The sequence below is a fragment of the Petaurus breviceps genome, unplaced genomic scaffold, assembly GCF_028583685.1.
Source record: "Petaurus breviceps papuanus isolate PSGF00001 unplaced genomic scaffold, PetGlider_PUasm1.0 78, whole genome shotgun sequence".
Lineage (NCBI taxonomy): Eukaryota > Metazoa > Chordata > Mammalia > Diprotodontia > Petauridae > Petaurus > Petaurus breviceps.
Window position 1 is genome coordinate 3,564,149 of NW_027186502.1, and position 72,089 is coordinate 3,636,237.

General features: G+C 39.1%; 2 protein-coding genes across 3 annotated transcripts; both read left to right on the forward strand.

The window, feature by feature from the left end:
* The first annotated feature begins 18,436 nt into the window (after positions 1 to 18,436).
* Positions 18,437 to 31,556, forward strand: PDE6H (phosphodiesterase 6H). The gene is made up of 4 exons (XM_069106044.1): positions 18,437 to 18,531; positions 28,861 to 29,042; positions 29,737 to 29,777; positions 30,866 to 31,556. Exons 2-4 carry the CDS (start codon positions 28,909 to 28,911, stop codon positions 30,940 to 30,942), a joined length of 252 nt encoding a protein of 83 aa, XP_068962145.1. The 5' UTR covers positions 18,437 to 18,531; positions 28,861 to 28,908; the 3' UTR covers positions 30,943 to 31,556.
* A 9,060-nt stretch (positions 31,557 to 40,616) lies between these two features.
* On the forward strand, positions 40,617 to 41,986 carry LOC138175576 (rab GDP dissociation inhibitor alpha-like). Of its 2 annotated transcripts, XM_069106046.1 has the most exons (2): positions 40,617 to 40,885; positions 41,003 to 41,986. In XM_069106046.1, exons 1-2 carry the CDS (start codon positions 40,617 to 40,619, stop codon positions 41,949 to 41,951), a joined length of 1,218 nt encoding a protein of 405 aa, XP_068962147.1. In that variant the 3' UTR covers positions 41,952 to 41,986. The 2 variants fall into 2 exon arrangements, with proteins under 2 accessions (XP_068962147.1, XP_068962146.1); XM_069106045.1 differs by having other exon boundaries at positions 40,617 to 41,986.
* The last annotated feature ends 30,103 nt before the right edge of the window (positions 41,987 to 72,089 follow it).

Consider the following 72,089-nt stretch of genomic DNA (forward strand, 5'->3'; position numbering starts at 1 on the left):
AAAATGTAGAGGAATGAGTGGTCTGTATGGATTTATCCAAGTAATCTCTTGGTTCAACACCCATGTACCAGGAAATTCTACTCTCTTCTCTTTGAGCTTCATTTTGATGAACTCTTATGATGAACAAGGCCTATGGAGTCAATGACATAAGTCTCATAGGCCTTCTGGAAAGGCAAGAGTCTGTCCAACAAGGTTAGACCCTGGGAGTTGTATTTCTTTCAAGTATAAGTAGAAAGGATTCTTATGCAGGTATTAGGGCTATAGAATTTCAGGTATTGCAAGAGTTTGAAAAATCATTCTGGAAGAAAATTGGAGAGAGTGTAGCAATCACGGTACTAGCAATGATAGATGATTACTATTACTAAGAGATGTAGAAGCCTTGTAGCAGAGGGCTGTGACTTACTTGGAGAATCCAGCTAAGAGAGAGAATTCTAATGGAGAAAACCTGGAATAATGGAGATTCTATTCCATTCTCCTTTTTGTTATATAGAACAGATCAAGGGGTGGCAAGGTCAACTACTAAAGATTATTTTGACATTGAAATACTTTGCCTCTTAGTTATTTACTTTAAAAAATTGTTTGCTAAATAAAGAAATTTTGTTGGCTTCTAGAATTTGTGTTTTTGCTATAGAAAGTGTTAGAGGGAAGGAAAATCTGTGGATATTTGTACTAAATTTCACTAGTTGGGAGATCACTATTCTAACTTGAAAATCAATAGATTGACTGAGGACTTAAAGCACCTTATACATTTATTTGCAATTGGCATTTAAATTTTTTTTTCCAGGATTTGCATAGAGAATTAGCCATTAGAACCCTTCGCAGATTCCTCAGGGGCTAATCCCATTTTCTCCAAGCAGAGTAGTCACTTTATGCTAGGGTCCTTTGCCCTAATACAGCCATAGGAACCTCTATTTGGCAACCTCAGCATAGTTTATACACTTTTTACAGATGAGTGCACCATTCTTCACTTCCAGGATTGCCATAGAGCAGAAGTGTCTTACATGTAGCCTAGGGGCCATATGTGACCCACAATACTTCTGAGTATAGCCCAAACCAAATTAAAAAATAAATTAATAAAAATAGAAATATTTAAATGTCTATAGCTTTCAAAGTCAATATGAGGCCTGCAAGGATCCTCATGTATGGTTTAGAGGTTCCATTTCTATTTGAGTTTGATAGCACTGCCTTAGAATAATCCTCAATTTATTACTCTCCCTTACCCCACTCATTTAATCACTTGCCAGGTCTCATTGGTTTTACCTTCACAACTTCTCTTTTATCAGATACCTTCTCTTTACTCACACAGCTACCATTTTGGTTCAGGTCTTCATCACCTCCCTGCTGGACTATTTCAGTACTCTCCTAATTGATTTTCTTGCCTAAGTCTCTCTTCCCTAATCCATCTTCTACACAACTGTCAAAACAATATTCCTAAAGAACAATTCTTCCCATGCCATTCCCTCATTCAGTAAACCCCAGTGACTCCTAATTATTTTTAGGATCAAATAAAAACAATTAGGTTTGGCATTAAAATCTTCTCAACTTTACTTTCTAGGCATCATATATTTATTATCTTTCCCTTGCACACATTCTTCAATCCAACCTAATTAGACTTCTTATTTCTTACACATCATTCCATTCCATATTTCTTTACCATTGTATATACTGTCCCCCATATATTGAAGGGGCTTTCTCCTAACCTCTGCCTCTTAAAGTTGTATATAAATTAATTAGAACAAGCAGATATGGTTTCATTTTGTGACAAGCAGCGAACATGAAATGTGTTGCCCCTAACACTAGGCTGACGCAGAATGCTTTAACTTGACCAGATGAAAGGACAGTGAGCTGGTTCCTCTACCTTAATTAGTTCTCTCTCAGTTGAGTGCTAAATTTTGTGCTGTTTACACTTTTCACTCCTTGTTTTTGTTGTATTTTTAAAAATTATTTAGTGTTTTAGTCCAAAGAAACAAGCAGAAATCATAACTCTTCATAAGCACAGTTCAATGACAGTTAGAAGTAAAATATGACTAAAAATGAAAAACAATATCCCAAACATATAAGCCATTTCTGTGAAATAGCCGAATTAATCATTTTAAAATAAGAAAAAAAATATTCAGGGGAGCATGGCAAGTAGAAGGGTGGTTATTGATTCCACTATAGTGTAGCAAAGAGGGAAAAAAAAGCTATGGAACATTTTTATGAAGAAAAAAACACTTGTCAGCAGCAAAGGAATAAAAGTACTCAGCACTGGAGATTGGAAAAGGTCATTTTTATTGAAGAAAGTCACTTTTCTTTCAAGGCTACATAAAAACCACTGTCAGAGAAAGTCCAGGTGAAGCTATAAAATCTGGAAATCTTCATCAAACTGTAAAACATCCTTACAAAAAAGTATCCTGGGGATTTCAATTTCCAGTCAACCTGGAAATACTGTTCCCACTGAAAGAATGATGAAATCTGATAAATATATTGAGAAGCAAAAAATTTTTTTCAGAATTACAGAAATTTCTAAGTGGAGGTGGAATTAACATGTCCTTGTGCCATATTGTGTGCCACAAAAGACTGAGAAATGTGTCCAATAGGAGGAAATACATGAGCTCTGATGGTCTGCAAACTTGAGTGATTTAAAACCCAATGACAGCAAATGAACTTTCATCAAGACTAGACCTACAAAATGTACTGTAAGGATTATCATATCTCAATGCTTATTTTATTTCATTCCAACTAATTTGCACACTGCTGTAGAATCTTAATTTTCCTTCAAGCCTTGCTTCACGTCACCTCTCACATGAAGATTTTCCTATATCCCCTTCCTCTAATTGCTATTTTCTCCTCGTACTTTGTGGTCTTGGATTTATTTTGTATAATGTTTATGCTGTTTATTCTTCTATGCTGGTGTGCTGGAGCCAGCTCCAGCTGGCTTATAACAGCCAATGTTCACTGTGAACATTTACACCCCAGAATGTTCACTGTGAACATTTACACCCCAGAAATGCAAATGCTCCAAATCAGGGTTTGACTTACTGTTTTATTGATTGCTGGGCCTTAAGAAAGTAATGGAGAAAATGCTAATAAAGCAGATTGAATTTAAAAGTGTGTCCTGGAAGGAGTAGGGTGGAGTAGCTAGGTGGCACCATGGATAGAATACTGGCCCTGGAGTCAGGAAGACCTGAGTTCAAATATGACCCCAGACACTAGCTGTGTGAACCTGGCCAAATCACTTAACCCTGATTGCCTCCAAAAAAATAAAAAAAAATTCAAAAGGTGTGTCCTGGATACATTCTTCGAGAGCCAATTAATTGTTAAACATTTACCAGCACACCCCTGCTTATAGGTCTACATGGTATCTCCTAGAGACTAAATTCCTTGAGAAGAGAGACTGCTTCATTTTTGCCTCTGCACTCCTAGCTCTTAGTACAGTCCTTGGCACAATATTTAATGATTGACTGGCCACAGGACCCAGAGCAGGCTATCTCCATCCTAATGCCTGTTTTTGTCTTTTCCATCTTCTCCTAAAGTTCTCACACAGGCATATCCTATGTCATTTCTGACCCCCTTTTGGCACATCCCTCAGCAATTTTCAACTGAAAATTAAAATACAGTTAGGAAGAGTTTGGACAGATTCATGTTTGATTGATTCATAACAGGATATTGAGAGAAGTCAGGGGTGTTTGGAGAACATTATTAACTTCTTGAGTTTGACATCAGAGAGGTTAGATCTTTCCTATACACAGACTTTGACCTATCAGACATCCACATATATCCTTTGATGTGTCAGGCAGAACACTACTGACATTGGCATTTATTATGTTTGTTTAGTCAGAGCTTGATCCAGTGAAAAAAGCTTCAAGGCTTAGGCCGGAGAAGGCTGGGTCTGAATCCACATTACAACACTGATAGCTGTCATACCCGGCATAAATTACTTCACCTAACTCTGCTTCCTCACCTCTAAAATTGTGAAATCTGACTCCAAACCAAACTGGGAAGGGGAGTGTAGAGGAGAGGAGGGACAGCATTCAGCTCCGGCTGCTCCTTTCTTAAACAGGTGGCAAACACCTTCCAGCTTAATAATCATTAGATGCAGCATTGTACAGTGGAAATAAGACTGTGCAAGTTGCTTAAACTCAGTTTCCTCATCAGTAAAATGAGGAAATTGGTCTAATGGCCCCTGAGGATCTTTCTAGCTCAAGTTCTAGGAACTTCTATTTTATCACTCTCTTACAAGTTAGTTGTAAACTGTTAAATAGCATATTGAGTTATAACATGGTTAATATGGAGATATGTTTTGTATGACTTCATATGTATAATTGATATTATATTGCTTACCTTCTCAGTGGGTGGGAGAGGGACCTGAGGGAAGGACCAAGAAAATTTGAAACTCAACATTTTCTAAAATTAATGTTAAAATAAATTTCTTACATTCTGGTTAAAAAAAGATTATTTACATTTATTTATGATGTACCTATCTTAAGTCACTGTGCTAGTTAATCTTAGGAGATACAGAAATGAGTTAGGGATAGCCCCTGTTTCTCTATTTTGTTTTATTTTCTTTTCTGTTTTTTATTATGCAACTATCTTTTTCAGAGGGGCGAAATTTAAATTCATGTAACTTGTTTGCTACCCATTGGCTTAAAACTCTTAAGATTTAAATAGCTGAACTCAAGTTTTTAGCACCAGCTGACAGATATGTAACCTTTGGTATTTTTTTCCTACATACAGTGTTCTATAAATATAAGAAAATGCCTATAATTGGTTTTTGTCTGATGATAACTCATAGCTAATGGTACTTTAAGGTTTACAAAGGAACTCTAGTCCTTTAGCACAAAGTATACATTAATAATTACTGAGCAGCATGTTCAAGGAACTTTTAGAATAATGATTAGCTGAAGTTGGAGCCCTTGAATACCACGTAATTCCCAGTCTTCCACAGAGTGGGAACAAAAGACAAACACAGGCAAGTTCTCTCACTACACGAGTACCTTTGTTATGACATTGGGGAAAAAAAAGCACGTTCCTAGGAGATTAAAATTTCCTTTTTTTCCCCAAAACCTTCTTTCTCAAAGGCTATAGCTACAAAGTGTGATCTCATAGAGAGATATCTCTATCTCTGAAAGACTAATCTTAAACTTAGCCAAGAAAGCTATCATTACTATATTTTCAACTCCTAGATTACTATCATCATTATATTACCATCTTACTATTATAATTTTGTATCAAATCTTGAACTGATAAGAATCTCTAAACTTTATTTTCAACAAATGTTTATAATAATTATACACCTGACCAATTAACAAGTATTTATTAAGCACCTACTATGTGCCAGGTATGGCAGCTAGGTGGCGCCATACTGCATAGAGTGCTGGGCCTGGAGTCAGGAAGACCCATCTTTCTGAGTTCAAATCTGGCCTCAGACACTTACTAGCTGTGTGACCCTGGGCAAGTCACTTACCTGTTTTCTATCTATATATTAGATAAATTAGAAAAATATACTTAAATTAAGGGGAATCAGGAAAAGTTTCCTGTAGATGGTGGGTTTTATCTGGGACTTGAAGGAAGCCAGTAAGGACAGGAGACACAAATGAGGAGGGAGAGAATTCCAGATGTGGGGAGGCAGCCAGTAAAAATGCTCAGAGTAAAGAGATGGTATGTCTTTGTGAAGAATAACAAGGAAACCAGTATTACTAGAAAGAAAAGGACATAGGTAGAGGTGGGGCAGATGGAATAAGTTGTAAGAAGACTAGAAAGATAGGAAGAGGCCAGATTCTGAAGGGTTTTGAACACCAAACATATGATTTTATATTTGATCTTCCTGGAGGTTGATTGAATAGAAGATGACAAAATTGGATCTGGGATTTAGGAAGATCAGTTTGACAATTGAGTGGGGGATGGGCTGGAGTGGGGAAAGATGAGACAGGGAGACCAAAAGCAGGCTATTGCAAATCTATGTGTGATAAGGGCCTGTATTAGGGTGGTGGTAATGTCAGAGGAGAGAGGGCAGCAGACCATGGAGATGTTATAAAGGTAAAATTGACGGTGGGCTATTTAAAGTGCGAAAGAGAGTGAGGGGTTGAGGATGACCCTTGAATTGCCATCCTGGGTGACTGGGACAATGATGGTACCATCTATGGTAATAAAAAATTTAGGAAGAGGGGAGGCATTATGGTACATATGAATATTAATTGAAGGATTGTAAGAATCAGAACTCAATATGTCATACATCAACATAAATAAATCATTTTGACTTGAAATAATAACAAATCAAGAATACAATAAATCACTAGTCAGTAAGAAGAATGGAATAAAACTAACTGCATCATTATAGTTGTTGTTTGGTTACTTTCAGTCAGGTCTGAGTCTTTGTGACCCTTTTTGAGTTTTTTTTAACAGATATTGGAGAACAGATACTGAAGTGATTTGCCATTTCTTTCTCCAATTCATCTTTATAGATGAGAGAAAACTAAGGCAAACAGGGTTAAGTGACTTGCCCAGGGTCACACAACTTGTAGGTGTCTGAAGTCACATTTGAACTCTAGTCTTCCTGACTCCAGGCCCAGTGCTCTATCCACTGTGCCATCCAGATGCCCCATGTAATTATCATAAATGAGCTAAGATTATCTAGACATGTTCATATAAAGTCCCCACACACATCCTACCATTAGTACTCCTGTCAGTGACATGCCCCACATAGAGATCTGAGCTCCACGTACTGGCTTCGCGTACAGTTACTTTATATATCAGTTGGCAGTATCCAAAGCTTCAAAGAACACAGGCTTGTTGCCAGGATTCTACCCTCCGAAGGCTTCTACAAGCGGGGAATTGCAGTATTCTCTGATCCCCTGGCAACAGACGCTTTCTTCCCACACACACTGCCATTTTGGTTTTGTTCTCCATTCTGGAAGTCTCAAAGTACTTGACCAGCAGCATCATATCAGTAATGGTTGCTGTAGTTTTATAATATAAGATCAGGTTGAAGTGGAAGTGTTGGCCCGTTGATGATGAAGACTACCACCAGTAGAAATGAGTTAACTCCACCCATCTGGTGGGATAAATATCTAGTAGCACTACACTAATTTGCTGAGGTGACAGTCACTCTTTAACTTTCCTATTAAATTACTTTTTTCTAGGCGATTCAAGATGCCCTTGGGGACTATGACTTTTCTTTTTCAGATGTAACAGCAACACTTGGTGGTATAAATGTAATGATGCATCAGTTTCTTTCCAGGAGACTAGCCTCAGTTGATCAACCCACTCCAGTTTAGAATGACTTCAGGTGGGTGGTTTACCGATTCTGTAGTTTGGTAACCTATTGAAATTCCCAACCAACATGTGTCTTCCTTGAATAGCATGGAGATAGATTTATTTGGTGTGATGGATCATATGAGGGTCCTACCTCTATTTTATTTTTCAGTCACTAGTGATGCATACTTTGTCCTGTTGATGGAGTCTAGTACATAAGGTAACCATGCTGACCATATTGAGTACACTAAAGATTACTTGCAAGGAGTCTGTCATAATGGCCAAAACATAAGCATAGATTGGATGTCTATGCTTTGGTTGTATCATTTGTTTGAGAAAGGAAGAGTATCACAGATCCTAGCACAAGACAGAATACAATTGGGCCTAGTGGCTTCCTTTAAGCAGCTTGGTGAAGCAGTGAATAGAGTGTTAGACTTGGAATCAGGAAGACCTGAGTTCAAATCCTGCCTCAGACACTGTGAGATCTCTGTGGACCAAAGACTGTGTGACCCTGTGAAAATTCCTTGATCTCAGCCTCAGGTTCTACATCTGTAGAATGAGGATAATACTAGCACCTACCTCACAGGGTTGTTGTGAAGATTAAATGAGATAACATATAGTATTTTGCAAACCTTAAAGTATTATAATATATAATGCTTGTATAAGCTTTCCTATAATGATTGTAATATGTAATATATAAATGTTAACCATTATTACTGGCATGTATAATGAAAGCTGGTCTGGGTCAGTGCCATTGTATATATTGTTCACATTGTTTTTATGTCTTCAATGGATAATCTCAATGCTGACTTCACTCAAACCTATCTATCCTAGAATCAATTTAAAAAAAACAAACTGTAGCATTATCACTCCCCCAATGGCATTTACTAAGCTCAGCCAGGCCAATACACACATGTGCATCCTAAAGACTGGCTGACCAGAATGAACCTAACCCTTTTTGCTATGTATTTACTCAGGCATTTCTAAAGCTCTCATCTCCCATATAGGGTAGCTAGGTGGTTCAGTAGATAGAGTGCTGGTCCTGGGGTCAGGAATACTCATTTTCCTGAGTTCAAATCTGGCCTCAGATACTTACTAGCTGTAATGACTCTGGGCAAGTCACTTAGCCTTGTCTTCCTCAGTTTTCACATCTGTAAAATGAGCTGGAGAAAGAAATGGCAAACCACTCCAGTATCTCTGCCAAGAAAAAGCCTTTTTAGACAAGACTGAAAACAACTGAACCACAACAACAAGACGATATTGAACAAAACTGAAGCCTATGTTTTGGCTGCTATATTGTCTAGGGAAATTGGTAGCCAGTTGGTAAGTAAGCTTTTTTCATCTTATAGATGAAATGATGTTCAAAGAACATTCTAATGGAATATAATTACCCTGAAAGATGATATTGATCATAGAAGAGAAAATATGTCTCCCTAAATTTTCATATTTAATATCTCAGCCCTTCTGGTACTAGTGGAGTGTTGCTGTGGTGGGGTAGGTGAACCCATACTTTAACAAGCATAAGTGTTTGTAAACACAGGATTTTATCAACAACCATATCTTCATAGATGAAGAGTTGTAGGAAAGCTCTTACTGGGAACAGAGACCTTTAGAAATGAATTATTAAGTTTTGTCACCATAATCTCAATGAATGGTGAAGTTGCCTTGGGTATTTATATAAATATGACTGATTTATTCTACATAGCCCTTGTTATGTGTCCACGTTCATGGCTGGATTGTTATGGAATGGATGTAAGTGATAGGTACTGGATATTTAATTTAAAAGGCAAATAATATTTTCCTAAATTTCCCTTGCATATTTTGTATAATGGCCTAGTGATCTGATCCATTGTTATAGCAGCAAAAATTTGGAAGACAATTTTTTTTGAGACTGCATAGCTGTGGGTTAATATAAAGGATATTGAATAATTGGGTATAGAAATGCTTCTGTCAATGAAGAAAATCCTGCTATCCAGTATGTTAACTATCCTTGCCAGCTTTGTATCATATGAAACCTTGACTAGCATGACTTCAATGCCTTTGTGAAAATCACTGATAAAATAGGTAGATATCCGTGGGACAAGTGAAGATTCCAAGAGCTCTCCACTGATAATCTTTCAAACTGATATCAAACAATTGATACTTATTCTCTGAGTTTTGCTATTCAACCATTTCCAGATGCATCTAAATGTAATACTGTTGATGATACTTCTTTCCATCTTTTCCACGAGAGTAGCATAAAATACTCTGGCAAATGTTTTGCTAAAATCTAGGTAAACTCTAATGACAACATCTCCCTGATTTGCTTGTCTAGTAATCCTAACCAAAAAAAAAGAAATGAGATAGCTATGCTGATAAATATTTAACAACTGGATTTCTGAAAACTCAGGAGAAACTTTAAGTTTATTACTATATTATTAATATTTTCTCCATCACTTTCTTAAGACTAAGCAATCAACCAAACAATAAATTAAACACTGATTTGTAGTTTGATGATTTAGGGGGTATATACATGCTCACATTGAAAATTTAACAATTGGCTCTGACAAGGCAATAGGGATTGGTTCCAGCGCGCTCCTTAAATAAGGTTACTGTGGCAGAATCCACCCTTGATAAAGCAATGCTGGCTTGTGGTGATCACTGTTACCTTTTGTCTATATGCACTAATCAGTCTTAAATAAAATGTCCTAGATTTTTTTTTACAGGAATCACAAGTTAAGTTCATCAACAGACTCCATTCTCTTCTCATTTACGGAAGAAGAAAGGACGATTAGTCAGGAAACAACATTTATCATTGTTCAGCATTCTTCTTCATGATCATGCAGTTGCAATAATAGTAACTCAATCATCACAAGTGCTTGTGCTTTCAGTACCCGGGGATGTAGTTCATCTGGGCTAGGGGACTTGAATTAATCAAGGGGAGATGATTCATTGTGTCTTGAGGTAATAGGTCTTGAAGGACACAGAGTACATCTCTGGAAAGTCATATCAAGCTAGAGAGGTCTGAGGATGGGCCATATGTCTGTGGACCAAAACCATCAATATCTTTGAAATAAGCAGCAAAAGGTATCAGACAATATTAAAAGCTAAGCTCAGAGAAGATAAATGTCACATGTTTGGCTGATTCATTGTGATTTCTTCCAGCCATAGTAACTCATAAAGACTGTCTATAAGAGTATAAAGGGGTTACAACTTGTATCAATGGAGGTAGCACCCACACTGATGAAATCATGGAGGAACGGAAAAAAAAATGTTCATTCCTGGTTCCTTAAGGTATTGAAGTTTTCGAACGCCCACACTTAACTGAACTTAAAAAAGCTACAAAGTTCAAATCCCTTGTCCTTGGCTACTCAACCTCCTTCTGTAGCCACTCAAGCTTACATTGCTCTCCCTCTCCTCTCAATTTCTATAGCAAAATCTAACATTATTCCGGCTTATATTGTTTACTGCTTATTTCAAGTACCTCCTACACTAGACTAGTTTTCTGGAGGGCAGGAACCATTGCGGTGTCTCCCACAGTGCCTGGCATAGTATTAGGCACATGGTAATAAATAACTGAAGTTCGGCATTGTAGACTGATTTTATCAGGTCAGGAACTTATAATGTAGAAACTCCATCACATAGAGGCATAACCACTTAAATTAGACACAACTACATGAGAACTTACAAACCAAGGAAATTCAGGGTAGTGAAAGATGAAAATGAAAACAATTGAAAGCTACCAGAAAAACAAACCCCAAGATCTGGCTCCTGGCCAAGCAGACAATGTGGGCCATTGACTCTTCTTTCTCCTCTCTCTGTATCTCTCCCAGAAAGAATATTATTTTCACATTCTTCACCTCCTTGTCTTTGTCAATGCTTCCTTTCTTGTCTTTCTCTAATGGACATAATTTGCCTTATCAGATAAGAAGTAAAAAAGGAAGATCAGTTTATCAGCTCTAAGAGGGAAAGAATTCAGAGATAAAGTTGTCACCAGCCTCCACATTTGTACATGTTTAAGTAGTATATTAGACATTAAGGACATTTATGCCTTGCCTATTAAATTTTTGCATATAGATTTGAATAGATCTGCCATCTTGGGGATTTGTAGCACCTAAACATTCAACACATATCTAAGATATTATACCTTCCCTGTGTTTCAAGATGGTGGGAGTGATCTAAAGAAAGGAAGAAATGAGACAGCAAACAGCCTAAATATCTTAACACATTTCATTAAGTTTTTTTATATTGATATTATTTTTACATTGCCTTCATTTCTAAACATGCCCCTCTCTTTCCCTTCCTCCTAAGAGCAATCCCTTGTAACAAAGACCAAAGAAAGAAAGAAAGAAAAATCAATTGAGGAAAACTAAGCAAGAGATTACCTGAGCTTTACAATATATGCAAAGTCCCATATCCAAAGTCCTCCACCCCTGAAAAAAAAGGAGGGAGACATATTTTCTCCTCTTTGGGAACAAGCTTAATCATTTAACAACGATTTCCTCCAGACATTTTCCATTTGATGATTCTCTCTGACCTCCATTTTGCTCTGCTAACTTTGAGTAGGTCAGTTCAATGGGAGTTCAGGGTTTGAAAAAATGTAATACTAATTTTCTTTTCCCTAATATTTTAGGAATAAGTTGTTGTTGTCTTTTCTAAAACACTGATAGAAGATTGGAGATTTACCACCTGCCTAAGCAGCTTCCAAGGCAGCTAAAGGGATAATAACTTAATTCCCGGCCCCAACTGCCTTCCCTCTAGCTAGTTAATGACATTTTCCTTTCTGACAGGAAGAATGTGGGCCCTGAAATCAATCTTCATCCTTCCCTGGCTATAAGAGTTGACACTTTGGGACCAGCTCCTCCTTCAGGATACTGTCTTCTCACTATTATCTTCTGACACTGTTCTGTCAGAGATTCTCTTTCCTTTTCCTAATTTCCCTTATGAGGTGTATCAATCATAACCTAGTCCTATTCATGATGGCTCTCTTCTGAAGCAAAGAATCCAGAAAGTCTTCTTTTCTTTCTATGCTTTCTCTTGGTGATCTCATCAGTTCCCATGAGTCCAACTATTATCTCTAAACAGATGACTCCTGTATCTACATGTCCAGCACTTCCTTATCTTTCTCCTGAACTCTAGGCCCTCCTTTCCAGAGGCCTGATGAAGAATCTTCCTCTGGACATCTCACAGGTATCTCAAACTCAACATTTGTAAAATGGAACTCATTATATTTTCTTGTGGGATTAGTGTTGGACTTGGAGTCAGAAAGACCTGAGTTAACATCCTCACACATTTACTAGCTGTGTGCCCTGGTCAAATCTCTTAACCTTAGGTTCCTTACCCATAAAATGGAGATAACAATAGCACCCATCTCACCAAGTATTAATGAAATAACATATGTAAAGTACTTTGCAAAATCCTAAAGCTCTATATAAAGGCTAACTCTTATCACTGTTATTAAGAAGATTGGTGGCTCCCCATTACCTCTTGGGAAAAATATAATTTCGGAATTTAAAACTTTTACAATCTGGGTCCAGACCACTTTTCCAGGCTTATTATGTATTACACCTCTCCGCATGCACTCAACCTTCCAGCCAAAGTAGATTATTTGCTGTTCTCTGTAAACAATATTCCACTTCTGGCCTTTGTATTTTTTTCACTGGCTGTACCCCTTGCCACGAGTTTCATTTCTTCTGCTTACCTCTGTCCCATAGAAGCCCTGCCTGAAGCGCTGTCTCAGATAAAAAGCCCAAGAAGGGTTACCCTCTCCCATTCACTTTGTATTTATTTTACATACATATCCATATTTCCTTATCTGTGAACACATTGTATCATCCCAATACGATGTGAGGTGCTTGAGAATTAGGATTGTTTCACTCTGGTATGCATGACTCTGATGCCTAGCATCATGTCTATCACAAAGCAGGCTTGACTGATTTTGAAGATGAGTGAATTGAGGCAAAGTGGTCCTGTAATTTGGTCAGAACCACCCAAGTCAGAACCAAGCTGGAATTAACCTGGCTCTCATTTTTGATATTCACCTGCGCTGTCTGCAAATAAAACATACATATTAAGAGAAGAATATGCCATGCTTTAGAAAGTAGGCTTCTTGAGGACAGGGACTGTTTTCTCCTTTTCTTTGTATCTTGAGGGTTTAGCACAGTGCCTGGCACTCAGTAAGCACTTAGCAAATGTTTATTGATTTGGTCGTGATTTATTGATTGATTCCTTCAAGCTTCAGTTCCAATGTCCCTTTATTAAAAAATTTCCTGGTTTTACCAGTGTAATGGGAATGCAAATTTGTGTAACGGGAATGTAAATTTTAAAGATCTTCCCTGCCCCTAGGCTAAGGTGCATGGGGTGGGAGGCTTGTTTTTCAGTAGATACTTTTTGATTGGCCAGTGGGTCAATAAGGTTGTTACATTCTCTGAGGCAGGAGAAGGCTATATAAGCCCTGATGTGTAGCTTTGTTTTGGGACTCACTTTGAGAAGTGTTCTGTGATTCGATCTGAATTCTGGGAAGCCGTTGAGAGTCCCCCGGCTTTGAAAAACCCAGAATGTGGAAACCCAGATGTTGACTGGGTATGGATGTAATAGTTGGACAATTTGGAAATCTGTCTACTTGATGTTTCTGTCTTGATAATTATGCCTGTAAACTTTGAGGTTCAGGGTGCTGACCTTTTCTCCTGAACAAGGTAAAGATATATGTCTGACTGATTAAAGTAAGCTTGTTAACCCATTTTGAGTTGCTTTCCTTTAACAAAGCAGATCCAAGAACCTGTGGTAGCTGCAAACCCTGAGGACACTTGGGGTGCTTGCTGCTACAATTTGGAAGATCTTCCCTGCCCCTAGGCTAAAGTGCACCTGAAGCCTGGGGTGGGAGGCTTGTTTTTCAGTAGATACTTCTTGATTGGCCAGTGAATCAATAAGGTTGTTACATTCTCTGAGCCAGGAGAAGGCTATATAAGCCCTGATGTGTACCTTTGTTTTGGGGCTCACTTTGAGAAGTGTTCTGTGATTTGATCTTGGTTCTGGGAAGCCGTTGTTGAGAGCCCCACCTCAGCTTTGAAAAACCCAGATGTTGATTTGGTATGGATGTAATGGCTGGACAGTTTGGAAAGCTGTCTACTTGATCTGTTTCTTCTTGATAATTCTGCCTGTATACTTTGAAGTTCGGGGTGCTGACCTTTTTCCCCTGAACGAGGTAAATGATACATGTTTGACTGATTAAAGTAAGCTTGTTAACCCGTTTTGAGTTGCTTTCCTTTATCAAAGCAGATCCAAGAACCAGTGGTGGCAGCAAACCCTGAGGACGCTTGGGGTGCTTGCTGCTACAACCAGTTCTTAGGGCCGCCTTCACCCAACACTATATTATTTTTGCTCTGTACATTAAAATGGGCACAATTTTAGTAGAATCTAAGCTCCTTGAATGCAGAGATTATATCCTTTTTTCATTTGTGTATCCAGAGCCCAGCATAATGCCTACCAAACAATGGTTGTTTAAAAACTGCTTATTGATTGATTGATGAACTGGTAGAACACCCATCTTTAAATTGATACAGGATCATAGAAATCATCTATTCTAAACCACTCACCTTATGAATGAGACAACCAAAGCTCAAAGACATTAAATGACTCAGAAAGTGAGTTAGTTGCCAACTCTGAACTAGGGCTCAGGTCTTTTGATCCCTCATTCTAACTGGCTTTTGTGGTAAGCAAGGAGGAAATGAAACTATCCTTCTGCACATGATGTAATATATTTAGGGAACCCTAAAGAATCAACTAAAAACCTAGTTGAAATAATTAACAACTTTTGCAAAGTTTCAAGATATATTTCTATATATTACCACCAAAACCCAGCAGCAAGAAATAGAAAGAGAAATTCTAGTTTTTTTTTGCTTTTTGGATGGCAATTGGGGTTAAATGACTTGCCCAAGGTCACAAGGCTAGTTTTTGTGTTAAGTATCTGAGGCTGGATTTGAGTTCAGGTCCTCTTGACTCCAAGGTCGGTGCTTTATTCACTGTGCCATCTAGCTGCTCTCCCCCCCCTTTTAAAATTTTTTTTGTTTTTTAAATTTTAAATTTTTTTCTTTTCTTTTTTTTTGAGCAATTCTATTTAAAATAACTGCAGACAATATAAAACACCTGGGAGTCTACCTGCCAAGACAAACCCAGGGACTATATGAACATAATTATAAAACACTTTTCACACAAATAAAGACAGATCAAAACAATTGGAGAACTATTAATTGCTCATGGAAAGGCCAAGCCAATATAATAAAATGACAATTCTACCTAAATTAATTTACTTATTCAGTGCCACACTAATCAAACTACCAAACAATTATTTTATAGAGCTAGAAAATAGAGTGGTAGATCAATGGAATAGACTAGTAAATGACCATAATAATCTAAAGGTTGATAAACCCAGACACCCAAGTTTTTGGGGTGAGAACTCACCATTTGACAAAAATTGTTGGGAAAACTGGAGAGCAGTTTGGTAGAAACTAGGCATAGACCAACATCTCATGTTGTATACCAAAATAAGGTCAAAATAGGTAAATAATTTAGATGTAAAAATGATATCATATGTAAGTTAAGGGAGCATGGAGAATTTTACCTAACATATCTATGAATAAGAGAAGTATTTATGACAAAACAAGAGATAGAAAGGATCATAGAAAGTAAAATGTATAATTTTGATTATATGAAATTAAAAAGAGTCTGCACAAAAAACCCCAAACTTCTAATAAAATTAGAAAGAAAGCAGGAAATTTGGGGAAAAGTTTTAAATCAAGTTTCTTTGACAAAGGCCTCATTTCTCAAATATATAGGAAACTGAGCCAAATTTATGAAAAATGAGAAACATTACCCAATTGATAAATGATAAAAGAATATGAACAGGCAATTTTCAGAAGACGAAATCAAAGTTATAAATAGTCACATGAAAAAATTCTCTAAATCACTGCTGATTAGAGGAATGCAAATTAAAACAACTCTGAGATACCACTTCATACCTATCATATTGGTTAAAATGACAGAACAGGAAAATTACACATGCTGGAGAAGATGTGAAAAAATTAAAACATTAATGCACTTTTGGTGGAGTTATAAACTCATCCAAGTATTGTGGAAAGCAATTTTGAGCTATGCTCAAAGAGCTATAAAACCGTGCAAACCCTTTGACCCAGCAATACCACTACTAGGTCTGTATCCCAAAGTGATCAGAGAAGAGAGAAAAGGACTTATAGGTACAAAAATATTCATAGCAGCTCCTTTTTGGTGACAAGGATTTGTAAATTGAGGAAACAGGGGCAATCAATTGGGCAATGGCTGAACAAGTTGTGGTAAATGATTGTGATGGAATATTATTATATAAGAAATGACAAGGAGACCAGATTAAAAAAAAACCTGGAAAGTCTTATATGAACTCATTCATATGAAGTGAGCAGAGCCAGGAGAACATTGTACACAATAACAGTAATATTATAAGGATGATTGCGAAAGACTTAGCTACTTTGATCAAGACAATGATCCAATACAATTCCAAAGGACCCATGATGAAAAATGCCATCTACATCCAGAGAGAGAGAGAACTGATAGAGTCTGGGTGAAGATTGAAGCATATTTTTTCACTTTCTTTGTGTTTCTTACATTTTTTTGGCAACATGGTTAATATGGAAACATATTTCACACATATAATTAAAAAAAATGAAAGACTCCTTAATTCAAGTGCCTTCCCTCTGTTGTTTTTTTTTCAACTTTGTCCTGTAGATAGATGGTTAACACATAACTATTTGCAAGCTCTCTTTCCTATTAGACTGCAAACCCCTTGAGAACAGGGACTGTATTTTACCTTTCTTTGTCGCCTCAATAATTAGTACAGTGCCTGGCATATAGCAGATGCTTAATAAATGATTGCTGATTGACTGACTGTGGCCCATGTAGTTCCTAGCTACATGACTGTCTCTTCTTGTTTCTTTCTCCTTCTATCTTCTCTCTGTCCATCCCTCTCTTTTTCTCTCTCAATCTACTCACATGTGGTTCATTGTTGCCTCAGTCTCTTGCTTCCTTTGAGACTTTGCTATCATTTCGGTTTGTCTGTCCTTTCCCCGAGGACCTGTATTGGTGTATTAGCCTTCACTACAGGCTTCTGTATAGCTCCACATGCGTACAACACCTCTGCTTGGCAGCTTGTGTTTTCAGTTGGATACAAAAGCATTTCACCTCCTTACACTTGTACCTCTGAAGTCCCTTGTGCATGAAGGGAAAAGTAAGGCTTACCTGATTTCAATTATAGATTGGCTCTATTATTATTATCTAATTCATGAAACCATTGTGAGAATCAAATGAGATAATCATGTAAAAGCATTTATAAAAGTAGAAAGTACTGTTCAAATGAAACTAGGATCCTTTGTCAGCTGGAAGTACTTTAGGCTTATGTAACAGGCCTTCAAATCTAGGAGATCTTTGCTTGGCCCCTTTTCCATAATCTCTTGAGTTTTGTAGGAGCCAACAACAATCAGCAAACAAACCAAAGTTCCTTATTTACCAGTTTTCATAGGATTCTCATCCTGCAGCAAGTCTCCTGATTTTTTTTTTTGGTATCTGCCTGTGAGGAAGGAGTGTTTTTTGGCTCTCTCTTTGTGAGATATAGGTTTACAAAACAAATTCATGCCTTATTGATTAGTGCCTTGAACATAATAGGAGCTTGATACATGTCCGTTGAGTTGAGAGGAATAGGAAAAATTATACTCTCCTCATTGTCCTTGTCTGTGTGCCTAGGTGCCTTGGCTGTCAGGGGGTGCCCTGCTCCAAATCTCTCTCTCTCCCTAGACTACATCACAGAACAAATCCCCTTAATAAAAGGATTTGTTCTGTAAAACTTGGACTAAGCCAAAAGGCTGCACTTGAGGACTTAGAAGGCCATAGGTTCCCCACCCCTGACTAGGTGAAGGGGAGGGAAGAAGAGAAGGCTCTTGAAAAAAAATCTGACCTTAATTACAAATGAACCAACATGAAGCAATAGTGACATTTTCGTGTTCTTATGTGGAATCAATAAATATTCACTTAAAAGGAGAGAAGTCCCAAGTTAGGTAAGAGTGTTAGCAGTAATCCTCTAAACCTTTTTCAGGTTGAATTACTATCCTACTTCTTCACTGTTCTCATAAGGTGGTCTCAGGGCTCTGAGCTCATGATGTGATGATTAGGCAGCAAGCATAAGAGTATTTCAGGGGGATAAAGCGGGACTCAAATAGCCTTTTCTCATTCAGAGGGAAGAAGGCAATCCGATGACTTCCAGGAACATCATTCAGCACTGTGAGTATCTCTCAGGGATGAGGTCTTGGAGTGTTGGCCTGAGCAGGGCTTGGAGGAAACAAAGAGGGAACTGGCCTTAAAAATTTGTAGGGAACAAAGTCAGTCTGTGAAAAATGGGACAGTTTTTCTCTTCTGTATTAAGAAAATATACTCAATATAGTATGTCCCTACCATGAGACTACCTCTTACTTCTTTATGATGAGGACGTTTTATTTTTGTATTTTTGGTTCCTTTAATATTTCTAAGATCTTTTATTGCTTTTATGTCATAGTAATTTCCAAATATGCTCCCAAATCCTTCCCTGCCTTTCCTCTGTTCCCCCCAAAACAAATGGACCCTTCCATAATGCAGTTAGTAGTGAAATGGATAGAGCACTGTGCTGGAGTTAGGGAGGCCAGAGTTCAAATTTGGAACTTGGACACTTAGTAGCTGCGTGAACCTGGGCAGGTCACTTAACCCCTGTTTGCTTTAGTTTTGTTTGTTTCAGTTTCCTCAGCTGTAAAATGGGAATAATGTTGTTGTAAGATTGAATGAGATAATATTTGTAAAACACTTAGCCCAGCACAGAGGAAGCATAATATAAATGCTTATTCCACCCCTTCCCTGTGTGAATTAGAAAAAACCATTTACAAAGTGATTTTATGCCCAGTGTTTAGCACAGTACCTGGCACATACCAAACATTTAATATATGCTAATTAATGAGCTTTCTGGTAGTGTGTACAACACCATAATTGGCAATCTCTATTAAAAAATAGAAGGATGCATTTTCTCATATCCTCTCTGGGGCCGACTGGTTGTTTACTTTGTGATCAGCTTGATTTTAGTGTTCTTTCTATTTACACAGTTGTAGTCACCATATGTACACATGTATTTATATAAGTGTATTTATGTTTCCTTAATATTGCCTTCATTTCCAAATATATCAGTCCCCTTCCCCTACCCAAAGAGCCACCCTTTTGTAATCCAAAGAGAAAAAAAGAAAAACATTTCAGCAAAACTAACCAATGCACTAACTAAATTTGACACACAATGTTCCACACCCACAGTCCCTCACTTCTGCAAAGATCAATGGGAGATCATAAGCTTCTTGAAGGCAAGGGCTATTTTCTTCTTTTTGTATCCCCAGCACATAGGACGGTGCCTGTACATAGCAGAAACTTTTTTTAAATTGAATTGAAGTTCATTTTCCTATCTTGTCTTTGGATCTATACTTGGCCATTATAATTGGTGTATTGGATGTATTTGCTTCATTCTGCATCAGATCATTGTAGCAGCAAGCACCCCAAGCGTCCTCAGGGTTTGCAGCTACCACAGGTTCTTGGATCTGCTTTGTTAAAGGAAAGCAACTCAAAATGGATTAACAAGCTTACTTTAATCAGTCAGACATATATCTTTACCTTGTTCAGGAGAAAAGGTCAGCACCCTGAACCTCAAAGTATACAGGCATAATTATCAAGACAGAAACATCAAGTAGACAGATTTCCAAACTGTCCAACCATTACATCCATTACATCCATACCCAGTCAACATCTGGGTTTCCACATTCTGGGTTTTTCAAAGCCGGGGGACTCTCAACAACGGCTTCCCAGAATTCAGATCAAATCACAGAACACTTCTCAAAGTGAGTCCCAAAACAAAGCTACACATCAGGGCTTATATAGCCTTCTCCTGGCTCAGAGAATGTAACAACCTTATTGACCCACTGGCCAATCAAAAAGTATCTACTGAAAAACAAGCCTCCCTCCCCAGGCTTCTGGTGCACTTTAGCCTAGGGGCAGGGAAGATCTTTAAAATTTACATTCGCATTACAATCATACAAGTGTTTCTTTGGATTTTTACTGAGGACCTTTTATTCCCTCAGTTACTGAACTTTGGTGGAACCCAAGAAGTTCCCACCTTATTCTCACTCCTGTTCTATAACCAATGATATTGTCATAAGGCTGAACTTTCTTGCTACCATCAGAATGGCTATTTAAGTGATTGAAATGAGGCTATGAAGAAGAAGGTAAAGGAGAGTTGATATGGAGGACAGGAATAGCTACAATGCTCATTCATGGTTACAGTACAGTGGGACTTTCTCTGAATTTAAAAGGTTTACTTGTTTCCTTCTAGGGCCAGGTTCTTCATGATTTTAATTTTGGTTAGTAGCTGTCAGTTTGGAGTTTTTCTCCAGTTATTGAGAGTTTTTTATTCTTACTTCATGAGTATAATAACTCCAAATGACATTTTCATTGTCAGAAAATTTCACTGGAGAAAATTTCACTTTTTCTCCCATACAAATCTTTTCCACATTGAGAAAGTAAGAGAATTTTGAATCTGCCTCTGTATTTATGGCACAGGGAGTAGAAACCAGGGCCCAGGACTGTTAGAATTGTACCAGAACAGTTCTTTGTCTCTATATCATGCTAAAATCTTATTGAAATGACTTCCCCTAAATTGCGGTTTGCAAAACATAAACGTCTCTTCCTTTCAGTCTAGTATATACTGACTCTGGACTGAGGCCTTCCCTTTTCCATATTTTATTTTATTTTTTGTATACCTAGTTTTTTCTTCAGAAAAGGAAAGAGGAGTTTGAGAACATGGATAATCATTGTTCAAAACAAGCAGCAGAAAACTCTTGTGGCTTCCAGGGGAAATCGGGTTAAGTGGCTAGAAACAGAATTGTCACATCTCTTTCTGAATGGCTCTTGCCAATTCTGATGCTTCTTCTCCAGTGAGTTTTTCCATGACCAAGAAATCACAGTTTTCCCTGATTCCTCTGACTGACAGGTCTGAATCGTGATGCATGGAAGATTACATTGCATATGGACTCTTCCAGAATAAAGATTTTCCAAAGAGGATCAGAGGTTAAATTTGACATCATTGGATTAAGAGATTGCTTGACTATCCCAGGTCCTCTTCCCTTGAGAGAGGATTCAGAGATTAACTTGGCTCTGTTCCTGAGTTTCCAAACCTGATTCTATCAACTGCAATTTTTCCATTATGGAAAGCAACAAGACATCAAATTATTTATCCAGAAAGGTTCATCATCCAAGTTCTATGGCAAATTAAAAAATACAAGAAAATGGGGAAGTATAATTATTAAATATTTTAAAAGTCCCTAAACATTGTGGTCACTGTTTGGAGTGCCAACAGAAATAGAATTTGGAAAAGAGGAAGAAAGTAGAAACTATCTTTTTGGATAGACAAAGTTGATAATTCTATGCCTGGGGCCTATAACAATTATACCTTGCTCCAAGTCTTTGTGTATCTAATTAGACGGAGCCCCTTAGCAATGGCACACTGCGGGAACAATTAAGGAGGATTTTGGCTTCAGCTCTTGCTCCATAGCCTCTTTGCACAGTATAGTGTCTCCTGGAATCACTGATGTAGTTTAGGCTGACAAGTCTGGTTAGGTGCTTCCCCACATCCCAGAACTCCTCAAAAGGACTGGAGCAGATGAAGGACTCCCTACTACTTTGAAAGGGTTGAAGGAATTAAAACCAAGATATCCCCCCTCCCCAAAGATCTGGGAGTTCTTAAATTTTTTTTGTAGTTATCAAAGTGGAGACAGGCTCAAGTCATGGCTCTATCACAGGTATTGTTCCTGGGGAGTATGGTCACAAAGCTGCCCTGTGCTGTCCATTGTTGTTTCCCATGCCCTCAATTATTCTGTCACCAGAACTGCTGAAGGCAAAGAGTTTTGCCTGGTGACTCGATGTGGTACCATGAGGTTAGGAACTGATGTTTCTTTTCTAGGGTTTTCAGCAGAGCGAGAAAGGGGCTTGTTCCCTGAAGCATTTATGAAAGTCAACTTGTAGTTTTACAACACTTTATCTTGGGGGTAGAGTGATAGAGCCAGGAGCTCTTTGTAAAAGGGTTCAGAAATAAGAAGTATCTAGTCATGTGAAACATGATTTGGAGCTGAGACCACAGACGTGTTTGGTTGCTCAGTGATTCTCCCTGAAACACTTTCCTTTAGAAATAGAACTCAGAGGAGGGTTCAAGTGCTGTGATTCAGGGATACTCCACTAGATGGAATATTATCTCTAATCTCTCACCTTTGCTCATGCCATACTACTAGTATATACTTCATGCTGGGTGCGGTAGTACTAGCAATCGGGTCAAAACTCTATCTCCTCTCGCACCCCTACACAGCCTGCATTTGCATTTGCAACTATACAAGTTTCTTGGCACCAAAGACTCCCAATGGTGACACTTACTGTGGCTCACTGCCTGTTCTAACAAAAAGCACTTCCAAAATGCACACACCCCACAATCACTGCCCCTTTTTCCATGCTCTCATATTCCCAACACCTTCCAAATACTCCAATAATTACACATGCCAGGCCTCTGCCTGCAACCACACTATTGAATAAGCTTTGCAATTGCTGTTGGTACATATCATTCCAGTTACTCCCATAATGGTGAGAGGTAGGGAAAACATCTTTATGGTAGCATCTTTGTCTACTTTATACTCTCAATAAGATTAGCATGCGTGTAACAATTTAAGGTTTGAAAAGCACTTTATAAATGTTATCTTATTTTGTCCTTACAATGACCCTGAGGAGTAGGTACTATTATTTCCATGTTACAGATAAGGAAACTGAGGCAGAGAGAGGTTAAGTGACTTGGCTAGGATCAGACATCTAATAAATGACTTTCAACCTTGGAGGATCCCAATTTCACAGAATCTTGGAGCTAGAAAGGACTTCAGAAGCCATGAAGGGCAATGGTTCCTAACCCTTTTTTGTATTGTGATCTTCGGTGGTAGTTTGGTGAAACCAGAATAATGTTTGTAAATGCATAAAATAAAGATGACAAAAAACCCAATTATTTTGAAAAACAATTATGAAAATATTTTTAAAACATGTTTATGTATCCAAAGTTAAGAATTTCTGATCTGATCCAACCTGTACCTTCAACATATCCAACAGGTGATCATTGAGCATTTGCTTACAGACCTCCAATGAGGAAGAACTTACTGTCTTCTAAGTCAACCTGTTCTACTTCTGGACAACTGTAATTGTTAGGAAGTTTTTTTTGCTCAAATCATATGCATTTTTCACGCACTGCAAATTTCACTAAATGAGATTTAATTAATCCTTTCCTAGTGACAGGCACTGTGCTAGGAATTGGAGAGACAAAGAAAAAAATGCAAACAGTCACTGCTCTCAAAGAATTTACATTCTAATGAGGAAGATAATATGTGTATGCATAGAATAAATATAGAGAGGATAAAAACAAAATAAATACAAGGTGGTTAGAGAGGGAGGGCATTAGCAGTTAAGGGAATCTGAAAAGGCTTCATATGAAAGGTATTGCTTGAACCAAATCTGTAAGGAAGTGAAGAATTCAGAGATGAGGAGGGAGTGCATTCCAGGAATGATGGGTGTTATTTTTTAAAGCATAGAGATGACTGGGAGATGGAGTACTTACTGTATGGGAAGAACAGAGAGTAAGCCAGTCTAGCTGGACTTTAGAATGAAAAGGGGGTAGTAGAAAATCATGAGCTTCGAAAAACAGGGAGTGAAGGACTTCAGTGAGAGTAATCTAGGGCTGATTTTGGCAAGTCATGATCAGGACAAGGTGTCAAAAGGTTTGAAAGTAGAGAACAGAATTGATTAATTTATAGGATCAACACCGGGAAGGATGGAAAGTGAAGTCAGAACAGAGCTAATGCTTTGGGAACATACTGAGTATGGAAAGATTGGAAGTCATGACAATGATGAAAAAGAAGCTTAGGAGGGGTAAGGCATAAAGAGTTAGAATGATAGGTTATGATCAGATAAAGAAAATATGAATTTTTACTATGGAAGTAGAACACATGGAGGTGACAGCAAGATTTGAGAGTACAACCATGCCTGAGAATGTCCGAGATGGAGTGGAAAAATAGGTTGTGGGAATTAAGAAGCCTGAGGAACCAGGATATTTGAATGAGGGAACAACAACACGAATGTTAAAGTCCACTAGTTTAAGGGTAAGCATTGAGGAGGAGAAGAAGTCAGGTACTGAATTTGAAAAAAGGAGGGAGAATGACCCAGGGACCATTGCACAACAACCACCAAGATGTGTATTAGTTGATAAATTTGATGAACTGAACTTCAAGTAAGAAGAGATTGCTTATGGCTGGTGGCAGAGAGAGTCTAGGTTTGGTAGTACAAAACAAGGATGAATAGTGGGGGATATAAGAGAAGATATATATAGAGCTGAAGAGGATGACCTTGGATGCTGTTTTGGGGAAGCAGTTCTCTGTGAATATAAGGAAATAGGATATTTTCCCTCTAGAGCCAAATAGAATGAATATAGTCCCTCTTATACGTGACAGCCCTGTACATACTTGAATTTAGCTCTCATGTCTTTCCTAAGTCTTCTCTTCTCCATCTTACACATCTCTAGTTCATTCAAATAATTTCTGTAATGTATGACTTTTAGATACTTCACCATCTTGATTGTTCTCCTTTGGATGCCCTAATATTGATCATTTTCCTATTTAAAGTGTATTCTGAATTACAACTGACCTGAGCTGTCCAGGACAGAGAATAGAAAACCTATTTTTATTGGCTCCTTAGTTCTAAACACTGTTTCTCTCTTAATGTAATTTAAGAGCCTATTTAACTGCTACATCATGTTATTGACTAATGTGAAGCTTGTAATCTATTAAATTTAGAGATCTTTTTTTATGAAATGCTCCCAAGTCTTTAGATTTTTATTTGTGAAGTTTTTAAAAAATCCTTATCATGAAGTTTTACCCAAGTGCTTATATTAGCCCTATAAAGTTTCATCTTGAGAGACAACACAGCAAAACAGAGAAAGAGAGAGCCAATTAAAGTCGGGAAAACCTGTATTCAAGTCCAACCCCTAACATGTATTGGCTGTGTCACTGTGGGCAGGTCGCTTAACCTCTCAGGGACACAGACTGTTAAGACCTTTAAGACCACGAGTTACAGAACACTTGTTGATCTGCATTGGTGAAGAAAATTTATCGATCAGATATTTCCCATACCAATGAAATTACATGTCTGGACCAAAAGAGAAAAAAAAATCATCTCATAGTTGAATCAGTATTTTAGGTGCTGGAATTTTCTTAGATCTGAACTCTTTTATCCAATAAGTTTTATGTCATCTGAGTGGAAGAAGTACTGGACTTGGAGTCAAGAACACCTGAGTTCAAATCTGGCCTCAGACATGTAGCAGCTGTGACCCTGGGCAAGTCATTTAACTTCTGTTTGCCTTAGTTTTACTCATCTGTAAAACTGGGATAATAACAGCACCTACCTCCCAGAGTTGTTGTGAGGATGAAATGAATAATATTTGTAAAGCACTTAGCATAGTGTCTGGCACATAGTAAACACTATATAAACATTAGCTATCATGATTATTATCTGCAAATTTGTTATACTATTATCCTAGTAACTGATAAAAAATGTTCAATAGTTGAGAGCCAAGGGCAGATCCGTTGGGCCCTTTCATGTAGACTTCTTTCTAGTGTAGACTTCTTTTTTTAATGTAGACTACTCATTGGATCTGACCATTCATTTAAAGTTCTGAATTCCCTAAACTGTACTATCATCTATAGTAACCCATATTTTTTCACGAGTGTGTCAACAAGAATAAGAAAAGACATCGTAATATATTATAATTAGGTAAATTATATCTATAGCATTCCTCTGATCAAAACTAAATTGTGATTAATCTGGCATAGCATCTTGATGAAGCCATATTGGCTTTTCCTGATCACTGCTTCCTTTTCTAGATGTTAGCTAACCACCCCTTCAATAATACATTCTAATGCCATTTCTCACTTGACTGCACTTCTGATTCTCAAACTTGAGTATAATGCCTCAGCTGCCTTCTCACTCTACAAGTTCCCTCTGGCCCTGTAGCCTTCTCACCCTGCAAGATTCCCTCTCTCTTTGAACATCCCCCCCCCCCAACCATTGGTAAGTTCCTTGCCACCTCTCTGCACTCCTTTGCAGAAGTGGTTGGGGGAGACTTCATATAACATCAGACTTTTTGATATATTGTTTTGTATTTGTAGAATTTTTCTTTTTCCTTCCTTTATTCCTGCTTTATTATAAGGAATATCTTCTGGGAGGGAATGGAGACAATGGGAAATATTGCTAGCAATAAGCTTTTATTTAAAAAGATTTCTTTAGAACTTCCTATACTAACCTCCCTAGGACTTTAGTTTATGGCAGGCCTGCACAACCTGTGGCCCACGGGTTGCTCCCAGCCCACGGGCACACCAAAGGATTTCCCAGGCTGAGGAATCCTCTGATGTACAGCAAGCAGCCTGTGGGCTGTACCAGGGTGTATAGGCTGGGTTTACGGAATCCTCTGAACCCTTTGAAGTCTGTTCTCCAGATACACATAGGGTGAGGTGCACGAGGGGAGGAGGAGAAAGAAATAAGCATTCATATAGTACCTACTATGAGCCATACACTGTGCTAAGTGCTTTTGAGAAATATTTTCTTATTAAACCCTCACAACAACTCTTGGAGGTAGGTGTCATTGTTATCCTCATTTGACAGTTGAGGAAACCACAGGAAACAGAGGTTAAGTGACTTGCCCAGGGTCTCACAGCTAGTTAGTGTCAGGCCCACATCTGAACCCAGTTTCCTGACTCTACACCCAGTGTTCTATCCATAGCACCACCGGTTGCCTCACTGAATTTCATCTCCTCCAACAAATTCTAAGATAAAGGGAATATCTCTCCAGGTTTCCCATCATTGCTATTTCAGCAACAAATTTCTTATACCTTGGTTCCAACCCTGAGATTTCTGTATGCATTATAAAATCAGAGAATTTGAGTTTGAACTTAATTCAATTTAAAATGCATTTTAAAAGCTGCTACCATATACACAGCAGCGTGCTTGGTCTGTGGCAAGGATTAAATTAGAAAGACTCCTTGCCTTGCTACAGTGTACAAGAGAGGTATGACACATACCTCAGTAACTAAGATAAAAAAATAAGATATAGGTGCATAAAGGAGTCGCAATGGGCATAAACAACTGAGGGGAGCAGAGCCTCCCTTCATAGAGAGGGTAGGTTTGAATAATGGCAAAAGAGAAACTAGAGGGTGGGGAATACATAACAATTTACTGGAGAAAAAAAATGATTAACTAGAGAAATAGAAGATAGAAGACAAATACCTTGAAAGTGAAGATAAAGATTTTAAATTTGATTCAGAAAATGATAAGAAAACGAAGGTAAAGGCCACAGGGGAAGGTTTAGAAGAGGGTTTTTTGAGCAATATTGAAAGAGAGGCAAGGAAAAATATTTTATCAGGAGGAATGCTGGTTATACTAACTGATGGGGAACTTAGGGAGAAGAAAGAATAGCTGAGTATCCTAGCAACTGACCTCATTACACTGCCATTAGTGTTCATTTCAGCATTTGCTTTTCTTAATTGTGAGGCCATCGTGGCTATTTTTATAAATTTATAAGAAATGAAGATACCCAAGAAATGCAAGGCTGAGAATCCTTTTGTATGGCTATGGACAGAATAAAAGCTTATCCTCTAATAAGCTGGGATGTAGGGCCCTGTAAAGGCAATAAACTGATGGTGGTCAGTCTCTGAAGTTAGCAGTCCTTTTATTTTCAGGTTATTGTTCTTTCTCCCATAGGCACAGTGTATAGAATGCTGGGTCTAGAGTCAGGAGGAACCAGGTTCAAAAATCTGATCTCAGACACTTAATAGATGTGTGACTCTGGTCAATTAACTTTAGTTTCCTCCACTCTAGAATGAGGATAATAATAACACCTCCTTCTTGTACTAAAGTTTCTCACTGAGGAACAATGAAAGTAGACCTTCCTTTGATAGCTCATAAATGTTTCAAGTGATATTTCAGTTTCAACATCCCTTCCAGCGTCACATATTGCCTTTTAGGGTTGTGTGAAGATCAAGTGAAATTACTTGTAAAGGACTTAGCACACTGCCTAGAATGTAGAAGGCATTTGATAAATTCTTGTTTCCTTCTTTTCTAGAGCAACACTCTCAGAGAGTTGATTTCAGAGTTAAATTATGGTCATAAATGGTTAAAACAATTCATTGGGATGTTTCATATTTCTTAGCTTCCTATATTTCCCAATACTTGTATTTTTCAGTCTACCACCTATGCTCCTGAATTTTCTCTATTACAAGATTATTTTAGTTTACTACTCTCCTATTACTCCATTGCCACATAAATCTAAAATTTCTTCTTATTGGAAATGTATTAACTTCATCTAACTTCCAGTGAAAACCCCCAAATATCTTCATTCCTTGTTCTTGATAATGACGTATAAAACTTTAAGAAATTCCTTTGCATTTTTCACTTACTTTGCTGTCTGTGATTATCTTGCAGGTTAAGACACTTGAAAGGGAAACATTGTCAACCTCTAGGAACTTGAAAATGAGTGACAACAACACATTGACCCCTCCAGCCTCAGGCCAGGGCCCCGCTACTCCACGTAAGGGACCCCCTAAATTCAAGCAGAGACAAACTCGACAATTCAAGAGCAAACCTCCTAAGAAAGGTGTGAAAGGGTAAGATTTCCTATGTCCGAGGTGGAGGAAAATATACCTCCATATTTCATGCTCATTTATCCTAAACTGTCTTGGTTTGAAGATTAATTCACCAAATATTCAGTGAATAGTCACTGAAGATTCAGATCATACTCAGGAATTTCTTTTTTTCCATCTGTGGTCCCTTCATTTTTCTCTCCTCCTCTACTTTCATTTCAAGCTTTTCCTGAAGGTCTTCAAACATGACGTCCATACCATCTCAACTCCTAGGGCATCCTTATAAGTTCACTTTGTATCATGTTTATCACCTGGCTACAGCTGTCCCAATATTTAATTGGCTAAATGTATGTCTCTCTTTTTTAAAGGAGCAAAGCTTGTACTAAAATCTCTCACTGAGGAACAAAGTAGACCTTCCTTTGATAGCTCATAAATGTTTCAAGTGATATTTCAGTTTTGATACATCTTCCATTGGCGCACATTGCCTAATACTTGTTTGAGCTTCCTTTTCTTGTTCTTGATCCAGGAGATTCTGTGAACACCGTACAAATCAAAAGATCTACTGTATATAGATGTGAGAGGGGAAAAAATTAACAAATCTGCCCTCTCTCTCTTTTCAGTCAAGTGAATTCCTAAATGAATCAATCCAGGATCTTCTTTATCTGATCTCAGCTAATCCTCCCTTCTCCATTCTTTTTTTTTCCTTTTAACTTCATAGGTTTGGAGATGACATCCCAGGCATGGAGGGCCTTGGAACAGGTGGGCCTAATGAAACATTTTTATATGAGATCCTTAAATTTTAGAATTCTTCTTAGAATTTAGAGTATCAGTTCTTATACTTTCAAGAAAATAGATACTTTAAAACTAGGCCTAAATGAAGGCAGCTAAAAGTTTAAAATGAGTATAAGGAACCTTTTTTTCTTTTATCAATTGTTTGTTAGGCATTGATAAGAACTGTTGCATTTATAATAGCAAGCATGCATATATTGGCATTTTGCAATCAGCTGCTTTTTTGAGTTAGCATGATATATATCAGATTGCACTTTGAATCAGGACACATATCCAAATCAATGTTAAATGAGGTAATTATATGAAGTACTTTGCAAACCTTAAAATGATACATATATGTTAATTATTTAATAATAATCATTATAGTAATAAATCCTAGTTCAGACTTACTGGTTATATCCATTTCCTCATTGGAAAAAATGGGGATAGCACCATATATGATCAGACCAACAGCATTGCCCCACTTCTGATTCCCCAACCATGCATTTTTCTAAGAAATAATAATAAAAATATTTATGAAGCACCTTAAGATTTACAAAGAGCTTTACCTGGGTTATCATGTTTGATCCTTATAACATCCCTGTGAGGTAAGTGCTGTTATTATCCCCATTTTACAGATGAGGAAACTAAAGCAGACAGAGTTTAAGTAACTTGTCCAAATTCTGACAACCAGTAAATGTCTGAGGCCAGATCTGAACGGGAGCCTTCCTGATTCCAGGTCCAGCAGTCTAGTTACTGCACCATCTAGCTGACTACTGAGTTTATAGAAACATGAAACAACAGAAAGAGTGCTGGACACGGAGGGAAGCCAGGGCTCCTCACCTGATCTTTGTCAGTAAGAAAGTGGGCAAGTCAATTAGCTTCTCTGAGCCTTAATTTCCTCTAAAACATATATGGGGACTAAGACGCCATTCTGGCTAAGCTAAATGTCTGGGGAAAAAGACAAGGTGAGGTTATAGAGACATCCCTCTATCTGAATACCTTCCCTGAAAAAGGACACTCAAGCTTCTACATCTGTGTAAAAGAATGAGTTTATATGATTTTCTCCTCTCTTACAGATATCACAGTCATTTGTCCCTGGGAAGCCTTCAGCCACCTAGAATTACATGAGCTGGCCCAGTTTGGAATCATCTAAGTCAAGAAAGTAGCTGTCATCTGCCCCTAACATTTCCCTTACCTGGGAAGCTTATGTGTGACCCTACCAATCTGTGATGTGTCCAGAGGCTTAGATGTTTTAGAGTATTTTCCCCTTAGGCTCTCCCACAGATTAGGCACTTCAACTATCAGTCACATGTAAGGATTAAGGAAGTGAACTTTCCCTTGGATGTCAAACATTCTATTTTCAAAATAGCTCAGCTCTCAAAGAGGTAAACCTTCCTTTTGAGTGACTGATTTACCTCTTGACCAGATAAAGTTGTCTAAAATGTAGCACATGAACATCTGACCCATGCCAGAAGAAAAGCATCCGTGGCAAATAGTTGGTGGTAGGTCAGAGAATAGAATTATGCATCCATATGCAACAAATCCTTAGTAGCCTAAGCTATATCACCTTAGTTCACATCTATCTTCTCCTTTTAGCCATCGAGTCCATATAATGAGTCCATGTTTGGTCCAGTGGATCAGGACAATGTTCTCATATTATTTGTTTCTTTGGTTCCTGACTTTTTTTGTGTTCTTTTGTAGGGAACTTTCAATAGGAAGGCATTTCTGAGAACGCTGTAGAAAAATAAAGTTCTACTTACCTAAGAATGTGGATGTTTGACAGCAATTTTAAAAGCTTTGTGTTTTACACACTGATATAAAGTGATAGCTTGCTTGCCTCACCATGGTGAAGTTGTGTTGAATAGCTGCAAACAATTACACCTCCACAGCAATTATGAAAATTCAAGCACCACTGCTGGTTTGGATGTGTTGGGGTTAGCAATATTTCTCCATTCCAGTTTCAAAATCAGTAGTATAAGAATGTAAGCAATTAAAAGCAGGTTTTGAGATCTTCACAAAATGCTGGGCATGAAATACAGAGAGGACCATTGTAGAAAATGACCTTGAAGGATATTATAATAAACTCCATGTTTCCAGGAGAAAAGCAGTAACTAAGGTGAACTTTTATTTTTCAGGGATGTACTCTGCCTATAAAATAGATTTTCGTTTGTTGCTGTTTTTGCTTTTTGGAGGGGGGAAGGCAGGGCTGTTGGGGTGAAGTGACTTGCCCAAGGTCACACAGCTAGTAGGTGCTAAGTGTCTGAGGCCAGATTTGAATTCAAGTCCTCCTGACTCCAGGTCTGGTGCTCTATTTACTGCACCACCTAGCCATCCCCACAATTTCAATATTGATTTTGAATATGTAGTATTCATAGGATAAATCACATGATTTTATGTAGCTCCACTCCCCCCATTTTACAGGTAAGGAAACTGAGCCTAGAGAGTGCCTTGCTCAAGTTCATAGAGGTAAGAAGTACAAACGCCCTTCTGACTTCAAATCCATTACTTTTCTCACTGAATTTTCTATAATACCAAGGTGGCAACATTTTCATTCATATTTCAAACAGAATATATTTGGACAATGGGCTTAAATTGACCACAGTCTTGGGTTCCCTCTTATTTCTACATTACATTGTGGGATAATGGAAAGAACACTACTTTTGTAGTCAAAGACTTTGGTTCAAACCCTCCTTGTGCCATTTATTTGCTGTGTGACTTTAGGAAAGTCACTTCCACTCTAGACCTTGAATTTCTCATCTATAGTGAAGGGAGTGTGAGGGAGGACAGAGGGGGATGGTTATGTAGGTGTTCCTAAGGTCCTTTTGAGCCCTAACTGGGAGCCTATATTTTTTCTTCAGAGCAGCTGTTTAGCTAAGATAGGATGAAAAGATGAAAACATGAGAAACAAAGTATAATAAAGGCCAAAGATAGGAATGCTAAAAGAAAAAAGAAATGTTATAGTTACGTAAATAGACCAAACAAAGAGAGAAAAGCAAGGAAGTACTAAAAGCTATATTATATTAGTAGGCATAATGATGTGTCTTTCTATCGTTTATATTTGTAGTTTATATAGCTCTTTCCTTAAAACAACTCCAAGAGATAGGTATCACAGGTATTTTTGTCCCCATTTTACAAATAAAGAAACTGAGACTCTAAGAGATTATAACCTATCTATAGATAGAAAATATTAGATATCGGATCAAGCAGGTATAATGAGGTCGCCTGACTCCAAGTTCAGGTTAAGATTAAATATTAAGGGGTTGAAAGAGGGGTAGCAGTGATAGACATGCAAAAATTGGGTTAACAGAGAGGTAGACTAATGCACGAAAAGACCACTAAAATGGAAACTGGAGACCTAGTTTTTAACCTTTGTTGTGTCACTAACTAGTTGTGAAGCCTTGCCCCTGAGCTCTTTTTTTCATCTGTAAAATGAGTAGCTTGGTCTATATGAGCATTAAAAGCCCTTCTAATGCTAATATTTTAGAAATTTCTTGGAGAATGTTAGCTGTTGTTGGTTAGTCATTTTCAGTTGTGTCAGACTCTTTGTGATCCCATTTGGGGTTTTCTTGGCAAAGCTACTGGAGTGGTTTGCCATTTCCTTCTCCAGCTCACTTTACAGGTGAGGAAACTAAGGCAAACAGGGTCAGTGACTTGCCCAGGGTCACACAAGGAGTGGGAAGATGAGTCTTCCTGACTGCAGGCCCAGCACTCTATCCACGGTGCCACCTAGCTGCTAAGAGAAGGTGAGCACCAGAAGGAATCTTGGTGTTTCTGAAAAGTGCTGGGCTGAATTGTCTTCATGATGGCTGTATTCATTCATTACCTCTTGCTGCTGTTCCTTCCCACCTCCAACCTCATACTGTAATTCCTATCACTCCTTGTCCATAGTTATATTACTACATATCCAGAAATAATATTGAAAAAAATTGTATAGTTAGAGAACATGCCTGAAAAATGACAATTTCCCATTATTGTTCTTTCCTTGGGAATTATTGTGCTTGAGCTTATTGTGACCCTCAGAGAAGAGTGTTCTCCTTGAGTGATGAGCACTTCTGTCTATACATCCATAATTAGGGGAAAGAAGTTTCTGAAAGTAGATACACTTATTCCCATACACAATCTTCTACTTTAACTTGTGCCACTGATGATAACAGTATTTCATCCCCGAAGGTCCATGCCTAGTCCCTACTAAAACCTGGTGATATTCCCATTCACAGCAGAAATTAAAGTTAGAGTTATAGAAACTCAATTGCAGAATCACATAATTCAAGCACTGGAAGGTACTTTCAGGTTGTCTATTTCATTCCATCCCCAGAATGAATTCCCCACTAGAATGTATTCATCAAGTGGCTATCCAGCCTCCGCATGAAAGACCCCCGGGGAAGGAAAGCCCACTGTCTCTTGGGCAGTGCTTCCAGTTTTGAACAACTCTACTTGTTAAGAAGTTTTCCCTGACATCAAGTCTAAATTTGTCTCTCTGCATTTCCCACCCATTGTTCCTGGTTCTGCCCTCTCCAGCCAAACAGAACAAGTCTGATCCCTCCTTCCCATGACAGCATTTCAAATACCTGAAGTCAGCTACCATGTCCCACTTTAGCCTTCACTGCTCCAGGCTAAGCACCCCCAGTTTCTTTAACCAAATGTAATATGCCATAAGACCCCAAGAGTCATCTAGTCATCCTGTACCATGATAAGTATTGATATAATCCTACATGTAGAAGTGGAAGAACTCTCAGAGGTCATTTAGTCTTATTCCTTCATTTTACAGATGGAGAAACTGAGGCATAGAGAATGATGCCAACTCACAAAATCACAGACTTTTAGAGATGGGAGGACCCCAGTGACCCCTAGACCAGACTGATGCCAGAAGGAATGCCCACCTAACATGCACAACAATGGGCTATCCAGTTTTTTTCATTTTCTCCCAAGATAAGTCATTCGGTTGTGAATGGTTCTAGTTGTCAGGAAGTTTTTGTTGATATCAAGCCCAAATCATCCTCTGCTCTTGGTTTTTGCCTTTGGAACTAAATAGAAAAAAAGTCAATACCCATTGCTTGTTCTGTGCCCAGGCATTTGATTTCTTCTAGTTGGAGCCTGACTAGTAAGAGGGATCTCAAACTCTTCAGCTTGTTAGATGCCCACCATGGTGCTGCAGGGATGATTCTACTAATGATTAGTTTATGGCTTTTCCCCCAAAAAGGGAGAGAGTCAAAATGTACAGAATAAGCAACATGAATCAGCTATGAAACAGGTAGTTTATTCCTAAACACAAAAGAAAAACTAGCATGAAAGACTCAGCACATATTAATAGAATGATTAAAAACACAATTCAGTAACAACTTCTAACTACAGTTTTAATCTTCTGAGACACTGACACTTAAATCTCATCGGAACACAAAGCAATTTTGAGGATTGCTAATTAGGCATTGTACATTTCACCTTGGCTTTCCATCATAAGTATCTGCTAGCAAAGCTGCTAGGTAGGCTTGGGACAGTTCTCTTCTTGGTGGTGGTGATCCTTCCCAAGAACATTGACTTAGTTCCTGAGGATTTCTTCCCTACATCCATTTGCCCAACAACCTGATGGTGTCCAGGACCTCTGAACCTTTCAGATTCACAAACAGGAAGATCAGACATGTCCATCTTTCACCTGAGATAAGGAAGCACAAACGCAAAAACAGAAAAAGGACACTGAGGGTTTATCACATTATACCAAGATGAAAAATAATTTTATTACTGTCACATAGCTGGGAGCAGGTCCTAAAGTTCCCATGTGGTCGAATGGAAGAAAGAAGGGCAATTTGGAGCACACCCCCCCCCCCCCCCATGGGAAGGCCACTATAGGCCAGTTCAGCCTCTGCTACACTCCTCTCAGTGCAGCCAAGGACTGCATTAACTTTTTGGCCCCCACTTTACACCACTACTTTATATTGATCTTGGAGTCCACTAAAACCCCATATTTCCCCGCTGACAATAGCTTTTGGATTATTTCCTCCAGCCTGTACTTGTAAAATTCAAGTATAAGAATTTACACTGACCTGTACTGTTTGGGAAAGGTCTTCAGGAGCAGTCAATGAGGTCAGACTCCAGTAAATGAGTGATTAAGGGTGGGAAGTTGCCAGGCAAAGTTATTAGAATAAGCCCAGTGCTACTGCTTGTCAATATCTCTTTGGATCTTAACTCTGTCATGCACTGTGTCAGCTGTCCCTTCCCTTCTAGGTCACACTGATAGGAAAGTGGCACAGAAGGGATTCAAACCCAACTCCTCCGACTCTAAATTCAGTGCTCTTTCCACCACTGTCTTCCAACTTCCTTTGGATGGCCTCCCAATGATAGGGAACACCAATAAATCAACAAGCATTTATTAGGCTCTTACTGTGTGCTTTTGTTATATGCTACAGTCTGATATAAAAATACCATATATACACACACATATATGCATGTATGTATACACACATATATGGATTTCACATTCCACTAGGGGGAGACAACTTGTTCACAAATGAATGAATGAATGAATGAATGAATATAAACACATAGAAAGGGAGGAAGGAAGGGAGGAAAGAATGGAAGAAAGAAAGAAAGGAAGGAAGGAAGGAAGGAAGGAAGGAAGGAAGGAAGGAAGGAAGGAAGGAAGGAAGGAAGAAAAAGAAAAAAGAAAGAAAGAAAAAAGGAAGGAAGGAAGAAAAACATTTACTAAGAAAGAAATAGATGAGGTGGGGGCACTAACAACTGGGGGGTGGAAATCATGAATGATCTTTTGAAAGTGGTTCTACTCAAGCTGAGTCTTAAAATGAATTTAGGTTCCAAGAGGGAAAAGTGAGGAGAGAGATCATTCCAAGGATGAATTGCAAAGTAATGGATGTGGGAGATGACAACAGCAAACTTATCAGTGTGGCTGGACTAGTCTAATGAAGGAGTGACTTTTTTAGGGGTTCATAGGCAGTAAGTCTCAGAGCTAGGGTTTGAATCCAGGTAAGATCAATCAACAATCATTTATTAAATACCTCCTGTATACTCTGCATTTGATGGAAATAAAATGTCTTGCCCTTGAGGAAATTATATTTTGTAAAGTTTACAGGTAAACCTGTTTGCAAGTTCACAGTTTCCACTTTAGAGAGCAGAAAGATTATTATTAGGCTCAGATTTTGATCAAATACTGAGTTTAAAAAGTCAATAAAAAAATCTCCCAAAGTGTTGGATTTATGAATTTCTTCTTGCTCTTTTAGAAGAAAATAAATCATCTGACTCCATAAACATTTCAACCCTCAACAGCATCAACTGCCTTAAATATAAACATTGAATCAACTAGAAGTAAAATTTCACACTGAAATTACTGAGCCTATCTAGGTATGTGGATACAAGTAAAACTACTTTTTTTTGAAGTCAGAATTTTCATCCTAGGAACATGAAGAGACAATGTTCAAACGCTGTTCTAAATCAAGCACTTATGTAATATGATGTAATATTATGTAATAAAAAGCAGAAAATACTCTGTGTTATCACACGGTAGACATAGATCGAATTGTGTTATTAGAAGAAGTTAAATCAATGATTTTTCAGGGTTTAGTTCTGAGTAGTACAGGAAGTTACTGAAGATGTTTCTCTTGCTGCTTTCTATTTATATAAGCCTCACTACATTGTTTAAAGGGCATGTGCACGCAGTACAGTTCTGTGCTTAGGCTGCCATCATGTGGATAATTCAATTTATACATCTATGCTAGCAATATATAATAAAGTGAAGACTGGAAAAGGGGAAAATGAAAAGAAAGGAGAGAAGAGGAGGGGAAGAAAAAGAATCTAAAAATTAATCATAAAAAATTAGATTTCCCAATGGATAGGATTTGGGTAGGGAGAATGGAGAAATGAAGCCATTCTAGGCAAGGGGGATAATATGAAAAAAGATGGAGATGGAAATGAGTGTGGTTCCTTGTGACAATGAGCAGAGTCTACTACACTCTGATACAACTAGCATAGTATCAATTCATTCCATTAGTTCCCTCATACATCCAATAAATATTTATCACATTTATCAAATATATGAAACACAAAGAGAGACAAAGATTTAGAAGAATGTTCTCTATCCTTGGGGATTAGCACAAAAACATGGTTCATTTCCTAGTCCGTTTCCCACAGTAGATTTTTCAGTTTCCTTTTTTGTGGAAATGAATGAATTGGGTTAGATAATCTCTAAAGTAATTTTCAGCTTGAATATCCAATGAGGAACCTTAGATGGAAATGACCACTTTATCTTAGAATTTGTTATTGGTCTGATATGTATCTTAGCTTTTATGAAAACAGATTTCAAAGGACTCAAATGGAAGATAAATAGGATTCCATAGACCAAAATTCCACAGGGAATGTCAGCTCAAGAGTGATGGAAACCCCTCAAGCGCGAAACTCTGAAAAGACATACAATTTTGATGAAGAGGGGAAAAGGGAACCAATAATGTCACATAGGGAATTTACCAATTGACTTAAATTTTTAAAAGACAGGAGATAGAAGCAAGGACAGGTAACAGATGATGAATATAACAAGGCACAATTCTCTAAGAATAGTTTCATGAGTGCTAAGGCTCTGAATGAGCTGGAGATGGCAAGGAAAGATAAGGGCAAAATGGGTTTAAGCAATTTGGGGGTAAAAGGATCAGAGAGCTAGCACTGATACTCAGGAGATAATGACACCATAAAAACTGATGAAAGAGAAGACAAAATGATTTGATTTAAAGTGTTTTCTACTTTTTCTTACAAGAAGAATGATCTTTATAATAAAAAAGGACAAAACAAATGGCTAAAAGTCAGGTTGATAGTCAAGATAAATAAAGAGAATATTTAGCTGTCCTTGAATTTTAGTCACAGTTTGAAGGAAATACATCGTAGGGCATGGAAAGAATTGGCAGATGTGATTGCTGATCCTCTATCAGTGATCCTTAAAAGATCATGGAAACTTTTCGTGTGATGATATATACCTGTAGTTACTCCTGTTGAGAAGGCTGAGGCTGGTGGATCACTTGAATTCAGAAGTTCTGAGCTTCCTTCAGCCCAAAATCAATTCAGTGTCCTCACTAAGAAGGTCATTGGGCTACTTAAGGATAGAGCAAACTGTGCCAGTTTGGATAAACAGAACAGATGGCTAACTGCACTTCCAGCCTGGGTCGAATAGGGAGACCCAGGCTTAAAAACACATATGTTAGATAGATAGATAGATAGATAGATAGATAGATAGATAGATAGATAGGTAGATAGATAGATGATGGATAGATACATGGATGGATAGATGATAGATAGATAGATACATACATACATACATAGATGGATGAAATAAAAGATCATGGAGACCTGGAGTGGGACCACAGCATAGCATTTTTTCTGGGACAACTCCTTAAATTTGCTACTCATATTATCTGGGTCCCTAGAGAGCAGTTCATTATGACTCTCAAGGATCTAGACTTAAGGACCTGGGTTTCTAGTAATGTTACTCATGCAGCAAATTGAGGGGCCTCACTTGTGTAGAGGAGCCTGCCCCCACATACCCAGTGGAGGGGTGAGCCCCACAAGTGTAGTAAGACCCAAATGCGGCCAGGTCTGTCAGTGGAGATGGAGACCTGCTGTTGTGTAGGGTTTGAAGGAAATCAGGACAGACACCTCTAGACTCTTCTTCACCAAATGGCTCGTGTCCCTGTCGTGCCTGTTCTTTCCCAGACACAAAGTCATGATCCTGTGAACTTCCAAAGCTAAGAGCAGCCAGAGGTCCAATGACTTGAGTGCTGCTCCAACCACAGTGTGATAGCATCTGTGACAGGATAAGCCTGCTGAACACGGCTAAGTCTGGCTCATCACTAGTGGGAAGACAGCAGCGGGGTTTTAACGTGCAGCTCCTGCCCCAAGGCCCATTGATCTGGGCAGCTGTCCTTGGTAGAGAGGAAGGCCCAGCCTGGCCTGAAGGCTAGGGCAGAACTGTGCAGGAATGTAATACTTCCATTCTCAGCCCATCCCCTTAGGGAGGGCTAGTGGCAAATAACGCCCTCCATCCCCACCGCACACCTCTGCGGGGGCATCTGGGTTGTGAAGGGATGAAGACTGGGCTTGGAATCAGTGCGACTCATCGCCCTGAACTCAAATCTGGCCTCAGACGCTTAGCTGTGTGACCCTGGGAAAGTCACGAAGCCTTGTCTGCCTCAGTTTCCTCAGCTACAAAATGAGCTGGAGAAGGAAATGACAAACCACTCCGGTAGCTTTGTCAAGGAAACTCCAAATGGGGTCACGAAGAGTCGGACACGCTGAATAAAGCACAGCCACCTTTCCGTCTTCCACAGGGGAACCTCCCGCTCCTCCGGCCCGGCATTTGTTTCACGTTCAAGGATGAGCTAGAGGTCTCCTCTGAGCCTTTTGTATGCATTCTGGCTCCTCGGACAAAGGAGAGACCTCTCATCACCATAACACGCAAACAGGGAATGGTGAGAGACCAAATGCCGAGCAGGCCAAGGCGGTGGCTGCAGCCGGGAGCCCCGGCCCCGAGGGCGGAGGAGGCATGGGCGCGGGGGGAGGGGGGAGAGAGGGGAGGGGGCCGCCGCGGCCTCGAGGGTGGAGGCTACAGGTGTGGTGGCCTCGAGGGCGGAGGCGGCTATGACTGGGGCAGGGACTCGAGGGCGAAGGCACCGCATGGTGGTGGTGGGGGGGGGAGGGCGCCGTGGCTTCGAGGGCGGAGGCAGTACAGGTGACCTCGAGGGCGGAGGCGGCTGTGACTCGCGGCAGGGGCTCGGGGGCGGCTGCGCCAACGGCTGCGAAGCCCGAAGCCGAGCAGGGCCGAGCTCAGCCGTGATGGCCATGGACGAGCACTACGATGTGATCGTGCTGGGCACGGGCCTCAAGGAGTGTATTCTCTCGGGCATCATGTCTGTGAACGGCAGGAAGGTGCTGCACATGGACCGGAACCCTTACTACGGGGGCGAAAGCGCCTCCATAACCCTGGAAGACTTGTACAAACGGTTCGGGCTCAGTGAGGGGCCCCCTGAAAACCTGGGCAGGAGCCGGGACTGGAGCGTTGATTTGATCCCCAAATTCCTGCTGGCCAGTGGCCAGCTGGTGACGATGCTGTTGTACACAGAAGTGATCAACTACCTCGAATTTAAAGTGGTAGAAGGCAGCTTTGTGTACAAGGAGGGCGAGATCTACAAGGTGCCGTCCACCGAGGCCGAGGCCTTGGCCTCCAGCCTCATCAGCATGTCTGAGAAAAACCAGATCAAAAGGTTCCTGATGTTCGTGACAGCCTTCAATGAAGACAAGCCCAGAACCTTTGAGGGTGTGGACCTTGAGACCACCACCATGAGAGACTTGTACGGGAGGTTTGACTTGGGCCAAGATGTTATTGACTTCGTTGGCCATGCCCTGGCGCTCCACCAAACCGATGACTACTTGGACCAGCCCTGCCTCCAGACCATCTATCGCATCAAACTCTACAGCAGTTCCCTTGGCCAGTATGGGCAGAGCCCGTACCTGTACCCTCTCTATGGCCTGGGAGAGCTACCTCAGGGATTTGCAAGATTGAGTGCCATCTACGGTGGGCTGTATATGTTGAACAAGCCCATAGATGACATCATCATGGAGAATGGCAGAGTGGTGGGCGTAAAGTTGGAGGGGATGGTGGCTTATTGCAAGCAGCTGATCTGTGACCCTAGCTATGTCCCCGACAGGGTGCGAAAGACTGGCCAGGTCATCCGAGTCATCTGCATCCTCAGCCACCCCATCAGGAACACGAACGATGTCAGCTCCTGCCATATCATCATTCCCCAGAAGCAGGTCCACAGGAAATCAGACATCTTTGTGCGCATGATCTCCTATGCCCAGCTTGTGGCTGCCCAGGGAAAGTACATTGCTATTGCCAGCACCACAGTGGAGACAGCAGAGCCTGAGAAGGAAATCGAGCCAGCTCTGAGGCTGCTGGAACCTATAGATAAAAAGTTTGTGGCCATCAGTGACTTGTATGAGCCAACTGACAATGGGCTGGAAAGCCAGATTTTCTGTTCCTGTTCTTATGATGCCAGCACTGACTTTGAGACAGCCTGCAATGATATCAAAGATATTTACAAGCACATGACTGGGACAGACTTTAACTTTGAAAACTTGAAGCGCAAAAAGACAGATGTCTTTGGAGAGGGTTAACAGTGATGGCAGGAATTAATCTCCTTCCCCTTAAGGCCCTTAGCACCCTTTCCTGCTTCCCTCAGGACTACATTTTCTTCTCTCCCTTCTTCCTATTCTTTTCTACTTTGGGGATCATGGAGGAGGTTTGGATGGTACACATTAATCAGCAATATGCCCCATTTACCCTCTTATTCTCTCCTCTGCACCTTCCTTTTCAGACCCCTTCTAATTAATTCCATTTATTGACCAAACCCTAGCCTAGCAGTGGAAGATTGCGGGTTGGGGCACCTTTCTTATCCCTGCCTCTCACCCTAAGGAGACTGATGATAGAATTTCTCTCCCATTTTAAGCTCCCTATTTATTGCTTCTTCCCCCATTCCTGCCCCTCCCCTCTCCCCAGTACACACAACATTATCATCTCTGTGCTCTGTTTCCCCCCTATATTCTCTTTTCCCCCTTCTCCAAACTCCTTGCCTTTGTAGTGCTTTTTTAGGGGGAAGGGAAGGGAAGGCCATTCATTGAAGGAAAGATGAAAGCAGACTTTTACCTCCCATGTCTCTGGTGGTGACTGTCTAGTCTGTCCCTGTACTTTTATTCTCCCTTGAACATGTATATACTTGCTGCCTATAACAGCCTTATCAATCAATTATTCTTTGTCTTGACTATGTGCTGGTCTAGAATGTGTGGTGGTGTGGGGAAGGGTTCAGGAGAACTCACAAAGCTGCTGCTGTATTTCCATTCCTGTCTCCCTTAGTTGATTTTAACTTATTTATATATCTTTCCATAGTGATGCTCCTCCTTCCCCTTCCCTGGGGTGCAGGAGAAGGAAGAAGACAGTTAATTTAGTGGCCTCCTTTCATACTATCAATGCTGCATTAATTTTCCCTTTACTTGTTGGAGAGGGAGACACTTCCCTAGACCTTTTCCCTAAGTGCAATGGCCACGTGAAGGAGGAGCAGACAGATAGACAGGAGTTTCATTTGAAAGGTTTTTAACTTATTCTCAAGAGGTTTTTAACTTTTACTGAGAAATTTCCAAAGAGGAAAAGTTTGAAAAAGGAGAAGTGGAGAAAGAGACCAAAACCCTGCAATGGGCTACCCCCTACCATTCCTCCCATTCATCCTCCCACTCCATGGAGGAATGGGACAAAATGCACAGTGAATGTTTGTCTCCCACTTACTGTGTATTGGACAGGAGAAATAAGTCTCTGAGACATCCTGTTGAAGAGAGGGAGAGAGAGAGAGAGAGAGAGAGAGAGAGAGGCAGACAGAGAGATGAGAATATGAGTGTGCCTCCTCTGAAGCTTGAAGAGAGATATCCCTACTATCAAATACTTTCAGAATCTGGCTCACTAAGCCTTACCTTCATTTAGATTAGCAGTAGGCAGATACTGAGAATGCTCAAACCCCTTCTGGAGACCCTTTCAGAAGGTCTAGGAGGTCAAAACTATTTTCATTATAATTCTAGGCATTATTTGCCTATTAAAAGACCCCTCTCTTTTACAAGTACATCTCTATGGGGCTGTAGTTTCTTCATACATTATAAAAGCAAAAACTGAAGAAGCAGATATTTGAATTCACCTGTATTCTATTAAGTTGGATATTAAAGGGAAGGGGGGTAGGGAATAAACATGTGTTGTCTACTACGTGCTAAGTACTTTTTAAAAAATAAAATATCTCCTGTGGTCCTCAAAACAATCCTGCGCTGTGGGTGCTAGTATTATCACCCCCATTTTACAGTTGAGGAAACTCAAGCAGAGATTAAGTGCCTTGTCTGTGACCACACAGCCACTAAATGTCTGAGGCTAAATTTAAAAGGGATTTTTAAAAATATGTAAAACAATGCCACTCTTCTGGCTAGTTATGTCTTAAATATGATTATTTTTTCATTAAAAATGTTATCTATATTAGCATGTTATGGATTTATTTTAAAATAAAGATCAATATTTTAAAGTGTCTAGTTTTAATTAATATAGTAAATATCAGTATCTTTAAATAACATAAACAAAAGCTTGATTGGGTCCTGAATAATTTTTGAGTAAAAAATGCTGGGACCAAAAAGTTTGAGAACCACTGCTCTAATGACCAGGTTCTCATCGGTTAGTCCTGCCATTACAATAGAACCCAGAATGTTAGAGCTATAAAGGACTTGAAAGACTACCTAGTTGAACTCCCTCATTTTATAGATAGTAAACTGAGTCCTTGAGAGTTGAAGTAATGTATGTAAAGTTGAACAGCAGTTACATAAAAGAGAAAGGATTTGAACTGAACTCTTCTGACCCTGAGAGTAATGGTCTTTCCATTAAACCAAGTCAAATCGATATGCATTTATTAAGCAACTAGACATGAGAATGAAAATCAATGACTATGGTAAATTTTAGCATATTTTCAAAATACTTTCTGTTAAAACTATGAACAGAAATGTTGCCAACTTTACATTGAACATTCAGTGGGAAAAGTGCTAGACTTGCAGTCAGAAGATTTGGGGTCCTCATTCCTTTTTTGGGAGGCAATTAGGGTTAAGTGACTTGACCAGGGTCACACAGCTAATAAGTGTCTAAGGCCATTTTTTAATTCAAGTCCTCTGGACTCCAGGGCCAGTGTTTCATCTACTGTGCCATCTAGCTGCCCTGCTCTCATATTCCTTATCCTTATTCCTTCCACTTTCTACCTGTGTGACCTTAGGTAAGTCACATCTTCTCTGGATTTAAGTTTGCTTTCCTGCAAAATGAGGTGCCTTCTCACCTATGACTCTTAGGCTAAAAATTTAAACTTTTGCCACATTCTTAAATAGGACTGTACGTTTTCTATGAGAGCCTCAGAAATTCCTTCCTCCTAGAGGTGTATGATATCAGAATGAATTTCTTACTTTAAAGAACAAAGTCAAGATCTAAAGGAATAGACAATTGTCCTAACCTATTGCTCAAAAAATGGACACAAGTCATCTGGACTGCAGTAAAAACTAAAGGGCAGGGGCAGCCAGGTGGCTCAGCGAGTAAGAGCACCCGCTCCAGTGTCCCGATGACCTGGAGATTGAATCCTGGGCTCAGACACAGCACCCACCCAGAAACACCTGGCCGTGTAACCTTGAGCAAGTTACTTAGCCCCGATTGCTTAAAACAAAACAAATAACTAAAGGGCGCAGATAGATTAACTGAAGTGGTAGCTTAGGGCACAAAAGAGAGGACTTAATGGGTCAGGATGCTATATTTGCTTCCCTAACTTGCTATAAGATTTTGACTTGAATGTGTTTCCTACAACTATACAAATAGTTATTTATTATAGTTGTCATGACTTTTGTCCTGTTAGGGTAAATCAGTTTGATCTTCTAATAAAAAGTGGGCTCTAAACCAACAAAGGGCAGCTAGTAGTCACAGTGGACAGGGTGTGCTGGGCCTGAAGTCAGGAAGACTCATTTTTCTGAGTGTAAATATGGCCTCAGACACTAGCTGTGTGACCCTGGACAAATCACTTAACCCTGTTTGCCTCAGTTTCCTCATCTGTAAAATAAGCTGGAGAAGAAAATGGCAAACCACTCCAATATCTTTGCCAAGAAAACCCCAAAGGGGGTCATGAAGAGTCAGAAGTGACTGAAAAACAACTGGACAAACAATACCAACATTACTTCAGAGGTAATCAAACTAAAACAAAATTAATTTCTAATATAAGGGATCTTGAGGGATCTTACCAATAGAAAAAGTTGAAGAGAAATATTGGATAATAGTGAAGCTAATTATAGGGTCAAATTTCAAAGCAGATCATGGGAAACCCTAAGTCAGGAAGACTGAATTCTAAGCCCTAACATTGCTTTCTCTATGGCTTTCTTTGCCTTGGATATGTTTTCCATGGCTATGGTCAAGTGTTTCTATGTTACATTTATACAACTATACATGTTTATGACTTGTTAAAACAGAGCCAATCCAAAATAATATTTTCCCTACACAAGAGTTGAGACATTTTGCAAACAAAAAGTTCTACGCATTTTCATTATCAGAAAAAAGCTGAAGTAAATGGAAGAGTTAAATAGTTCTCTTGAGTGTTCATTAGTGTCATCTCATCTACCTTGAATGATCTTTCTTTTATCTTCAACTTAACTAAAAAGGGCTTTTTTTGTTGTTTGTTTCCAATACAGCTGCTAAGTGGCTGAGGCAGCATTCAAACTCAAGTCTTACTGGATTTCAGGGTATAATGTTATGGGAATTTGAAGATCTTCCCTGCCCCTTAATAGGCCCATGTGACATGCTTTGAGCTTTGGCCCAGACCAAAGTTGAGTCACATGGAGGCCATGGTGGGAGGAGCTTTCTGAATGGGTGGAGCAGGAAGAGACGGTGAGAGAGAGTGAGGCAGAACTGAGGCAGAGCAGCTGGTGTGAGTGAGAGAGGAAGGAATTTTGCTTAGGGGAGCTTGTTTGTGGGGAGGCCTAATGGAGGAAAGGCTTGAGGATGGCGGAGCTCCCTTCATTGGTGAGGTGTATAAACTTCTTTGTTACCATGGTGGAACTGGCTTTCTGGTATCTGAATAAATATTTTGGTTTTGCCTCTGAGGAAGAGAGTTATTTATATTTTGTGAATCTACCCTGGAAATATGTCTGCATATTCATAGAAGCTGCTATAGGTATTGCATTAGCAATATACAGGATTATAGTAAGGGATGTACTTTGTTAACCTTATTGGCTCAGTGATCTCATTAAAGAGCTGTATAAATGCTATTTATTATTATTATCATCATTATCTCATCAATATGGATATATGCTCCAATGATGCAGTTTGTGATACCTGTGCAGGTACTGTGTGTCCATCCTGTGTGACAACAGGAATCCATTACTTCCCATAAATTTGCTTTGAAGAGTCCACTCAACATATTGAGAGCTTTCTTAGATTTTGCTTGACATCATAATATACAAGCCATCTATCAGTTATCTTTTGTTCTTACCATTTAACCAAGTCCTATCTTTTGGTTAATATATTTCTTTTGTATCTTTTTATGTCCTTTTTTTCCTTCATAATTCCTTATATGTAATTCATTGCAACCTATTTAACTGATCATATGTCTCTCTCCACTGCCCTTTGGATGACTCAATTTCAATTCAGAGATTCTAATATGCTATGACTCATGCTTGTAAAACAGTGACTAACAAATATTGGTATAAAAAAGATGGATCTTTGTTTCAGGGAAAATGGAATCCTTCAAAGAATTTAGCAGTTTCCTAATGTGTGTGTGTGTGTGTGTGTGTGTAAATCTTAAAGCACTAAATAGGTGTGGATATTATTTTCCTTGTCAAAAGAAAATCTGAGAGCAATTTCCTATACAATGAAAGACACCATAGAGGGAAAGATAGAGAGAAAAATCTTCCAGGGTAATGATATTGTTTAGAGTATAGACATGGCTAGGGTATTGCAATAGGCAATCCTGAAGGTGTAGATTATGGGGAAATTCTGAAAGGAATGAGAGATGTGCTTAAAATGGGAAATGAGAGGTCACAGAAGACCAATTTTACTTACTTCACAATTTTATCTATAGCTGACCCTGAATGGAATTCTGTGGCTGAAATGTTGATCTTGGAGTCAGAATTGAGTCAATTGAAAGTGAAATTTTTTCCATGGATCTCAGAGTCTTAGATAGACCCAGGCAAATGATGCCTTTGATCATTAGGAAAGATCATCCATTCCTCAGGAGATTAATTATCTGATACAGAAAGCCACCACTTTACCTTCAGGAATCCAGAGCATGTATTTGCATGGGGAACTATTCTTTGTCTGCCCTGTGTCCTCCTACACATGCAGCACAGTCTGCCTAAATAATATCAGCCTGCAGAGGGCTGCCCTCTCCAACTTTATAATAGTTGAGGAGCAGAACTACAAGTTAGAAAAATATGATGGAATTAAATAGCTGTTTTTTCATTAACTAAACAAGCATTATAGAAGACCGTTTTTTTTGTCTGGTGCTGACTCTAGTTCTTAAAGTGCATTTTTCTAAAGCATATGTCATTTTTTATCCTTTTGAACAACAATTTGTTAAAAGCATATCTTTTTTTTAAAGCACATAACTGGAACTCCATTTCAGGCCTCCAATTCTGAAAAAATTCATCACTCAAGTACTTTGCAGTCTTAAAGCATTATACAAATGCTAGCTACTACAACTTAAAATTCATTTTCTACTGACTTTACTTTGTTATTTACCCTTGGTTTCCCTCCCTATCCCTTTGTTTTGGAGAATTTGTGTACCTTTTTCTTGGAGATAGAAGATGGAATCTGTTTTTTCCTAAAATGATGCTTTGTTATTCCAGGCATTGAATGAACGAATAAATGAATGGAGCATTTACTGAAAGCTTTACTATGTGCAAAGCACTGTGCTACGAGCTTGGAATATTAAAAGAAAATAGGACACTCCTCTCAGGGACTGATAATCTAATGGCAGGAGAAAAAACTAATAGAAGGTTTCATCTGTAAGTTAAATGAAAAAATCCCATGGTCCTTAGGGTGCAGGGCAAAAGTAATGGTAATGTCTTTTCTTTGACCATTTTGACAGTGCCAACGATGGGGATGGGATTTGAGATGGATCCCTAAAAGGAAAAGACCATGTCTTTGGGACCTGGACCCCAAAGTCCCTGAATGTAGTTCTTTGAGGCACTGGCCCATGCCTGTCAATAATCCTTTTAACTGCCCTTTCATTGGGTGTAATGGTAATGGGAATTTGAAGATCTTCCCTGTCCCCTAATAGGCCAAATGTAATCACATGGAGCCTCTGGTAGGAGGAGTTTGTTGAAGGGTGAAACAAAGCTGAAAGGAAGCTGGGAGTCAGGGTGGTTAGAGCTAGGAGAGAGAGGGAGGATGCAGGCAAAGAGACAGCTAGGCTATGCTGTGTTATAGTGTATTAACTTCTTTGTTGCTATGATGGAATCAGGATTTTTGGTGTCTGAATAAATGTTTTGCTTCTGTTTTATATATGGAGAGTCTGTTATATTTTGTGATTCAGAACTATGCCGGCATATATTCATAGTTGCCAGTGCCATCATTGCTATGAATATTGCCTTGGTGATACATGGGGCTCTTCTGCCACTTAATTCTTTCCATTGTCTGCACCTGGCCCCACCCCAAGGTGCCACTCCTTAATCCCATTCAGATCTTCCTTTGGGCAAAGTCTTTCTCTATAAAATATCAATCTTACCCTTATCGATTGCCCATATTTTTAAAACCTGACCTGCTTGTACTGCCATCACAAATAGCACAGACTCTCTAGGAATCTTGCCAACCCCAAAGAGTGTTTTAATAAACTCACTATTTGAACTGAAAGGAGGCTCAAGTGGTTGAATTCTTTCAAGGCAAACCTGAGGTCTTTGCCCTTGCATTTTAGGGTTCCCAAGACCTCCTAGACTGCAACACCAAGGGCTTTGGTGGTAAGAACTTTGTCTTTTTGGGTCTGCAAAAGATCTAATCTAATCCAACATTCATTTATTAAGCATTTTCTAAGTTCCAGGTACTATGCTAAGTGCTGAAGATACAATTAAAAAAATGAGACAAAAGTGAATTTCCTAACATCAAGAACTTACCTTCTAATGGGAGGAGGAGAGGGAAGACAGCACACACATATAGGGAGTAATGGCCAGGGAGAGATGTTTTTGTTTTGGGAAGTCACAGGGATGGTGAATGAAGCCATCTTGATTTAATGAATGAAGAATGAAGAAGAGTTGATTTACACACCTTTCTGGTAGCAATGACAATATTGATTTGATTATAGTTCCCAGAGAAAGAGGCAGAAAGCAGAAAAGGAGGAAGGAGAAATAGAAAGCAGGAGCAGATGGTAGGTGTTGGCTAGAGAGAGTGGATTAAACATCATCTGAGCCTTGAAGGAAACTAGGGAGTTTAAGAACAGGTTAGGAGGGAGTAAGTTCTGTGAATAAGGCAGTAAACAGAATGCTGATTTGGAGACGAGTGGACAATAAGTGAACCAATTTGGCTAGAACACAGTGTGTCAAAGAGAGTAAAATGCTTGTGGCTTGGAAAGGTAGGCAGGATTCAGAGTATGGAAAACTTTAAATGCCAAACTGAGGGGTTTCTATTTTTTACTATAGCAGCAATAGAGAGTCACTGAATATTTCTGTGCAAGAGAGTGACGTGGTCAGCTCATGTTTTAGGGAGATAACTTTGACAGCTTCATGAAGGATAGATTTGAGGGAGAAAAAAAATTGAAGCTAGTATTTCAATGAACAGGTTGTTCTAAGAAGTGATTAAGGTAGTGAACATATGAGGAAAGAGATGAAAATGCATGTGAGAGATAGTTTTGAGTTAAAATCAGCAAAACTTGATAGCTCATTGGATATGTGAGCAGGGACAGTGCAAGAAATCACAGAGTGGAGAATGATTCCAATATTGTGAATCTCAGTAATTAGAAAAACAATGATGCCCTCAACAGACAGAGGGAAGTTTAGAGTTAACAGTTTCAGTTAAAAATAATTAGTTCCATTTTGGGCATTTTGAATTTGAGGTATCAAAGCAGCATCCAGGGGATGTGCAACATAACATTTAGTGATGGGAAACTGGAGCTCAGAAGAAAGAAAGATTGATCTATTGAGAGTATTGATGAGATTCAAATAGAGTAGTCAGTAAGAAGCCCATTATCTCAAGTACCACTTAAAGTCAATGAAATTCAAGCAGGATAGTCAGTGAAATATCAAAGCTAATGGGGACCCCTCCACCATGGACTGAACAAAGGAATAATGTTGTGCCTAGATATTCGTGAAATTCTGAACTACTGTCCCTGGTCACCTCACCTCCCTGCACACAGCAGGTTTTTCTCTATAAAAATCCCTAGCCTCTCCTGCCTAGGGGGCATCCTCCTCCTCCTTAAGGAGCCATCTCCCAGAAGTGGTAATCTCTCTTGGGGGGGCCCTCTCCCTTAGGGAGCTGCCACCCCCTAAAGCTGGAGTCTCCCTTAAGCTGCATCTCCCTTAAAGGTCAGAGAAACAAGCTTGGTGTGTTGTATTACCCAAATAAATGCCTTGATTTGATTTGGAGACATGAATTGATTTGAGTGAATTTTGGGGGGATGGTATTTTACCCCAACATTTTTGGGTGCACCATACATTGGGGGTGCACCATAATTGGGGTCCCCTCCACCATGGGCTGAACAAAGGAAAAACATTGGCAATTCAATGTGGGGGTGAGTCAGTCCCAAGCCCTCTCCAAATCAAGGTAAGCCCAGAAACCCATTCCCTTTTTGTCAGCATTCTAGTCTGACTAGGGTTTGGGGTCTCTGCACCCTGTTTTCAGGTTCTCTCTAAGTGAAGGACACCCTGCTTAAGAACCCTGTGTTGTTCCCCTCCCTGTGGGAGGTGGGATGGCTTAAAAGGAAAATGACTTGTTTTGGACTTATGGTACAATGAGGAAGTTTCCTTCCACACGAGACTCCCCACTAGGATGCCCCACTCTTAAGTTTTTTAAGGGATAGACCTAGAAGTGAAGTTTATTTGAGTAAAAGTTCAAAAAAATTCTTAAGACTCTTCTCCCTGTGGTCTGTCTCTGGCCAGGCTGAGACTACAGTGAAGACTTAGAGCAGCAAAACAAAACAAAGCAATAACAACAAAATCTTAGCAGGTTTTGAAATTAATCATTGAGTATGGTAACTGATCATTTTAAGATCCCAGGATGAAACTCCTCAGATTTGGGGATGTTTATCTATTGATCCTTCTCTATGTCCGTGGGTGCCCTATAGCCAGTGGGAACTAGGAGCGTCACCTGGCTTCAACAGGTCATGGCTCCATGGTCCAATTCACTACTGGCCCTACTAGCATCAGTCACCTCCACACCTAGGCAATGCTCAACTGGTAGTAAGAAGCCAAGCCAGCCTCTGTACTTGGTAAGCCTACCCTTTTATCAACTTTTATTTGTGATGATTTGTAAACGCAATTGCCAAGTTTAGTTTTAAGTTTTGTTTTTGTCGAAGTTTCTTGCTTGTGTTCAAAATTGTATTGTAAAATTCTCTTATATTGTAAAATTTGAGTGACCATTGTGAGCCAGAAAAGGTGGTGGACAAAGCAATTTTTAATCTGAACTTTGTTGCATATAAATTGAACTTTTAAAAGGATATGAAAAAAATTAGATCATTTGAAATTGTTAAAATATAAGATGCTTTAAATGTCGTTTCAGCATGTTAATGATGAGATGAATAGTTTTCTGTAGGAAGTAATTTGGAGAGTCTGGTTCATGTATTCAATAAGATTAAAAGTTACCTAATTGGTAATGGGTTTGTTTCAAGTTTCAAATATATAATATTGCTCCAATTTGGTAAACTTTTGTATTAGTTCCAGAAAGTATGTGGTTTATGTCAGCCCAGAGGAAAATATCATGGGGTGGACAGGAAGATCAACACTGGGATCCCAATTTCCTATATTTTGTAAACTTGCCAGAGCCTTCTTTTAAACTGTGAGGTTAAAGTCAGGAATCTCTTTTGTTTTTAAGGAATAAGATTTCAGTACAGTTATGTTAGTGAAGAGTAGTAACTTATGAGCTATCTTGTGTTATCTTAATGAGAAATCTGATTTTACTTATTTTTGTTATTTAATAAGGAATTAGAACATGAGTAGGAATGTATGCAAATAACTCAAGACTCATCTTAAAGATGTTCCCATTGTTTAAAGGGATTCTGAGAGCAGTGGTCTATGTTTGTGTTCATTTGAACATAGTTAATAACTGAACAAATCTACTATAGACAATATTTCATGAAATCTGTTCTCTATATAATTTGGGATTATTATATTTACACATCCCAAGTGTTTCATTGTTTATTATTAAACATCTGTAAAGCATGCTTAATAATATGAGCAGCTTTCCAGAGGACTGCTGCTGTGCATATCTCTAAGGTTCTGATCACATAGTATAGTGAACTCTCTATTTATTCAGCAGTAAATTAAAGCAAAACATTCACAGAAACCAAAGTACAGCATTCACAATGATATAACATAACAACTTATCACTAAGGTGGCCACATAATTTTAAACAAAAGATATCATTCAGTAAGTCCTTAACCCAATCATCCTTAAGGAGCAATCCTCCTTAAGGGACTCAAAGTACAAAGGTCTAAGTCTTCCCACCCCTATATCACAGTAAATCATGATCTTGTCAGTCAGCACTAAGTACCCAAGGAGAGGTCTTTTCTTTTTTTTCCTTTTTTTTTATAAATTAAATTTTGTTTATTTTTAGTTTACATCATTCATTTCCACAAGATTTTGAGTTACAAATTTTCTCCCCATCTTTCCCTTACCCACTACCCCAAACAGTGATCCCACTGTATACCCTCTCCCCCAATCTGCTCTCTCCTATATCCTCCCCCACACCTCCTCTGACTTTCCAATAGGGCAAGATGGATCTCTATACCTCAGTGCCTGTATATCTTATGTCCCAGTTGCATGCAATAATAATAATAATATTTTTAAAACATTTGATTTTAAAACTTTGAATTCCAGATTCTTTCCCTTCCTCCCTTGTCACCCACCCTTACTGGGAAGATAAGTAATTAAATATAGGCTGTACATGTGTAGCTATGCAAAACATTTCCATAGTGGATATATTATGAAAGGCTGACTATATTTCCCTCCATGCTATCCTGCCCCCAACTTGTTCTATTCTCTACTTTGACCCTGTTCCTTTTCAAAAGTATGTGCTTCTAACTTCCCTTTCCCCCAATCTTCCCTCCCCTTCATCATCCCCCTCTCATCCCTTTCCCCCCTACTCTCTTTTAGGGTGAGATACCCTATTTAGTGTGTATGTCATTCCCTTCCTAAGCCAAATTCAATGAGAGTAAGGTTGACCCATTCCCTTTTGCCTTCCTGTTCTTCCCCTCCATTGTAACAGTTTTCCCTTGTCTCTTCTTTATGGGATGATTTACCCCATTCTGTCTCGAGGAGAGGTCTTTTCATCTTAGCTCAAGGCTGGCTCCCAAATTCCATGGTTCTTCTTCCATGGGTCCAGCTCCCTGGATTCACAGGCAGGCAGCTCTTAATTCCTTATCCAGCTCCTCATCCAGTTCTTCATCCAATCCCCATTCCATATTGAAGCTCACAGTGTCAGGTCTACCTCAAGTCCTTCACTGTTTCTGTTTCCGGGAAGACAAAGCTTAACAGAGTCAAAACAACATTCATGCACATTGCCAGCATCATCATAAATTCACTGTCTGCCTGTGAAATCAACACAGATCCACAAACAAGGTCTCAACACAAATTGTCAGTATAGTCCCAGGACCCCTGAAACCCTCCTCCAGGACTTCTGTAAATAGACAAGAAGAAAATCCTCATTCATGGCTTCCAGTAAGGTCCCAGGGCTTCTGTATAAAGTATCAGAAACACAACAGAATAGACAAACAGAATGCATGGCCTCCACAACCATTCCCTTTCTCAGTTCTGCTGTGTCTCAGCTATGCTCCTCCTTATATATGGTGGTTTTCCTTCCTGTTATGCCTCTTCCTGTTGCATCAGCAAGTTCCTCCCACTTTCAAATCACAAGGGGTTTAGATAAGGTGCTAAATACTTAAGTAGCTGAAACAAGGTGCTAAGTACTTCTTTTCTTGCCATAACAGCATCTTAAAGCAAAATCATTTGTGTAATGTTGAACTCAGGAAGAGAAAAATCTACTTACCAGTATTAGTTATATCAAGTTGTGATGAATCTCTTATTGTTATAATGTGAGATTATAGTCAATACTTATTATCTAGGATATGTGATCCTTGAGAGCTGAACCCTCCTGAAACTCTGATTATTGGAACATGCTATTCAAGACCTTATGGGACTGTTAAATGATATTATTCTTGAGTCTGACTCCAGGCATGTTCATCAAGGAATGGTATTGAGCCATGGTCCATGGTGTCAGCAACCCTATGGGGTTTTACATATATGAACTACAGTGGGTATTCTCATGGTAAAGGCTAGGATAATGACTATTTGCATGAGCTGAGGTAGGATTCTCCTGATTCAACTTCCCCAATATAAGTATCCCATCTGGCTGACTTTAAGCTTGTCCTAATGGAGTTGGCCATCTACATAGCTTTTTTCCTGGAACTGACATAAAGTTTTAGGGAAGCATTATTCCCTTACTGTATGGTTATGTCCCTTTTACAGCAATTTCTATAATCAAGAAGTTTTGTAAAGATAATACTAAATCTATTATTTGGCCTAGTTCCTTATCCTGGTCAGCCTCGAAAGCTTGCAAGTCATTTAATCTAAAGTTGGGAGGCCCATTGTGTTCTACTCAAACTTGTGTGGAGACAGATTCTTTTGTCTAGCTCACCCAAGGCTGGGAGTGGTCTGGTATATTTTTTCTCACAAACTTCTTCCTATCTTGGGACAAGGAATAGACACCGCAAGTTTAAACAGCTTATTGAACAGAATCCCCCAGGTTGAATTTAATTCCATTACTTGAGAAAGCAAGGTTTTAACAAGACATTGGTTTAACAATAGTAGATGCAGTCTGGGATATTGTTGAAATGTTAAGGTAAGTTGGGTAATCTGGGTAATGGGTTTGAAAGATTTAGAAAGAGAAGTAAAGTCTTGACAGAAAATATGGAAGGCAGATAAGAAGGTTTGGAGACAAATGGGAGACATCCAAGCCCCTCTTGCATAGTTGTTCTGGCCACTCTTGTACCAGCTTCAGATGGTTTAAGCATGTTGAGAGAGTGTGACAAAGTTTATTTTAAGAAGAAAGGTTGAGAATAAAAATGATGTAACTTGATTTGAAAGTTAGCAGACAAAAGTATACAAAGCTTACAAGAATCAGAATGGAGGACATGTTTTAAGCCCCTTTGTTCAGTTATAAAGGGGAAGTCTGTACTCTTGTTTAATACATCATGCTGTGTTTATATCAATAATTCAAAGCAGGATGAGACTCTTGTCAATATCCTGGGAAAGGGCCAATGGAGGGAAGTCCACAGCCTCTGTTCCCCTTTGGATCATGTGGAACCTGTTTTTTAACTTTTTAACTCTACTGTTGCTACTCTTGACATCCCCCACCCCCTTTTTTCCTTATTGTCTTGTTATTGATGTTCAGATCTTGCCTTTTGAATCTTCTAACCAAATATGTGTTCTCCAGGCTAACCTCAATCAAATTTCAGATGGTCTGGTCAGAAGGATTCTAGTCTGTACTCATCCATCATCCCCTGGGCTTGGCCTATGATTGATTCCAGTCAACCTCCCTCCACCTTTCCCCTCCACTCAGTGAGGCAGAGACAGCTCTACTCCCCTTCTCAGCCTAAAGTAGTTCTAGAAGATGAGACCTCTGCCCATGTTCCCAAACTAATTTGGGTCCCTGCTGCTTGAGGAAGGATCGATGAGGAAGGCATGACCACTGACCTTTTTCTGAAATGAATTTGGATGCCTGCTCTTTGAGGGGAGAGATGTTGATATTGGAATAGAACAGTCAATAAGAAACCCATTATCTCAAGTACCAGTTAAAGCCACTTTAGGAAATAATGATTCAAGTGGGATGGTCAATGAAATACCTAAATTAACTGCCCCCCCCCCCCGGGCTGAACAGTAGAATAATGTTTTGCCTAAATATTCGTGAAACTCCCCAACTACTGTACCAGGTCACCTCATCTCCCCACCCATAGTAGGTTTTCCTCTATAAAAATCCCTAGCCTTTCCTGTCTAGGTGGCATTCTCCTTAAGTGGAGTGTCCCCCTTAAGTGTGGTCCTTACTCGGGTGTTTTGCTTAAGCATAGTACATACCCTTTAAGCTGGGGTCTCCCTTGATGGGCATTTCGCTTAAGGACCCATCTCCCTGAGTGGCCCTCTCCCTTAGGGGCCTGTTATCCCATTACCCCTTAAGCTGCATCTCCCTGAAGGGGCAGAGGAGCTTGGTGTGTTGTTACCCCAATTATTACCTATCCTTGATTTGGAGACAGCCTGAGCAAATTTTTTTGAGATGGCTTTTCACTACAACATTTTGGGGTGCCTTATTGAAAGTGCCTTAATTATATAGATATGGATATCCGAGAGTCATTTATATAGAGATGATAACTGTATCCATGGGCTGATGAGACCATTGAGAGAGAATTTTAAAAGGCACAGGACAGACCCTTAGGGGACTCCCACAGAGAGTGGGACAAGCAAAGGAGAAGGGGAAGAAGCAGTCGTGTAGTTAATAAGAGAACCAGGAGAGAGCAGCATCTCAAAAACCCAGGGGTGAGAAAGTTTTCAGGAAAAGAAATTGCTCATCAATGTCTAATGCTGTAGAGAGGGGAAGAATGAGAACCAAGAAAAGGCCAACAGCAGTTAAGAGATGACTGGTAACAGTGGAGAGAATCGTTTTCAGATGAGTGATAAGGTAGGAAGCAAAATTGCAGTGAGCTGAGAAGTGAATGTGAGGAGATGGATTAGAGGCAACAAGAATGTATGTACTATTTTCTATAAGTTCAGCTTCTGTAGAATGGTATTTGCTAAGGCTCTTTTGTCCTCCTCACAAACCTTCATAAAGGATGCACTTGATGCATGTGTGTAGATGATTCTTACAAAAATAATTTAGCAATAAGAAAAATACATGGGAGTTGGTAGTTTAAAATTTTTCCTTAGGCACCGTTTTTGGTAATAATAAACTTCAAAAGTTTTTTTCTGAACCTTTAGTATTATCCTCTTTTTTTTTTGGCTTTTTGGAGGGGAGAAGGTAGGGCAATTAGGGTTAAGTGACTTGCCCAAGGTCACACAGCTAGTTTTGTGTTAAGTGTCTGAGGCTGGAATTGAACTCAAGTTCTCCTGACTCCAGGGCCAGTGCTCTATTCACTTCACCACCTAGCTGCCCCTATCCCTTCTTTCATATAACTTGAGAATTTATTTCTTACTGTTTCAAATCTGCCTTATTTCCATTTGACTTCCCTGACTTATACTTGGTCTAGAATAGGTGTTTTTCCTGTCTATTTTGTATAGTCCATTTCTATTTCAATCAATCAACAAATATTTATTACTTGTCCATTATGTGCTAGACACTATTTTAGGTTCTGAGCATACAAAAAGAAAAATAAAACATTTCCTGCTCTCAAGATACTTATGTTGTGTTGGAGTAGAACACTCAGATACTTCATCTTGGAATATGACATTACAGTCTCATTGAAAGCGAAAAAGTATTTGTTATTATATAAATGAAAATAACTGAACAAAATGAAATTTAAAAACTGAACAGTGTAAAATTGTAATGACCTAGGAGAACTTGAGAAAATACACTACCCTACCTTCCCCTCTTCCTTGCAGAAGTGGGAGATTACAGGTGTGTGATACTGCATATGCTATTAGAGATAGTCCACATGCTGGCTGATTTTGCCTTTTTTCTATTAGATTTTTTTTATTTCATGTTTGAAAATAAATGTAAAAATAAAAGGCATCACATTTGTTATGAAAATATTTACAGAGCTCTGTTTCTAATCTATTGTTATCTGTTTGTCATCATTTCAGTTTTATCCTGAAATGCTCTCAGGATGACTTTGTTAGGTTGGATTTTTTGCCAGGCTTTCTGTTAACTTGTTTTTCCTGAAACTGCTCCCAGGTTTTTAGTGAGGGGATAATGCAAAATCTTCTACCATCTTCCTCCATAAGGATTTACCAAGAAACTTTTATTCCAAAATGTTTTTTTTCCCTTGACTTTCTTATCTTCTCTGCTGGATGAAGAGATCAAGTGTTTGCTAACTGAGAGTCTTCATTCCACACAGTATTCCATGAATCCCTGTGGTCTCACTAAGGAGAACAAGGGGTTCTATGAAGAAGAAGAAAACAACCCAAACAAGCCCTTACAGCAAGACTCCCTGACTGACTCTCCATCAGTTTCCTGTCCACATCACTTTACACCTACCAAATGTTCTAGGCTTTTTGTGTCTCATTGTTATGGCAAAACATCAGCTAAATTTCTTTAGGAAATATGGTAGTGTGTATTGATATCTGTTCTTTTATCCATTTCTTTTTTTATTTATATCTTGCTTAAATAAGTAAGTTGTAGTTGTCTCAGTTTCATACAATGTCTTCTCCAGATTGGTATCGCCTTTAATTGTTCCTCTAATATGTTGGTGGTCTGACTGTAAACAGATTCAGGAATAGGAGGCATTCCTTGTTAGTAACTAGTCATTTATGTCCACTAAAATATTTTCAATTTATTTTATGTGATGTTTTTATGATGTTCACTGCTTGACAGCTCCCTATCTAGTGGCACATAAAATTTTTGATTACTCCTCTTACTATTGCTTACAAAGTGCTTTTATTATACTAGTGCCATGAGCTAGGGAATGGAAGGATTGTTACCCTTATTTTAGAGGTGAGGAAACTGAGGCTGACAGGTTTAGTAACTTGCCTAAAGTTATATAGCAAGAATTGGAACTCAGGACTTTGACTCTCCCTCCACTGTTTTTTTGACTATGCCATAAACTATGTTATGAAGTGAATTAGTAGATGTGGTCCATTGTGTAGAAATGACCCCTCTGTCCTTTATCAGAGACAGGAAAGAAGCTGTTCTGTTGGTACGTTAATATTTGTGATTTTTATTGGGATACTAATGCCTAGGGGAAATGTTTTCTTTCACTGAGCAGGGACAGAAGATAACAATCTAAAAGCCCGATATCCTCTGCAGGTGTATCTCTAAAGTACTAAATATATAGCTCTTTCCAAAGAATGGGTGGAAGACAAACTCCTTGAAAGACTAAGAAACTTTGTTTTTTTTTTGGGGGGGGGGATAAGTTCCCTTAGGACAGTTTAGATGAGGTCTTCATTCCACACAGTATTCCATGAATCCCTGTGGTCTCACTAGCAGAACAAGAGGGTGTATGAAGAAGAAAACAAGCCAAACAAGCCCTTACAGCAGGCCTCCCTGACTGGCTCTCTGTCAGTTTCCCGTCCATATCACTTCATACCTACCAAATGCTCCTTTTTCCCTTGTTAGCTTTCCAAGGCCCTATCTCTTTGCCGGAGCCCTATTATTTTCACTCTTTTCTCTGGCCCCATCCTCCTTCACTGTCTTTCTCTTAGCAGTCCCATGAATATAATAGCAACCATGTTCAGATTCTGGAAAGAGTCTGTCCTGTTTGCAAAACAATGGAAAAATACTTTGTCAGAATACCCCAATGTATGTGTGCATGTGTATGTAAAATATAGGCAATGTATCTTAGGATAGCTGGAGAGGAAATCCATAGAAAAGGAATCCTTTTAAGATTCTTAGATCTCTCCTGTCAGTTGGTGTCAGAGTCCTGCTACACTGGACACTAGGGGAGACATGACTTCATCTTTCTCCTCCTCCCTTCCACCCTGGCTACATTTAGCTATGCATCTTCACCCCTCTTTTCTGTTGGTCCTATGAGAAAGCCTGGTTGTATAAGAAAATAACCATAAGTCTGAAATGAAAATGGCAGGTTTGGAGATCACTCTTCTGGGGTTTGCTTTCCTTTTGTTTTTGGTAAGCTGATCAAAGGAGCTCTAATGTTTGAAAACAGGGGTTTGGTTTTGTTTTGTCTTGTTTTTACACTTTTTGGGTACAGTTTAAAAAATAATTTAAAATTATTTTACTGGCAGGATTCCACCAAAACGTTTTCTTCAGAGTTTAAGTTATACAAATGGAAAAAATTTTGAAAGCTCTTGGATTAGTTAAAGGAACTAGCCCTAGGACAGACTGTGTGTGTGTTAACCCGGTTACCCTCCTTTCTCTCCCTCCTCTAGGTCACATTAGCCAAAGCACCTGTGACTATATCAGAGTGAGTAGTGCAATGGGGGTTTTGTTGCAGCATGTCTAGATCAATGTAAGTGGAAGCACCCTGGCTCTGGGACAGACACCCTCTGTTCCTGTGGGAGGCAACAGCTTCTTTCTATCAACTGTGTGAATGGAAAGAGTGAGACTGACTGTCTCAGGCTGTGACTTTGCCTCCCACATGGCAGGATGAGAAGGCAGGATGTATTTTCCCAGAAGTATGGTGCCACTATGTTTGCTGATTTGGGCATACTCAAGAAAGCCCCCATTACATTTACAATAAAAAACCAATAGAATTTAGATTTAGAAGGAAACTTAGTCACTATTTACTCTCATACCTTCATTTTTCACTTAAAGTAATTGTGGTTGTTCTTCTTTCTTGAAGAGGACTAATGTTATCAGGAGGATGAGGTCTTGACTTGCAGGTAGATTGGATTTAAGTGAGGTCTCGAAGAAGAGTCACCAGCATCACTCTCTCCTCCAGAGTCCAGTGACAAGACATAGGTCAAGATGACTGGTGATGGCCCCAGATGCAGTGGGAGACCTTGGCCTTTGTAAGCCAAGGTCTTTCCCAGGTCTTGGTTTGTCTGAGGCAACATCCATTCAGTGATTAAAGGCTAGGAAAATTGAGGCAAAAGATGGCCTAGTTTGCCTTCACAAAAAGAGTTAAGGAAATAGAGGCTCAGGGAGAAATAATTTGTTCAAGATTCCATAGGTGTTAGGTAGCCAAATCGGGATTGAATCCAGTCCAGTGGTGTTCTTTCTATGGACATGCTTTGCTATATAGTCTAGAATTCAATTAATGCTTTATTTTTTGAGCTTTGGGTTGATTATGTTTTCTTTTCATTCTTTTTTTGTCAGTTACTAAGTAAAAGATATATGTTTGAGTTTTAAAGAGGGGCATGAATGTGTCTCTGCTGACTGACCCTGGAAAGCGCAGCAGTTTGTGAGTTCCAGAGTTGGAGAAAAAGAGGCCCAAAGGGAAGTGGAGACACAAATGTGAAAGTGTTCAGGTGCCCCTGGGATTTGGCTTCTCCTGCCCCACCTCCTCCTAAAACACACCTGGGGATTTCATCATATATAAGAATGTAGGCTAGTTAGATTGCCACTTATGCCAAAGGAAGAGGGACCCAGAGGTTCAGATGACTTTAGTCATTGATAATTCAGTGAATCAATAATCAGTCAATGAACAATTGATTAAAAATAAGAAAAGAGAAAAATGTATTGAAATATATCATCAGAAGCAAGGAAGCTCAAACACTTAGAGTGTACATAGATGTTTCATGACTATACAGCATGAATATTTTGAGAAAATAACCAGATGGCCCTAGACAAAATAATCACCAAATAACATCATCAAGAAATGAAATAGACAGACAAGAAATGCCTCATTACAGATATGGGAGCTTTTTATAAATGAACTGTATAGTCATACAACTTCTTAGTACAAAAATCAAAATTATTCTAGAGATAAAAATAATATAAAAATGAGAAGATAAGGCTCAACACTTAAAGAACTTCAACCTGACCTATTTAAACAAATTATTGATATTTTAAAGAGGGGCATAGATGGAAGGACATAGACAAGACTCCTACAATTTCATAGAGAGGTTTAACTCATTTAAATTGGTTTATTGTCAGAAATCCATTAAAGTTGCCATAATAAGAAGACTAAGAAAGCCTCACTAGTTCGCAAACAATTTGTTTGCCCAGTGGAGGTATGTGGCAGTCAGGGACTACACTGGTTTGGAATATAAGCTCATTTGCAATACTTTTCAGATGAGGATGATGGAAGGATATGAGTAGAACCACTTCAGTAAATAATTCAGAGTAGTTTGAACAGGTTTAAAGGAAATTTGGTAAGACACCCAACTAAGGAAAGTCATCCCCAGGGATGAAACTAGAAGGAAGATAACACACAGAAGAAATGCAGGAGGGAAAACCCTGCAGAGATTTTTATAACAAATCTTGTTTTTTAAGCAATTGGGGTTAACTAACTTGCTCAAGGTTATACGGCCAGGTGTTTCTGGGTGTGGTGCTAAGTGTCTGAGCCTGGATTCGATCCCCAGGTCATCCTGACACTGGGGCAGGTGCTCTTACTCGCTGAGCCACCTGCATTTTTTTTTCCAATGAAGGGAAATAGAGCTTCCATGCTTGAACTCCACTATCACAATGATCATATTATAGCAATATTGAGTGATGGCACATTTAATGGTATGACTCAGTTTTCAGTCAGGTAGGTGGTACAGTGGATAGAGCTGGGCCTGGAGTCAGCAAGGACTCATCTCTCTGAGTTCAAATCTGCCCTCAGATACTGCCTAGCTGTGTATCCTTGGGCAAGTCACTTAACTATTTGTCTCAGTTTCCTTGTCTGTAAAATGGGCTGGAGAAGCAAATGGCAAACCACTCCAGTATCTTTGCCAAGAAAATCCAAAATGGGATCATAAAGAGTTGGACATGACTGAAATGACTAAACAACAACAGGGAACTCCCAGATGAGGAAACTCCCTCTAACAAGACAGGTAGTACCTTCTCTATAATATGTTCTTAGAGAGCTACCTGGAGCACTGGGAAATTAATTGATTTGCCAGGGGTCATTCACCAAGTATATGACAAAACCAAGTTTTCCTGATTCTGAGGACACTGAGAGGTCAATGAAGCATCCAACACCATTACTATCACAAAAGGCAAAGGGCAATGCCCTGTTCAGCATGGAATTATTCCTTTATAACTGGCTCTCTTTGCCAAGACCCGCCTTGACTGACTTGACAATGACTCCCAGAGAGCCTGTCTAGCCTTACAGAATGGCATCATTGAGTGACCAGACAGTCCTCTGATTCCATCAAGGAATTCCATCCTATCCTTTGATTCCATCAAATAATCCTTCTTGCTTCATAAATAACTAAACAAAAACCCTTCTTTGCACTTAGTTTAGGATTTTAACACTATGTTTTTCCCCTCCTCTATTATCTGATCCTAAACTTCTCTGATTTGTCAACTGGGCTGATGATAAATCAATTGATCAGAGATATCCTGATCAAAATCAATCTCTGTGTAGGGGCAGGTAGGTGGTTCAGTGAATGGAGCACTGATCCTGGAGTCAGGAGGACATGAGTTCAAATCCAGCCTCAGACACTTGGCACTTAAGTAGTTGCGTGACCTTGGGCAAGTCACTTAACCCCAATTGCCCTGCCTTTCCCCCTCCAAAAAGACAACAAAACAAAACATCAATCTCTTTGTATAATGAAAGAAATAACCTTGTTCAGGGACCTACTGATTATTAGTATTGGTCAAGGTATAAAACAGGGAGACATGTTCTTGCCAGACACTCTAGACTGATTCAGTGTAGAGTTTAGGTTGAAGGATGACTCTCAATGGACAGTGAGATCTTCCAGATAACCATATTTACAGAAAACATTGTACTGGTTGTACCAAACTCTGAAACACAGTGAGAGCCACAACCACTCAAAAGAGTTTGGTTTATCCTTCAACATATTAAAAACCAATTGGAGGAAGAACATCTATCATTCAGTTTATGACATAAGACAACCTATATATTTTACCCATCTAACTAGGTGATAATAAAAGGTAGATTTCATGTATTTATAAATATTTATTTATTTATTATTATCATTATTAAATTTATCACATCATTCTAGCCTGCTAGTAACTCTCTGGAAACTGACTTTGTCAAGTTCTTGTTATCTGTAATTTTAATAAGCATATAATCTATACCTTCATTCAAGTCATTGATAAAAATACTAACCAGCACAGGAACAAAGATTTCACACGAGTCCTTCTCTCAGACGATCAATATTCAAATGGATCTGTTACCACACTGACATGGATATTCCCTTCAGTGAAGCCCTTTCTTCTCCATATCTTTCTATCAGTTTATCATGGCAAGTTCACACAATATACCAAGTGCCTTTTTTACTTTCTCTTGGCATTCTGAGGACACCATTGGAACATCTGGGCTATTCATCAATTGTACCTTCATAACTAAGTCATCTTCTTTTGGTATATATTCCTTTGATGGCATGATTTGCTTCTATTCTTGAGAGTTCTGAATTTTTTTGGGTTGCTGTTTGGTTATATCCTCCATAAATCTTTCCATTGCTCTTTGAGAGATGTTCCTTCTTAAGAGATTATATTGGCAACTCCATCATGAGGAGACTTTTTCTATTGATGCTAGAAAAAGGAACTATTTCTCTAACCAGTTTTCCCTTAATTTCCCCTAGTAGAGTCTGTTACCTGTCTCTGGGGTCCTAGGTAAACATGGTGTAGAGATTGGCTTTATAATTTCACTTAGGGGGCCAGTGGGGATTCCCCTTCCGTAATCTTTGGCCTTGTGTGATTTAGAAATTCCATTGTACACATCTGAAGAATTTGGGGAGCAAAAGAGAGACGGTTTTGGGAAGTAGTTGAAGGTAGATGGCTACCTATAGGACTGTTTTGCTTTTTGTCCTTAACATTTATGCTATATTCAGAACTTGTGTGGCCATAGGATGTTGAGTGCCTGGGTTTTGTCCATCTGCAAGGTTATGCCAAGAGAAAGGAAGACTCAGTCAGTTGATGGGACTTCTAGAATCACACATTTCATGTATTTTGTATTTAGAGTAGTAATTCCACTTCATTCCTGAGGTTAACTAAACCTGGACAGCTTGTAGTCTGAACTTAGCACTAGGTAGCAGCCCATGTGTTTTCAAGTTGAATGCCTTCTGGTGGTCAGTGGGGATATTGTATCCATAGGAAGGCTGTACATGTATGCATGTATCTGGGCAATGTAAATATTATATTCCCTCCCCGATGTAATTAATATTACAACAGGCTACCTTTCTGGAGGCTTAAGCAAGGCAGGCCACAGCCAATTTGGACGATACTCTCCGGAATATGCTAACTTCAGTGCCCTGTGACATATGGGTGGGGCTCGGAGGATGGGACTTGGAAATGGACTTCGTGATTCACTGTTACAGAGGATTCTTTGGATTACTAAACTCCTCTCACTTGTGCAGATCTACAAGATCTACTTGTGCACCTCATCTACAACTCATAGTTGTTGTTTGTCTTCTGTTTTTGAAGAGGACCAATGACATTATTGGTTATGTTTTGACTTGTGAGTGAATGGGATTTAAGTGAGGCAGAGTTGCACAGTCATCAGCCTCACTCTTCTTGAGTCATCAAAAGTCCAGTGGCACAACAAAAGTCAAGATGTCTGGCTGTGGCCCAGGAGCAGCGAATGACTCTGATGTCTCTAGTGCCTGACCAAGTTCTAAGTGCTACACAATGCCCACTTCAGCTGCCTTCGTTGCTGTTGGATATAAATTGGGCTCATTCAGCTATTATGCTGGGGAAAGTCTCCACGTGTTTGGGGTGAACATCTCCCTAACTCACCGTTGGGTCTGAGCCTCTTAGTTACCCTCAACCTGGTTCAGCTCATCTGCTGAGAGTTTGCTGGGTGTGGCTGCGGGGCATGCTACAGCTTCTTGGAGCCACAGGTAAGAACTGGGTGAATTGGGAGGACACCAAAGGTGGGTGGGCAGCCTTGAAAAGGGCCTGGCGTCCTCACACCAGAGATGCTAGTCTTCTTGAATATCCTACATACCTCAACTTATAGTTATGTGCACACATGGATAACATATATGTGCCATATATACACATGCACACGTAGAGAGACAGTTAGCATGGTAGTTATATATGGTATGCATGTGTATGTATACATACATGTATGTGTATATATGTATTGTATTGAATGATCTCTCCACAGAACTCACAGAAACTGGGTACCTGTCCATCCAGATTCTGTTTCCAGTCATGTAATTTGGTCAGGCGCAGTCCTGGGGAGTCTGGCCACTGATGAGAAAGAGGTCTTTTTCTTTATTCTCCTCTATAGTTTCTGATAATGTAAACCCTCAGTGATGAGTCACACTTGGCTGGAAGCAGAACTCCAAAGTTCCCATGTGGTGGACCAGAAACAAAGAATGCTTTTTACAAGCTATATTTTACACATACGCATTGCAATGCACAGTCATATATGTGTACATACACACATAGAAATATGGACATATGCACATACACTTAGACAAATGTACACATATAGATATGTTTGCTTTTTGTCTTGGACAACAAGATCTAGGTCCTGCCTCAGATCATACTAACTGTAATTCTTGATGAATCACTTAACTTTCTAAGACAGTAAATTGCAGAACAGTTCCTAATCTGCATTGGTCATTTTCCTTAGTGGAAATTCTTTGCACCAATGAAATCATAGGTCTAGAACCAAAAAAGAAATTGGTGCATATACTTGAAAAATGGTATTATATGACTTCAGTGATTGGACATATGCTTTGATACTCAAATGTAATATCCTATACAACTCTTTTATAATCCTTACCACCAGTTGATCCTGGGCCAAAGTTGGACAGCTAGACCCAATGACCCACAGAGTTCCAAAGTAACATTAAGTTAAATATGAAAAGTCTTCCACTTCACCACCCCTTGAAGTCCTCAGGGCATAGGCTTTAGAATGTGAAGTCAAGGGAGTAGTCTATCTCCATAGTCATCTTGGAAGGGGAATGGCCACCTGCAAAGGTGATCACCTCTTCAGTGTCTCTTGCTCAGAGCAAAGCCATATCACAGAGCGGCCTTGTCCTGCTTGGGGAGGTAGGAGAGTTGTTTTCCCAATCCACCTCTGAGACTGGGGTAGTGAGTGGGGCATGGATCCTACGTGATTGAATTGTGAACGAAGGAGGACCACTTGATGATCCAGGAGCCAGTTTCAGTGTCCGGACTGTACCCCTTTCAATTGAAGGGGAGTTGTGGTTGTGGAGTTAAGGATGGCGTCTTGTGATGATCCTTGATGAAGAGTCATTGACAGGTTTGGAGACAATAGAGATTATGTTATGAAAGACAACTTTGTTGTCTTTTGACTGTAAATTTAGGAAATTAACTGTAATTATTTAAACTTTTGATGTGTTAGAGTGAGGCAATACTTGTAGTTAATATTATTTTTAATGCTCCGGGAGCATTTCATTAATTGCTCTTGTCTGCAGAATAATTGAAGTTTTTATGGTCATAATAGTAACTTTGCCAAGAAAATCCATGGACCAGAAGGGCCTGGTTACTATGGTCCAGAGGGTCATGAAGAGTTCGGCATGAATGAACGACTGAACTACAACATTAACATGTGTTACATACAAATGTAATGGAATCAGAGGTCTGATCCCAATCCCTATTGAAAGACCTTTCTTCCAATTAAAAAAAATGATTGAGTACATAAAATTAACTGCTGCTCCTCATTAGAACCATTTTCATAGAGAAAATAACTATTGAAACTGCCACAATCTTGGGGTTGGCCCTCATCTCTTTATACTTAAGACTATTACAATAACCAACTGATTAGTCTCTGTGCCTCAAATCTCAAGCCATTCCAGTCCATCCTGAAACTCGACTGTCCAGCTGAACTTTCCAAAGCACAGGTCTGACTATGTTACACCCCCTTCCACTGACCTTCCCCCCCTCCCCCAACTCAGTAAACTCTGGTGGCTTTCACTTCCAACATCAAAGAGAAAATCCTCTGTTGGGTTTCTAATACCTTTCATAATTTGTTGCCCTCCTACTTTTTGACCTTATTCCCCTTCGTGTACTCTGATTTAGTGACATTGGTTACCTGACTGTTCCTTGAACGTGACACTATCTCCCATCTTGGAACTTTTTTTCCCAAAATTTTATTTTTGACTCAAATGCCAGAACACAGAGAATTAAAAAAAACCCCAGATCATAAACTTAAATATTGAACAAATCTAAAGTTGGAAAGAAATAAAAGTATGTCATGTGCATAGCAGAATATGAGAGGATTCCAAATATGTAACAATACATTTTTATTTCAAGAAAGCCTATGTGAGAAATAATACTTGTTGTGTTGAGAATTGTCCATCTTTTCTTTGTGTCTTTGTGAGTTTTCTTTTGTTCTCTGCTGTGCACTTTTTTACTTTGTTCTTTTTTCTCCCTCTTCCCAACCCTCCCCCCAAGACCACAATAAAGTTTAGATATGTTTCTCTACAGCTATAGATATATACATACATACATAGACATATTCTTTCCCAAACCTATTCTACTCCTGACTTTTGTTTTTAAAGTATGATTATATTTCTTGTTTCCTATCCCTTCTGCCTCCTTTACTTTACTTCTATCCACTACCTTGCCCTCCTGTGACTTGCCTATGCCCTCCAAGAATCTCTCCCCTATCCTCCCATTCCCATAAATCTAAACACCCTTCTATACCCCTATTTACTTATTTTCTCACCTTCCCCTCTAAAGTTTCCCCCCTTGCCCTCTCCCTTCTCCCTATGCCCCTACCATTTCATTTCTTCTGAATTTAGAAGACTATTATACTCTTCTAAATATATATGTATTGGGGCATTTTTCACTTGCTATTCCACATTCCTAAAATTCTCTCTTTTCTTGTCTCTGCTTCTTGGCTTCCCTCACATTTAACCAAAGTCTCACATCCGAAAGAAACTTCCTAGTCTTCCTTAATGCTATTGCATTGCTTCTGAGACTATTTCCCATTCATTATGTCTGTACCTTGTTTGTATATTGTTTTTTTGCAATTGTCTCACCCATTAAACTGTGAGTTCCACAAGAGCAGGGACTATTTTGTGCCTTTTTGTATCTCTAGTGCTTTGCACAGTGTCTGGTAGGTGCTTAATAAATACTTGTTGACTTGACTTAAAAATGTTATGAAATGCCATGGACCTTCCATAGCTTAGGAAACTGACTTAGTCACATTGATGCTGACAATTACATATTAGATTTTATTTTCAAATTGTCAAGAGTCACCTGAGGCTTTCATTAGACTCTTCTTTTCATTTTACTGTCCATTCATTAGAGTCAGCATCAGATCTCATCCATTAAGTAATTAGAATCATTAAGTAATTAGAATCAAATATAATTAGAGGTAACTCCATGAATCAATTTGTAAACTGTTTACTACAAGATTCTAGTTTACATACATAATTTTAGAGATGATAGAACCACAGCTAACATAAGAAGCACTTTATTAACTATTCTTTTTGAGAGAGAACTTTTAAAAATTAAATATAATTGTGGTCTAAAAGCATACTGTTACCAGAAATAAATGGAAGAAAGCCAAAATAATGAAGAATTCACTCCACTTTCCCTGGGAGAGAACAGAACAGTCCCTAACAGCTTGAGAAATTGTCTGCTTTGAAGGATAAAACTAAGAGATGGAAGAAAGGGAAAACAGAATTGACTGAATCTTGGACTTTGTATTTGAGTTGTGGATCCTGTTAACATTTTTGAAAACTAAATTCACTGTCTTTCAGGAGCTGGTGAGGAGTTAGGGGTAATAGAGGATAGGACCAGAGAAAAGAGGAGGGAAGATAATCTCCTAAACTTTCCATGGTACATTTTTTTTCAATCCCTTTCCCAAACTCATCAGGGGGCTCCCATAGGAGTTCTTTGCTCACAGATGTTTTCCCAAAAGTCATTTTCTCTAATTTTTCCCAGCTAACTGTATTATTTCATTTTGAACTAGCTCCCCTCTAGCCATCTGCTGGGTACACATTCCTTGTTCTTGAAGTTTCCAAGATCAAAATAACATAAATCATTATATCATCAAATAGTAGCATATTGCGTTTATAGCAGCACTTCATTTATCAATCAATCCATAAATATTTATTAAGTATCTACAAGGCACTGAGAAACACATAAAGATAATCTGATCATGAACTGAAAATTGGAAGAGAGCTTAGAAGTCATTTGGTCCAACTCCATCATTTTACAGATAAGGAAACTAAGGCCTCCATTTGTTAAGTGACTTGCTCAAATATCACAGCTACCTAGGAAAGTTGTAATTTGAACTCACATCCTCCAGATAAAAAATTCAGTACCCTTTCCATTTTACCACCATTAGGAAAATGTGGCATATATACATAAAAAGATGCAAATTTATCCTGCTTTGTCAGGGAGGAGGGGGCTTTAAGTATTTTATTTTTCACATAACTGACATTTATTCCCTTACCTAAGTACTTAATTTTTTTTAGTCAATTGAAATGATTTTTTTGGGATGTCTTATATTCTTCCTTTTCTTCTCAAATATGCCACTTAACATAATTTAATCTTTGGATGACTAAAATATATGACTAGAAATATCAAATATTGCTGCCTGAATACGTGAACATAAACAATACCAGTATACCCAGGCCCATTTACTGCTTTCCACTCTTTTTCTGAGGAGGAAGGAGAGAAAAATATTAATTCTTCCTTGAGGATAAGTAATATATACGGTTTCTTCTAATATAAAATTGATCCCCTTCATACCTACCAGTAGAATCAATTGGTTTTAATGTACAGCTCAATCACTTTACAATTTCAGTTTTGTAATAACATTATAATAACATCTGCATGGCCTATTTTAGATTTTAGATCTATTTTAGATCCTCATCACAACCCAGTGAGTTATGGCAGACAGATAAAGCATATACTGAACACTTACTCTGAGCTAAGCGCAGGGTTTACAAAAACAAGAAATCAAGACAGTGCCTGCCCTCCAGGAGCTTACTTTGCAATGAAGGAAGAGAGTACAGAGGGGAGTTGAAAAGCAGGGAGAAGGTGATGAGGAACAGAGTCCCAAATTGTAGCTGGGAGGAAGGGTGGGGGAGATAAGGATGATGGGGATATGGTGGAGGGAAAGGTAAAGTCAAAGCTCACTTATCAGAGACAGGAAATCCTGGGGTAGAGTGCAAGTTTTTAGTTGGAGGAAGAGGGGGTTAATGTTCATAGTGCAGGTATCATGCCCTACAGTTGGCCAGAGATTGTTCCCTTTTAAGGAAACTAGGCTATAGGGAGACAAAGTGACTTAACTAAGGCTCCATAATTAAATAATGAGGGAGTAAGAAACAGAACCCAGATTTCTTGACTGGCAACTCTGAGGATTTTTTTTTTCATTATAATACAATGCCCCTTTTTATTACAAATGGAACTGGGAAAGAATCCAATACTCCATCTGAGTAGCCTAATTACTTAGGCTCAGGCTATTACAAACTTTTAGTCTATCTTTTTAATTCAAGAGCCTTGTAAATTGTTCCCCAAGAGTTCTACAAAGTGCTACTCCAGTGTCTTTCTATGCCAGGAAGTGCTTGTCCTTGGGTTCTTGAAGAATATGCCACAAGAGTAAAAGTTCTGTCACATAAGCAGGGCTTCATGTTTTGACCTCAAAAAAAGACAGTCAGCTTTCTGAGGGCAAATTGAAGTGAAATGTTACTACTACTACTACTACTACTACATTACCACCAATATTTATTCTGTACTTTATAAAAAAATTCATTGTATTCTCCCAACAATCCTGAGAGGTAGGTGCCATTATTATCCCCTGTTTAGAAATGAGGAGACTGAGACAGAAAGAGGTTAAGTGACTTGCTTAGGGTAACATAGCT

Excerpts from the sequence above, each read along its gene's own strand:
- PDE6H (XM_069106044.1), top strand. The coding sequence starts at position 28,909 with ATGAGTGACAACAACACATTGACCCCTCCAGCCTCAGGCCAGGGCCCC. Across the intron at positions 29,043-29,736 it reads CCTAAGAAAGGTGTGAAAGG|GTTTGGAGATGACATCCCAG; the intron begins GTAAGATTTCCT and ends TTAACTTCATAG. Across the intron at positions 29,778-30,865 it reads CATGGAGGGCCTTGGAACAG|ATATCACAGTCATTTGTCCC; the intron begins GTGGGCCTAATG and ends CCTCTCTTACAG.
- LOC138175576 (XM_069106045.1), top strand. The coding sequence starts at position 40,617 with ATGGACGAGCACTACGATGTGATCGTGCTGGGCACGGGCCTCAAGGAG.